Source organism: Dermacentor silvarum, chromosome 9 (genome assembly GCF_013339745.2).
Source record: "Dermacentor silvarum isolate Dsil-2018 chromosome 9, BIME_Dsil_1.4, whole genome shotgun sequence".
In the NCBI taxonomy this organism is placed as follows: Eukaryota; Metazoa; Arthropoda; class Arachnida; order Ixodida; family Ixodidae; genus Dermacentor; species Dermacentor silvarum.
This window is the reverse complement of record NC_051162.1, coordinates 25,006,796-25,078,884: the sequence shown is the minus strand read 5'-3', so window position 1 is coordinate 25,078,884 and position 72,089 is coordinate 25,006,796. Positions and strand designations below refer to the sequence as shown.

The 72,089-nt window shown below is 45.8% G+C and overlaps 1 protein-coding gene across 1 annotated transcript; it reads right to left on the bottom strand.

The window, feature by feature from the left end:
- Positions 1 to 29,600: 29,600 nt before the first annotated feature.
- On the bottom strand, positions 29,601 to 54,973 carry LOC119463493 (uncharacterized). The gene is made up of 6 exons (XM_049655237.1): positions 54,790 to 54,973; positions 54,581 to 54,669; positions 52,127 to 52,237; positions 37,021 to 37,212; positions 33,245 to 33,458; positions 29,601 to 29,737 (listed from the first exon to the last, which is right to left on the bottom strand). Exons 1-6 carry the CDS (start codon positions 54,971 to 54,973, stop codon positions 29,601 to 29,603), a joined length of 927 nt encoding a protein of 308 aa, XP_049511194.1.
- Between the last annotated feature and the right edge of the window lie 17,116 nt (positions 54,974 to 72,089).

Sequence of the window (72,089 nt, the reverse complement as noted above, 5' to 3'; positions counted from 1 at the left end):
TAAATCCGAAGCGGAGGGCTGCGCACTCGAAAACTTCTTATTTATGCAAAATGTCTAAAGAATGCGCAAAAAGAATTCTAAAAAATCGAGGTGCAAGTGCATGAGTCAGCGACAACAAACTCCAAAGCAGCTGCACCAGCAGAGGGAACTCGGCGTGCCTTTATCGACCACACTATAAACAAAACAGCGCACTCGCGCCTGCTCACCCTATATACATAGTCGGTGAGTGCTACATGGCTTCCAGGAACGACATTCTGCCCCGCAGAAGCCATTACTAATTATTTGCGATCCACAAAATGCGCACTCAACAAGGGCGCAGGTTCACAAATCAACTGGCGAAAGCCCCGGCACCCTTCCAAAACGTTTCCGGTGGCGTGCGGCAGAGGGCAAAAAAGGCGGATTCATGGTTTAGGCACGTAATACCCCATAATATAAATTTTTGTGATAGCAAAATAATAGAAGTACTGTAATAGAAGTACTGCGGAGGGCAACCTCGACTACAAATAAAACTAGAAACACAATACATTGTTACATCTTTGTACAACGGTGTCAAAGCCAGCAGTGAAGAGTTCAAAAGGCGAAATTTTACGCGGGCAGTGTGGCTAGGATCTGCACTATCCCCGGTGCTTTTCACTCTGGCTTTGGAAAGTCAAAACTTTGCAATATACAAGACATCTAGAATAGATGTAGCTCGAAAAAATATTGCAGTTCACTTGGAAAGGATCGCACTACCTCATAAATGAATCGCAGTCATCTGCTTCTACACAAAAGATACAAGATTTTGCTCGTGGTTTCGACAGTGACCGAGCGGATGTAGAAGCCTGAGAAAAAAGAGGATAAGTTCAATGAAGCGATATACGCTTATACACAGCAGCGCCGATACTTTTCGCAGTTGTTTTGGCTCGTAAATGTCACACTTTAGTTGTCACGATTGTTGTCAGGTTCAGTTTCCATTGGTGGCCTGTCCTGACCCAGAGATTCTTAGCACCCTCTGCTGCGTCACAGGTGTGACAGCCGCCTTGGTCAGGTGCTGCGCAGCCTCTGGGGACTGAGGGCCATGGGTTAATTGTAGTGGTCATGAGGGAGGTAAAAAGTAGCCAAGTACTGCACCAAGGAGGCCAATTCCTGTTCTGGTGAGGGAGTGACTTTTCTGAAACTTAGTGGGCCTTCCTAATTTAGTTGCACCTGGACCAGTATAGCCTCGCTAGCTCTCAGCGATATTTTTTCCGGTGTCAGCTGCCACTCCATGCCTGAAAATGTAGTGGACTGGAGGAGGATTCGAACTTACGACCTTCAGATTAGAAGCCGGGTGTTCTACCTGTGCTCCACGCCAACCACCACAGGAGTAATTGGAGATCGCAGGGAGAGGCCTTCGTCCTGCAGTGGACATAAATATAGGCTCATGATGATGATTGCGTAGAATTTGCTCCTGCAGTAACATTTTTTATCGATATGGTTGAGTTGTCACGTCTGCGCACAATGTGCTCGGGTGGCTGCCTAGATGTGCGCGCGTCACCTCCAGCCCGATCGTGGCTGGAATATAGTGCAGTGCTACCCACGTGCTCTTTTAGAGGTTCTTTGCAGCGGGTGCAATGGCTAGCGGCAAGCCAAGATGAGTGGTTTCATGCGCGCTGTGCTCCAGCGCAGCTAGTGTTGTATTTTCGTAATGTCATGTTTTCCAGGAGGCATTGAAGCCAGAGACAGCACGAAGAAATTGCTCCCTGCTGCCAGCGTTAATCATCGATCATTGAGACGGTGACTGAATTACAACAGCACACTGAAAATATGAAGACGCAGACAACACAAGCGCTGTGTTTGAACCAGAAAATTTATTGAAAGAATGAGTTAATACACACTTGAACTGCTCATGTGCCTACAAGGCAACGAAAAATCGTGACAACCATCGTCATTAGATCCCTTAATAGTACATAAAATGTGAATGAGTTTCAAAGCAATCAAGCTGTATGCTGCTCGACTATCACCGATTTGTGTAATATAAAAAATAATTTTTAATGCGAATAGCCTTCTTAGCCAACTACGACCTTTTGAGCCTTTCTATGTATCCTCATACGCCGACTCAGTGAACCAAGTTGTATACCTGCTTGGGCCACTAGGTATGTCTTCGTGACGCTATCGTGGTCGTCATTCCTGATGCCATCATTGACATTAAAGCTTCGTTATCCGACTCATGCAGTCGTCGTCACGCCTTCTACGCCGACCCCATGGCCCATGTTGTCTTAATAGCTTGGGCGACTAGATTGAAAGTGAGATGCTCGTGTACCGTCGTGGTCATTGTATTGTCTTTCTAGATTTGTCATCCGACTCACGCCTTCGTCGTCGTACAGTCATCATGTATTCTTTGTCATTCTGTCGTGAGAGCGTCGTGGTCGTTGTCCTCATTTAAATATTCTTCTGACTCGTCATGCAGATGTTACGCGTACTCCGTCGTCCCAGTAAACCAAGTCTTTAATAGCCTGTACCCATAGATGTTCTCGTGATTGTGATGGCGTTGTGGTCGTTCCATTGCTGTCATTCCAGATTTTCCATCTGACTCGTCACGCTATCGTCGTCGAACAGTCATGCATTCGATGCCACACCGTTGCAGTAAGGCCGGCGTGCAGTAAGCGTCGGCTCCAGCTCACTGGAGGTGGCGACGTACCGTGGTGCTTCTGCAGCTCGTCGCGAATCACGGAGCGGATCAGCTCGCAAAGCAAGGCGACGTTGCACCCAAAGCCTACCGGCGTATCCGGAGTGCAGGCGGCATTGACTTGCCGGTTGTACATGGTCGACCGTTGCTGAAGCGTCTTCTCCATCGCGGTGGCTTCGGTGAGGAACTCCGCAACAGTGTTGGGCGTATTCCGGACAAGACCGCCAAAGAGCTGCTCCTTTACGCCTCTCATCAGATGACGCACCTTCTCTTCGGACATGCTTAGGTCGGCACACTGAGAGACACGTCATGTCCTCCATGTACATTGTGACGCTTTCGTTGGGCTTTTGAAGGCGTGATTGAAGGGCTCGTCCGCTTTTTACCAGCGATCGGGGCTGGAGTAAGTCTCCAGTAGCCTGCGCTGGAACTCGGGCCAGGATGACAGGGCACTTTCGCGGTTCATAAACCATGTGCGAGCACCATCCTGGAGGCTGAAGTAGACGTGCCTGAGTTTGGCATTGTCCCACTCGTTACACGCAGCCACGCGCTCGAACTCCGCCAGCCAGTCTTCCACGTCTTCAAATGTGTCGCCATGAAAAGCTATCGGCACTTGGCGGTTTAGCACCGTTGCACTCGGCAGGTATTTTATTCCACATTAGATAAATTTTCTGTTTGTGATCCGAAACGTAGGTTTGAATTAGACTCTCTAATATGTATCATATATGCCTGCTTATATGTATCATATATATATATATATATATATATATATATATGCTTAATATGTATCATATATGCTTACATGACAAAAATACATTTATGTCTTGTTCTAGGGCAACCTTGCTTACTTTGCAAGTATCTGCGTAAAGCTCTTCAGACAAGGAAATGTCGCCTGCAAAAGAAGCAAAGTTGTAAAAAAAAATCCCACCAACTCCGAGCTGCAAATCGCAGATTCAAGAGGCTGGCATCGAAAGTAAAGACCTTGAGTGAAAGCATTACAAGGATGAAAAATGCCACTGCAGCCACAACCGAGAAGATCTTGCAGACACTTGTCTACAAAGCAGCAACTAGCTGTAAGACAATGTTTTGAAGCGGCCAAACGAAAGACCCCACGAGGGATGAACTATAACAAGGAATGGATGCTCAAAGCATCTTAGTACTTCCAGGAAAGGCAACTTTACGGAAGTACGTGTCAAACTACATGGGTAGCTTTGGCTTCAATGAAAAGATGTTCGAAACGTTAAAAGAAAAACATCTGCGTTGGGCCCCTTCAAGTGTCACGGGGGTTTGGTAATTGACGAAATGAAGCTCTCGGAACATCTGTCTTCTGACACAGCTGCTAAAGTCGCTGGATTCGTTGATGTAGGGCCATACACACCAAAAGAAGAAAAACACACCCGCTCTAACCATGGTCTTGTGATGTTTGTACCTCTGACTGGAAGCGGGACTCAAATCTTAGGCACCGTTGCAACAAACAGTAATGTGAAAGGAGATCTATTGTCAAAAATTATTCTCGAGGCTGTCATGCTAGCAGATAAAGCAGGGCTCTTGGTTGACTATGTGACATGCGATGCAGCACCCTGGAACCACAAGATGTAGAAAATAATGGGCATAAAGGGAACTTCAAGAGAAAGATCTGGAAAAAGGACACATCCTGTGGATGGTACAAGATCCCTCCACTTTTTCTCGGATGTTCTCCATTTAATGAAACACATTGGCAACAGACTGCTGCAAACAAGCTTCAACACACCCGATGGAAGGGTATGCATATTTCTTATTTAGGAAGTAGTATTTTGTGGTTTTTCGTCATTTGCATTTTGTACGTAAGTTTTTATAATCAGTTGCATTCATTTCAGGTGTCACTGGATCCACTTCAGAGCTTTTGCACTCGATTCAAGTAATCTCACCATGAAGGCAATGCCTCGGCTAACAAGGACACACCTTGATCCAAACAACTATGAAAAGATGAGACTTGCCTACGCTTTCCAGTTCAGCTCAGCGTCGTTGAGAGGCCTTCAGCTCTTTAAAGCATAAGTTCAATTGCATTGTGGAAACATTGATGCTACCCAGAAAATTTTTGAGGTCCAGCTCTAGATGTTCATAGGATTAAAAAGAGCACAAGGCCAGAACAATCGGAAGTGAGTCCTAGGGAAACAGGTGGAGGAAGCATGGATTCAAAGATGAAAACTCTGGCTCTTTCTGCAATCTTTGGCGCTGCACAGAAGAAGGTTATTGCTAAAGAGTCTGCACACATACCTTCTGCCGCAGTAAGTAAAAAATGTCCCATCATGCAAAGCTGCTTCTATCTATGTTGTACTTGTTGTAGTGATTGGATAGTTGAGTGGGCTGATAGTCTTTATGCTGGAAAAAGTTTTCACTTTGATCTCTAAACAACTAGTTCCATTTTGTTCATTTTATCCTATATGTATCCCGAATTTTACACTCGAATGCTTCAGATTTCCTTTTAAAAATGTCATTAGTGTTGACTGCTGAAATTTTTTGCTGAAAGAAAATTTTTTCTTAACCATGTGGGTTTGATTAAAACTTTGCTTTTGAAGGCAAAACTATTTGTCCTATAAAAACTGATAATTGGTTTGTGACTATAAACAGTGAATCCTTTAATTCTTTACTCACGGCACTTAAAAATACCAGGAAAATATGTTTTTATATTTTAGATTTAAATTTCCAAACAGATCAAGAATACGCATATTGAAAAGAAAACATGTTTGCTTTCTAAATGTGCAAAACACATCAAGAATACGCATTAACGGACAACCCTGCCGCACGGAATACTTGTATGCGTTGTGAAAGTTCACCATTTACAATTGTTACACGAGCTTTGATATGCCATTTTGATGCCTTTACATATGACAGAACCGAGTCTGACATAATTAACAAAAAGAGAACACTATGTGGTACCATGTCACAAGCCTTAGCTAGATCTATTTGGAGCATCGCTACTTTGAGAACGCTATCACAATATTCTAAAGTGCTTCTAGCTACATGAATCTTTTCATACCCCTAATATTTTCATACCCCTAATGCCACATGTCTTGTACGGCCCAACTAACTTCCGTATAATTATCTCCCTGCAGCCTTGCTGGAAGAACTTTCATTAAAACCTTGTAATCAACATTTGTAAACGTATTTGACCTGTGTCCCCATTACCTTACGTAATATATTGCTATCTTTGCCCTTTGGGATTAGTACTGTGTGCACACGATTGAACAATGGTGGTAAAGTCCCCCGCCCGAGCGCCTCTGAACATACTTTGTGCAATGCTGTTGCCATATCCGTCTTAAACACCTTGTAAAATGCCGCGGTAATCCCATCCGGACCAAGAGATTTGCCCGAGCTTAGTTCCTCAATAGCCCTCTCAATTTCTAGCATACTAATATCCCTTTCTAATAAAGTTTCCTCTTCATCTAGCGTCGGCATCTCGCCAGGAACTCATCCTCGTAGCCCGGCACCTTTGGTTCACGACAAGCAAACAACACTCGATAGTAACTTTCAAATGCCATCATGATAATGTTCTGTTCTCTCGATATCTTACCATCATATTCTCTTTCTAATACTTCATTTGGTTATTGGTACTTCCCCCGCAAGATATCTTTCTGCTCGTGCACGTACAATTGCACCTCTGTATTTAACTTCTAAGCTTACCAGTTTTTTTCTAATGTCTTGTAGTTCTTGCGTCATAACACTCGGATGAGCTGTTTCGATTCGCACCATGTCTTCCAGTTCTTGCCGCAGATCCTGTTAGTGTTTATGAACTTGATACTTCATGTGCCCACCTCTTTTTATTGCGTTCAATTTTACCCTTTGTTTAAGCAACTCTCATTTTTCAGCGGCACTGCCTAGTGTGTCACTAAAAAACTGCTCGATTTCTTTCTTTTTTTTATCTAAGAACACTTCATCCCTGATTAGCGTAGTGTTCAGTTTTGACCTTTCTCGTTTAAGAAAGCCTATCTCAAACCTCACTATAGAATGATCACTAAAGGAAACAACAGCATCAACATCGTAGTGCTGACACAGAGGCGCAATCTCTGAACATACGTACACACGATCTACTCATGCATGACTGGTGCCTTGAAAGTGTGTTAAGTATTGGCGAATTCCACCCCTTGCGAACTGTGCCACATCACCTAAAAAATTAGCTGGTGCAGTCTTTAAAGCCCCAACCAGACGTACGCGTTGGAAAGCGTCCGCACGCGCCGCGCTCACTAGACGTCGCGTCCGATAGAGGAAGAGGGCGCGCACCCAAACGATGCACGAGTTGCCGCGCGTCCCTGCGCATTTTGTCGCGGCTGCCATGTTCACCTACCAAACGCGCGGAATGACGAACACAAAGTACGCAGCTTGCCCGGGCTTGCCTGCACGCCGCGCGAAGAGTCGTTCCGGAAGTCACGCTGGTTCGCCATGGTCACGTCATAGGCGTTCTGTGGTCACGTGAGGAGCGTCGCGCGGGCATAAAAAACCTAGCAGGGGCAGTTGTCCACGCCGCAACGCGTCCACATGCGCCGCAGTCTCCGCGCCTGACGCCGTATGCGCCCAGGCGCGATGCGGCCCGTGCGGACGCTTTCCAACGCCTACGTCTGGTTGGGGCTTTAGAAACGCAGCACTTTCATTATTTATTTTATCAGTGGTTCAACTGTATTGTTCATTAAGGACACAGTTAAAGTCACCCAACACAATGACACACCTTTCACAATAAAAATGCACACTCAGTTCGCGAGAACAAACATCTTTAATGCGGCTTTGTTGGTGCGTAGACGCAAAGGCCAGTTGTCGATAAGCATAGCGGCCGGAGCCGCCGCAACCGCGCTAATAGCGACGTGTTCCTCAGTGTCGGTAGACAGATCGTTCAGCCACACCTGCGTTTGCAGCAGCGGGGACGCGGAGCCGAGCGTATCCGATGTCAAACGGCCGTCGGAAGTGCGCAGTGCGGGCAGTACAGCGGGCAGCCGTGCCTTGCCAAATGCCGCCTTGAAAGGGGCGCCAAAAATGGATTTTTTCGTACAATCAGTGCAGTAATGCTTTAAAGCGCTCTCCTGCGCATCGCGTATGTGGGCCCTGTACCGTGCCCGCGCCGCGATAAAGTCAGCCCGAAGCTGACTTTACTGCAGGGTCACGAGCACGTTGATATCGCTTAAGGTGGATACGCACGAGAGGGCAAAATCCCGCCTGCTCCGTGGACAAACAGTGACGTCATCACTTGAATCCGGCGCAGCTGAGTTGGGTCGCATTCGCACAGCCGGACCGCCGTTTGCGGAATCCGCATGCTTACTCTCAACTCCAACGCTACACACGTTGCCAAATTGCTTGGTACAAGAGCGCATTCCAAGATGGACAGCTATTGGAGGCGGCGTTTGTCCACGTTGGCTGTTCTACTTGAAGTGAGTGAAGACGACGAGGTGCAGGCTGTAAAAAGAAAACGATTATGCTGGACGAAACCATGGATGTCGAAGAAGACGCTTGGTGTTCAGAGCTTGCTTTATGAACAGCTGCTCGAGTGTGATCCGGACGAATACAAGCGCCTAGTACGCGTCAGCAGCCCCCAGTTTTTCGAACTTCTGGCCCGCGTTAAGCATACGATCGAGCGGCAAGAAACCATCATGAGACCATCTGTACCAGCGAAGACACGGCTTCAAGTCACTCTTCGCTTCCTCGCCACAAATAAGCGCTAGCGTCTGCTTCAATTTGAAGTATCAAGTGTCACTTTTGATGAGGCGCGCTGACTTTTAAAGCGAAAGCCTCCCCCAGCTTTCTCGACCGTGACTGCTGCTGCTCTCTTGTGAAGTGCGCGCTTCACGTCATGTGTAATGTGCACGTGCACTTATTTTCGTTAGCCCATGGACGCAGGAATGAAACGTAAAAAATAACCCCCCTATTCAGAAATGCATCTGAACTTGAAGGCCATGCTTGACTTGATAGAAATGACGCCTGGCGTAAGCGTGCTTAAGACGCTCATTGCGTTTCCTTTGGTGGGTTCACGACAGGTGTTATTTAAATCAGGTCCAGCGTGTGCTTCAAGTTAAGATGCATTTCTGAATACGGGGGTAAGAACCAAACCCGTCTTTAGCGTCCTACATCTCTGTGCAGTGTGTACAATGACAAACACATCTTCGTTGTGACATTACTGCCTTTACCTCTCGCAATGAACAGTTCGTGTATTTCGGCGTAGATATAGCGAACGCTACGGCGCATAAGCATTATACTACTAAATCGTTTTGACTGGCACAGCTCATTAACATCGTATAAACATGTTGCATTAGAATGTTGGAAATATAGTGAAATAAAGGTATGTATAAGGTGTGTATCGAGTTTAGTTTCATAGCATGAAAATAGCCGCTTCATAAAAGATTCGCTTCACACAGATTCCAGTGTGAACGTCAAATGTGCGTATTTTATTCGAATGCGTAGTTCTGTCTGTTAATTTTTTGTGTAACCAACCATTTTTTAATTTTTTTATTAGGAGAAATGCACTATTCCTTAAGCCAACAGTTCAGGGTAGGACACTCAACTGTCAATCAGCTCGTAGAAGAGACATGTGTGGCAATCTACCTGGAGCTGGAAGACGAATTCTTGAAGACTCCCAAGACTGGTGGAGAGTGGTCTACCGTCATGCAAGACTTCAAAGAAAAGTGGCAGTTCCCAAATTGTATAGGTGTGATAGATGGAAAGCATGTGTGCATCATCAAGCCAAAGATTCAGGCTCTTTGTATTTCATCTACAAAGAAACCTTCAGCATAGTGCTATTTGCGCTTGTTGATGCAAACTATAGGTTTCGCTATTTCGACATTGGCACCCCTGGTTCCCAAGGTGATGGCGGAATTTGGCAGTCAACACCTCTGCGAAAAGCAATTGATGAAAAAATGCAGGACTGCCCAAAACCGTGAAAGTGGCAAGTTCGCCGGATCTTCACATGCCCCCCCGGTTATTGTAGCAGATGATGCTTTTCCTCTGGGTGAAAACTTGAAGCCGTTTGGAGGGGATACCTTGAGGCCAAGGCAGCGCATCTTCAACTACAGGTGTACAGCAGTCATTGAAATGCTTCGTAACTACACATTTATGTTTGTAATTTATTTAAATTGCAGCTTTCTTTGCAGAGTCCATCAGTTAGGATCTCGCATGTTATGTATTTACAGATGTTTCGGCCATATCTCTGCAAACACCTCTCCTCATCTTTAATCTTTGTTTAAACATTGTGCATCATATTGGTCCACTTGACATTGCTGCACTGAAGTGTCATGTCTAGCACACCCGTGAACTTTAGTTTGCATTTTGAAGTAGGACGTAAACACTGCATGACAATATTAGTACCACTGTGGTACGTAAAGACATTGATTGATATTACACTTGATATTTATTCGAGTGTTTCAGAAATCCTTCGCTTCACATAAGTTCCGCCTGCATTCAATCTGTCAATTAAAAAGAAAATTTCTGCAGGTTATCAAGAGCCCGCAGAGTAGTTGAAAATGCTTTCGGGATCCTCGCCAATTGGTTTAGGTGTTTTCACACCACCATGGCAGCTACGCCAACAAGAGCAAAGAGCTATGTTGCAGCAGCTTGTGTTTTGCACAATTTCTTGCACAACTCACTATTAAAAGTTAGTTCCATAGTGAGCCACTTTGCTTCGTATCGCCAAGCGTGCACTCGTGTTTTTCACGATATGTTCTTGAAGGTCGGATGTTGACTATGTGATGTACTCTCATAGGTATGTCATGCTCTCTGCTTTGTAAGTAGAAACAAATATAAACAAGCGAGAAAACCAAGACTCACTGAACGTTATTTCAATTTCAGTTTCAACAGTGGACGGCGCTGCACATGCAATCGTTTTTTTTTCCTGCGATGCCACTGTATTTCATTGCAAACTATGGCCACGGCTCTGGCACGCTCACAGAACAAGGAATATATTAAATAAAAGTTAACTGAATTGCACTTTCCTCTGCACATGTGGTCCTTGCAAATTAATATGGTAGTAACACGTACAGCAACTGGGCTTTGTATGACTCTTACGTCTCATTGAGATATGGTATAATGGCGTCAATTACATCCTTCTGACACCTCAGGCAGGCAATGGGACTTAACTGGTGCATGTATGAGGCCACCAACTTTCCAAATAACGACGCAGAGTCCTGAATCGTTCTTAGAAAGCGCATCAGCCACTTTTTTCAGCGTTGCAGTGCGCTGAAGCATCATGTCGGCATTTCTTCGTTTTCTCCCAGGAGCAGCCGTTTCTTGAGAGAAAACAACTGGTTGTTCATGGCATGGTGATGGCGGAGTTTGCAAAGCAGATGTCTCTTCTGTATGGACAATGTCTTGAATTGTACTGTCGGTTGCCAGCCCAGGTGCCTGCATTCACAGAAATTAAGAAATGCGACACATGTTACACTGCCTTTATAAAGTTGCTATGGCTACAAAAAAGAGAAAAAATAAACAATGTTAGAAAATAAAATATCCTGACATAAAATAGACCTTTTGTCTCTGCAATCTTAGCATCCAGAAATAAGAAAAGCAAAGGCACGGGCTGTTCACGGAGGTGTTCCACTTCAGCTGGCTTTTACTTTAGGTTGATAGAAAAAAAAACGTATTTGTGAATACAATACTGTCACGTAGAAGTGACGGTGAAGAAAACGGTCGCAAAACTGTGAATTACGAAACGGACTTTTTATTGGGCGAACCTGTGCCCACAAAAGCAAGTTAAACTCGAAGCACAAAGATAGCAGCGAACAGTCGGTGATCATCGAAATCTGATCAGCAGTGAAACGCGTTGGCTTTTACACATCAGTCATCTTCCAGAATAATCCCAGGTGCCCGCGTGTCTTCCAGAGAGTACTAGACAATTCTCGTCGTTCATACAATCTGCTTACATAAGCGTCGGTGACAACAGATAGAAGCATCGATAACGTTCAAAATGCTTCCGATACATGCAGGCGCGTCCTGCGCCGAGCGATAACGTTTAAGATTTGTTGGCCGGTGAAAGATAAGCAAGTACACATGTCAATATGACGACCAACATATACCATATTCTAATTCTTAAATTATTTCCAGCTGGAAAATTAGCCCCTCAAATGTCCAAACAACGCCAGTAAAAGTCGACCGTAGCAGAAAGAATGTGATTGACAAAAATGCAACTCACACTTTGCTTTTCCACAAACTCCTTGGTGACAAGTCTTGCGTCCTCACTGTTGACAGTGTCAAGAAAAGTAAGGCACGAGTAGAAGTGCCACTTCCCAGCATAGACCTCCTCGGTGCCTTGGCCGCTTTTAGTTTTTCTTTTTTTTCACTCCTGAAGGTGCAGCGTTTGTTCGCGAACATCGTTTTTAGGGATTCTGCAGAGGTTCAATCAGATGAAGGAAACATAATGGGTCAAATCTAGAAGAGCATTCTCAAAAATGAAGTAAAAGTTTCGGCTACATGGTTTATATTGAACTGGTAACATGCTGCTGACCACAAAAGAAAAAAAAATGGCTGAGTGCAGAAAGGACAGAGCGCCCTGCCCTTTCCCTTTATTTTTTGGTTGCGCAGCACGTCATTATCCCAAAAATGAAGTTCTAACAAATTATACATACCGACAGTAAGGCGCTGATTCTGCATGCCGCTGAGGCATTTCGATATCGATCTCCTGCCATAGCCAGTTACGCAGCTGCGCGTTTGCATAATCGGCGTGTTCTATATTCCATAGCGCCGTGAAACCCTCCACAAGAGCCAAGAAAGTGACGGTAGCCTCGTCACTTAGCGTTTTCTCGTGCACCTCGCTCATCTTGAACTCGTGCAGGCTGCGTGGTCTGCATAGATAGAAATGCGCGCGCAACCACGACGCCTTTCCCGCTGCACCACAACAAAAGCACATGCGGTCACTGCTGCACAACAAAAACACGTGGCTTCAAGCCGACAACACGCCATCGTAGCCATGCCAATCCGTCTGATGTTGACAGATTTGACACTGACTACGCTAAATTGTCAGTCAGCCTCTACAGTCTGTAAAGAAGTACATTTATCTAGGTCAATTACTCACAGGGGACCCTGATCACGACAAAGAAATTTGCAGAATAAAATTGGGATGGAGTGCATACGGCAGGCATTGCCAAATCCTGACTGGGAGCTTACGAATGTCGTTGAAAAGAAAAGTGTACAATCATTGCATTCTACCGGTGCTAACATATGGGGCAGAAACTTGGAGGTTAACAAAGAAGCTCGAGAACAAGTTAAGGACCGCACAAAGAGTGATGGAACGAAAAATCTTGGGAGTAACGTTAAGAGACAGGAAGAGAACGGTGTGGATCAGAGCACAAACGGGGATAGCCGATATTCTAGTTGACATTAAGCGGAAGAAATGGAGCTGGGCAGGCCATGTAATGTGTAGGATGGATAACCGGTGGACCATTAGGGTTACAGAATGGATACCAAGAGAAGGTAAGCGCAGTCGAGGACGGCAGAAAACCAGGTGGGATGATGAAGTTAGGAAATTTGCAGGCGCAAGTTGGAATACGCTAGCGCAAGACAGGAGTAATTGGAGATCGCAGGGAGAGGCCTTCGTCCTGCAGTGGACTTAAATATAGGCTGATGATGATGACGCTAAATTGAGGTCAGACGACCGCCAAATGGACAGATGAAAATACCGGCGAGCATTTTCAATCTGGACAGGCAGCGGAGGAGCCCGGACTAGGCGAGAGCGGCACATTTTGATGACGCGCGCGCCACGTGATACGCCATCCGCTGCGAAAATTTCCGTCCGGTCGTGTGAATGCACCTTTATGGCAACGGCCTGAACTCGAACAGCGGTACTCCACCACGAAAACTAACTGAGGGGGTGGTGCGGATTTAAATTAAGTGCAAAGAAATGTGGTGGTCGCAGCAAGACCATAGAGAAGTAAGACTGTATGCGTTGATATATACATAATGCAGAAAAGCGTACGTGATGCGTGTGTGTTTTTGGTCAGTCTTTCAGTTTGCTTGCACTTCGCAAAATGGGTCGCGAATGTATTAGTTGTATTTTTATGAAGTGACATTAACATTACTTTGGGTTTTCTCTGTTTCTGCATCGCCTCGTGTCACAATCACAATATTTATTTTACAATGTGCCAATGGGCGATTGTATACTGTCAGTGTTGTATTGGTTGTATTTTTATAGAAAGAAATAAATATTCCATCGAGAGGTTATCCTGGCATGTTTTGTGGGATGGCACTGTTAGACACAGAACAAACGCTGTGGGACAGCTGCCCTTCCGTATATTCATAGCTTGCAAAATGCTGCATGCTCTAAGCAGCGCGCGCGTAGAAAAATGTGGTTGATCCCTCTTATATAGGAATCGGTATAGAACACGAAAGTGAAACGTGTCTTTACAGAAGTAGTGTAATGTTTATTGCACATTGATATATAATGTCTATTGGTGTTTTGTGGCTAAAGCGCCCTTAGGCGTTGATGCACCCACGCTGACGCCTGGTGGCACAGTCTCCTCCATCACGACTACCAACGTCGATGACCATGAGCAACCGTCGTGCATATGGAAGCTGCACTACGCTGCACACGCTAGCACAACGCGAAAGACGAAGCACGTAACTGACACACTAATACAACGCGCAAGACAAAGCACGTAACTGAATCGTCACCGAGTCAAATCAGCGCGTACAGCGCGTCGTAATTGCAGCCTCCGCGATCAACTTCAGAAACATTTTCAGAGCTAATTGCGGAGGCCACGCTCCGCTGTGCTGAGTACGGTGAACGCCACCTAGGTGGCGTTGGTAGTGCTTCTTGATGCCAGCGTCCCTTCGAATGCTGGCATCGAGGCGTCGTAGTGCTGAGACCACCGAAGCGTTCACTGTCGGTGCGCGTTAGTGTCATAATGCAGTACTTCTCTTTTCTGCTCGTAGGCGGCGGCACCGCCCCGAGCAAGAGCGCGGGTACACGGAGGAGTGTTAGATATATAAGGCGCGTCTGTGTAGCTCTCTGCAAATGCGTTTGTGGCGCAATGGGTTAAACGCTCGGCGATCTATCGTCGCGGACCGAGAGGTCGTGGGTTCGATTTCCAAATTTTGCATGTTTGTGGAACTTTTTCTTCTGGTTTCTTTCTTTGTATTATGTTCGTGTACATTGTAAGCTGACGTATTTCCGTGACAGAAATACGTCAGTGAAGTCTTGGTGGACCCCGGCATAAAACACTTTCGTGTTAAAAAACAAAACAGCGCGCGCCTGAACAATACGAAAAGCCGATCAGCGCAGCCGGGGGGACGTGTGCAAGCAAGGTGTTCAAAATACGCGCGCCCAACACCGAAACTGGAAGTGATTGATGTCGACCGCTTGGCGCGCTGCAGTCAATTCGGCCACTGGGCCAACGCCTCCTAAAAACTTTAGGAGGCGTTGGCTGGGCTCTATCAACGCCTCCTAAATCTTCAAGGCCTGCGCCCAAAAATTTGACGTCACTTCCTGCCGGCAATCGCCGCCTCATCCCTGATCCGCCGTGGAAGTAGAGCGGGTAGTGTCAACACCGGCGTTGGTAGTGCTTTGTCGGCAGCTGCGATGTAAGCTTAGCTGTCGCGGTCAACCCAATCATTTGCCATCGCGGTTTGTGCGCGTTTTAATTGTGGTATGCTGCAATGTACTGTGTGTGCTCTGCAATAAGTGCTGTGTACCGGGCTACTCCGGCAACTATACATAGTTTGCATGCGCGTCACTTCTGCACCGGTCCGCGAGCCTGTCCGCCATCTTTAGGCACCTGCGCGCCTGCGGAAGCCAGCTGGAGCAGGTTGCGCGCTGACGCTTTGTTGATCCTAAGTTCCTTCTTGCGTCGTGATCATGCCAATCTGCGCGATTTTCGGTTGCCGCACAAGAAGTACCACTGCCGCGAAGCCGAGCTACGCAGAACCGGGCGTAGATCTGCACCAATAACATGGCAGTGCGAACGCACAAGAATGCTGTCGGAGAAACATCGGCGCCTGTGGCTTTCCCGGATAAATCGGAAGGACCTGAACAACGTGCGTGTCACTTTGTTTTGGGCGAGTATATAACACGCCAAAACACTGCACATCACGCATGATCGTAAAAGGGAGGCAGCGAAAGCCCCCATACTGATTGGTGACCGCCTGCTCGCAGACGCATGGTCGCTTTTACCGCTCTGAAAAACGCCGGTGTACTTTTGTTGTTTGCACGTTAAAGAACTCCGGGCTATCAAAATTATCCCGGAACCCTCCACTGCCACGTGCTTCATAATTAGATCGTGATTTTAGCACGGAAAACCCCAATTTTGTTTTTATTGCGATAGCAATTATATGGACACTCAAAAGCAGATTTCTGCCGTCGGCGTCGCCGTCGCCGTGAGGTTCCGTATGACGTCATTTGGAGTTGAAATCGTCGCCGCGCGCCGAACGCTGTATGTGCGAGTGAAAGGGCGCGACGGGCGCGTCTTTCACGGAGAGTGAACGCACGGCGGAGAACAAACGCGCGTTCTGCGCCGTGCTCGCTTAAGGGCTGCAGAAGTAGGCGTCTCTTTTCTCCTTTACAATCACCATATATGTAGAGCAAACGCGCCTTCTTCCGACGCGCGAGAGGCCGTTGGGGAGGGGGGGGGAGGGAAGGGAGGCGACGTTTAGCTGCGGCACCAAGTGCCTATTTATATCAGAGGCTCCGGCAACAGTCACCAACGCCGCACGCATTTTGAGCGAACGCAGGCAAAACGCCGATGGCGTCGACAACAGTTCTGCGTGTTGCTGATGCTGCTGCATGTCCAAGTTTATACAGCTGATAAAGCTAATATCATTACTCCGTATAGCTCTCTACAAGTTTGCTATCGCAATTGATGCTTCGCCTTTCAGGTGAAACTGCGACAACTTTTTTAACAGCCTGCAAATACGTCGCATCGTCATTTCTTGGTACGTGTGCTTCGCTTAGCGATATGCTAAGCAATATTTGAATGTCTGCAAGCTTTCAATATAATGGGCTACTTCTATTTAACGCAACAAAATTCACATGCACGGACATGCACCGAACTGTAAACCGAACCCCACAAAAAAAGCGAACACATGTTTTGAAGCTTCGGGAAAAGTCCATATAGGTGAACCTTTGTGGCAAGAAAGCTGTCCCTGAATGGAGCAGCACAAATAATACTGGGATACTTTTCTCTGCCGCACGCCAAGGAACATATGCTTTCATTGACTCACTTCGCCGAGGACGATGGTAAAACCCGACGACAGGCGCTTCACTGCAACCAGGGGCGTAGCCAGGGGGTGGGTAATTGGGGCGGGGGGGTTCAAACCCCCCCCCCCGCCCCACTTACCCACCCTTTGTTCACGTCGCTTCGCGCTAACATAATTCAAGGAACCGGTGCTACTATATCACAATTTCATTCCTGTGCGCTTCTGTTTGGGTTGGTAATTTACAGCGAATCATTTCTGCATATGAAAAAAAAAAACTGTCACGGTGTTTGTCAAGGCTTTGACGCTCTCTGAGGTTTTGGGCGAGAATGTGGCGGCCGCATTCTGAAGCAACAAATGCGGCAGCCGCATTTTAGATGAAGGCAAAAATGCTTAAGTCCCATTTACTTAAATTTAGGTGCACGTTAAATACCCCAGGTGGTCGAAATTTCCGTATACATTTCCGCCGCTTCCCTTCAGGTGCAGGTTAGGCCGCGCTCGCGCAGGATGTTAGGCTACGTTTACACTTGGTCTCGGAGCTTTCGGAAGCTGCAAAATCTTGCAAAAATCCACCCGCTATAGGCGGCAAAACAGGCAGAAAAACAAGCAGCGAGCCAAATCGGTCTCGGACCGATTTTTTCTTTATGGCGAAGCGGAAATGCGGCGGAAAGTCTTTCTGCTCGACCGGAAGCTACACTAGCATGTAAACAACCGGTCGTAAAATTGAACATGGCACCAAAAGTGTAGGCTGTAATGCTGATCGACGCGATCAAGAACCACCCCTTGCTCTACGACAAGAGTGGTACTAAAACGTACTGTCAGCAATACTCGCGATAGTATTCAACGTCGCGCGACCAGAGGTGCGGCAACGAAGCCTTGGCGTGACCCAACTTCTCACGCTTTTGCAAAGCCAGGCGAACCCACCGCCACCGTTTCCAAGGTGTCCGCGTCTTCCGTTTATTCATTGTCCATTTCTAGAAAACAAGTAGGTAGAAGTATAAAAGCCATTTCTTCCACTTCCATGGCAGACAATAGTTGGGCAGATTCCTCGTTGGCGCTCCATAATTCGTGCACGTGCACGGTATGTTGCAGAAGTCGCGGGGTGCTTTTCTCGTCGCGACGATAGATTAGGAGCGTAGGTCTTACGTAGGACGCGCAGGCTTCGGCGAGCCCCAACACAAGGGCCAGCCCGGGTTTTAGCTTTGGTGTTCCCGTTGCCGCTTTGGTGTCCTGGAGGCGCCGACAATAATACGAAATGATGAAATGTTATTACAACTTGTAAATAAAAGCTATTAAAGAAATATAATCACCCTAGGCACCAACCTGTGACTCAGCGCTACCGCGCCCGTGCGAGGAGAATCACGGAACGCCAACGAGGAATTTACCCAAGGTCGCAAATTATACGCGAAATTGCACAATATGATCCCTTTTGATGACGGGTGGGTCAATGAATGAACATACCGCTCGAAATAATGCGATAATGAGCGCCACCACGCCGACAAACGTACGCAGACTAGATGGATGAGGACGAAAGCGGCAGCGGCAGTAGCAAAACAAATGTGAACAACTTGGACATGCGCGGAAAAAATTTTCCGGCCGCTTTGGCCTTTCCGCCCGCTTGCCGCTTCCCAAGTGTTAACGTAGCCAGTGTGCGCGCGAAACGTCTCTTGTATGCGATTGCGCCCCTACGGAAGGCTGGTTGTTACTGTTGTGTTGTTGAATCCCAAACCAGCAATTGCGCAAGGCTGGTAGTTGCTGTTGTGTTGTGGAATCCCAAACCAGCAATGTATACACGAAGGGGTTGATGCCAGCAGTGAAATTCCACCGACTCGCAACAGAATGAACGAAACAGACAGCCGACAAGCATGGATTACTGCTGTGCCCAGTACATCGTAAGTAAACTGTTGTTGCAGGCGCTGACAGTTCTTGTCGGAAGTTCACGCGTCCTGAGAAATTGATTATGTGCACTATGCACTGAACAAGACCGGAGTTCATTCCTGCATCACTAGTACACCAATCAGTCGAGATTCTGTGAGGTACGAGGCCGCTTCCTGTTTGCACCGGCGTAAGTGAAGCAGAAATGAGTTGCACATACGCACTACTTAAAATGCGTACACATGCCATATCTATACTGTGCGGTGAAATATTCTGTACAATTATGAATCTGTTGACGTAAAGGCAAATGACGGCTGCACGCTCGCACACAGCGAAAGACACAGCGGCCCATGCACTTGCCGCAGGAAATGCAACCCTCTCGTATGAGGGAGCAGGGCGACGAAAGCTTCGAAAAAAAAAAAGCCTTCCGCGTTTTTGCGCGTATTTAAGTTTTCTAGCGCAAAGACGCACCGAACAAGCTATTGCTATGGTAGTAGTTGTAGCCTGGTCACACGTGCATTTTCACGCGTATAGCCGTCCTTGACTTGTGAAACGCACTTCGCCCCGACGAGGACGACGCCATCTACGCTTAACGGAAATTAACAATTAATGATGTCTTCTCCGATCGTACGGGTCGTCTCAAAGATGCGTTTTCGAAGACTGGTCCATTCAGTGGCGCGATGAGAGACCGTTGCTCCAAACGCCCACTGTACCTGTCGTATTTACTGAGCTTAGTTTACTTTTTACTTAATTCCTGCACACGCGAGGGGGGGGGTCCCATGTCTGTGATATACATGTAGAGAGTCTGCTTAAACTACCGATATGTATTATCGGTGGTTCGGTGGATATGTATTAACAGTGGTGGCGTGGAGTAGAGATAGAACACCCGACTTCAAATCTGAAGGTCGTAAGTTCGAATCCTGCTCCATTCCACTACATTTTCAGGCATGGAGTGGTGCCTGACACCGGCAAAGAAAAAAAACATATTGCCGAGAGCTAGTGGGGCTATACTAGTTCAGGTGCAACCAAACTAGGCAGGCCCACTAAGCTTCATCAAAGTCACTCCCTCACCAGAACAGGAATTGGCCTCCCTGGTGCAGTATTCGGCCACTACCTCCCTGATGACTCCGACAATTAAACCATGGCCCTCAGTCCCCAGTGGCTGCGGAGCACCTGACCAAGGCGGCGGTCAGACCTGCGACGTGGCAGAGGGTGCTAAGAATCTCTGGGTCTGGACAGGCCGCCAATGGAAACTGAACCTGGCAACGTTCAACACGCGCACCCTCTCGAGTGAAGCTAGCTTAGCAGGACTATTTGAGGAATTATCAGGCATTGCCTGGGATATTATTGGCCTTAGTGAGGTTAGAAGAACTGGTGAAGCTTACACAGTGCTGGCTAACGGCCACGTCCTCTGCTACAGAGGTCTTCCAGATAAGAGAGAATCCGGGGTAGGATTTCTAGTTCATAACAACATAGCGGGCTACATTGATGAATTTTACAGCATTAGTGAGAGGGTAGCAGTCGTCATAATAAAGCTGAATAGGAGGTACAAAATGAAGGTAGTACAAGCCTACGCTCCAACTTCCAGTCACGATGATGAGGAGATAGAACATCTTTATGAAGATGTGGAATTAGCAATGAGAAAGGTGCAAACTCAGTATACTGTAGTCATGGGCGACTTCAATGCAAAAGTGGGCAAAAAGCAGGTTGGCGAACAAGCAATTGGAAACTACGGCATCGATTCTAGGAATGCAAGAGGAGAGATGTTGGTGGAATTCGCGGAAAGGAATAGGCTCCGAATAATGAATACATTCTTCAGGAAGCGCACCAACAGGAAGTGGACCTGGAAAAGCCCTAATGGAGAAACAAGGAATGAAATAGATTTCATACTCTCTGCCGATCCAAGCATAGTGCAGAATGTAGAAGTGTTAGGTAAGGTAAAGTGCAGTGACCATAGGTTAGTGAGGTCTAGGATTTCTCTCAATTTGAAGAGAGAAAGAGTGAAATTAGTCAAGAGGAAACAGGCCAACCTAGACGCAGTAAGGGTGAAAGCAGACCAATTCAGGCTGGTGCTCGCAAACAAATATGCAGCTTTAGAACAGGAAGATGAAGATAACATAGAGCTAATGAATGAAACCGTAACTAGGCTGATCTCAGAAGCAGCAATTGAAGTGGGAGGTAAGGCAACAAAGCAACCTGTAGGGAAGCTCTCACAAGAAACAAAGGACCTAATAAAGAAACGACAAAACATGAAAGTGTCCAACTCAAGAGATCAGATAGAATTTGCTGAACTGTCAAAACTGATCAACAAGAAGAAAGTAAGGGATATTCGAAATTATAACGTGGGAAAAATTGAGGAAGCCGTAAAATATGGACGCAGCATGAAATCAGTAAGAAGAAAACTAGGCATAGGACAAGGCAAGATGTATGCACTGAAAGATAAGCATGGTAATATCATCAGCAATTTCGATGACATAGTAAAAGCAGCAGAAGAATTCTATACTGACCTGTACAGTAGCCAAAACAGCCAAGCTACTTTCATTCGAAATAGTGATGAACCGGATACAGAAGCTCCTTCTATAACTAGCGATGAAGTTAGAAGGGCCTTGAAAGACATGACCAGGGGAAAAGCGCCTGGAGAAGATGGAATAACAGTAGATTTAATCAAAGATGGAGGAGATATCATGCTTGAAAAGCTTGCGGCCCTTTATACGCAATGCCTCACAACTTCAAGTGTACCAGAGAGCTGGAAGAACGCCAACATTATACTTATCCATAAGAAGGGAGACGTTAAAGAATTGAAGAATTACAGACCCATTAGCTTGCTTTCAGTATTGTATAAAATATTCACCAAGATAATTTGTAATAGAATCAGGACAACACTTGACTTCAGTCAACCAAGAGAACAGGCTGGTTTCAGGAAGGGATATTCTACGATGGACCATATCCATGCCATCAATCAGGTAATTGAGAAATCTGCGGAGTACAATCAACCTCTGTATATGGCTTTCATAGATTATGAAAAGGCATTCGATTCAGTAGAGATACCAGCAGTCATAGAGGCATTGCGTAATCAAGGAGTAGAGGAGGCATACGTGAATATTATTACGATAACATCGAAAGATGTTGAAGAGACGAGCCGCCGCGCGGAAGACGACGAAGTGTGTCTGTGCTCTTGGTGCGAGCGATTGTGGGCCTGGCCCTCTGGCTTCTGTGTAAATAGCCTGTAAATAGCCTCTTTCGTCTGTGTCCTTTCACACGTAACATTCTGGTGGAGGTTAGCGATCCCCGTCCTCACCACGGAACTACCACGATTGCGATGATTCAGGCCAGCGTCAGACAGGAATTTGAAAACATGGGTCTGAACTCCGTATGTTCAACGTCTCAACCTAGCGTTCCCCAGTTCTCTAGTGGCCCTCCTCGCCCTCGGCAGTCCCTTTCTGCCACATCTCGCCGCAACCCGTCCGAATGGCGTACCCCTGATGACAGGCCGATCTGCTTCCACTGCTGTCGCATCGGCCACGTCGCTCGTCACTGCCGCAACCGATGGCCACCTCCTCCTCGGACATACGCCACCGCTTATCCCCGCACCTTCGGACCTTCTGTTCCCTATGCCTCCCGCCATGAACCCACTGTCGCTGATGCCCCTGCTCCGAACCGTCGCTACAGCCGCTCGCCCTCACCTCGACGCCACCAGTCTCGTTCGCCCCAACCCCGTCGATTTTCGTCGCCGCCTATCACCTCCCGGATGCCGCCGGAAAACTAGACACTGCAGCTTCTGGAGGTGAAGCTGCGTTGTCGACCCTGCCCTCAAATCCTCTGCTCACGTTGCCTACGAACCAAAACCTTCTTGACGTTGACGTCGACGGCTATCCTGTCACTGCACTGATCGATACAGGGGCCCATATTTCCATTATGAATGCTGCCTTCCGACGACGACTCAGAAAGCTCCTCACCCCAGCGTCGGCACGCGTCGTCTGCGTCGCGGATGGCAGTACTGTCCCTGTCGTCGGCATGTGTACGGCACGTGTCAGCATCGCCGGCCGCCACACTCCCGTCCTCTTCACCTGTGCTTGCTCATTGCCCCCACGACCTAATTCTCGGACTCGATTTTCTTTCTGCACATTCTGCTCTTATTGACTGCTCTGCCAGCACCCTTCGCCTTGAGTTGCCGATTCTCGCAGAACCTCCTGATGAACCCCAGTGCCGCTTACGCCCCAAAGGCTTTATTCGCCTACCACCAAAGTCAATAGCCTATATTGAACTGTTGTCTTCCCCACCTGTTCCTGATGGCGAGTACCTCGTCACTCCTCTGCCCGACATTCCACTACAGTATGACGTCACCGTGCCTCACAGTATTCTTACCATTACTAATAACTGCACTCGCATGCCTATCTTCAACTTTGGATTGGCAAAACAAATTCTCCCGCAAGGTATTTGCCTTGCCAACGTTGACTGCCTCGGCGACCATCAAGTGGCAGCTTTATCAGCCGATGGTTCTTCCGAGCTTGGCGTGCCCCTCGTGCCAGCCTCGGGCGCCAATCCCAACATAAAGAAAATGGTTGCGGCGGACCTGTCCTCTACTCAGGCTGAAGACCTTTCCAAAGTGTTATCGGCCTACAGAGATATTTTCGACTTCGACGATCGCCCTTTAGGCCAGACGCTCGCGGTCAAGCATCGGATTCCTACTGGCGATGCTACGCCTATTCACCGACGACCATATCGCGTTTCTGCGTCGGAACGCCGAGTAATTCAAAATGAAGTGACCAAAATGCTAGATAAAGACATCATTGAGCCTTCTTCGAGTCCCTGGGCGTCACCTGTGGTGTTGGTTAAGAAGAAGGACGGCACGTGGCGCTTCTGTGTAGACTACCGCCATTTGAACAAAATTACTAAGAAGGACGTCTACCCGCTCCCACGAATCGACGACGCCCTTGACTGCCTTCACGGTTCCAGCTATTTCTCTTCTATTGATCTTCGCTCTGGATACTGGCAGATTGCTGTCGACGACATGGACAGAGAAAACACCGCGTTCGTAACACCTGATGGCCTATACCAATTTAAAGTAATGCCGTTTGGATTATGCAATGCCCCGGCCACCTTTGAGCGTATGATGGACTCCTTGCTCCAAGGTTTTAAATGGTCCACGTGTCTCTGTTACCTCGACGACGTCATCGTCTTCTCGCCAACGTTCGACTCTCACCTTGAGCGTCTAACAGCTATACTTGATGTATTTCGAAAGGCGAAGCTGCAACTCAACTCGTCCAAATGTCGTTTTGGCCGCCGCCAAATTACTGTTCTGGGCCATCTCGTCGACGCTTCCGGAGTGCAGCGTGATCCCGACAAAACTCGCGCCGTCCGAGACTTTCCGGTTCCGAAGACAGCCGCAGACGTTCGCAGTTTTGTTGGGCTATGCTCGTACTTTCGTCGTATTGTTCAGGATTTCGCGGCAATTGCTAGACCCCTCACTAATCTTTTGAAGAAAGGCGTACAATTTTCGTGGGGTACTTCTGAAGCCACCGCCTTCTCTCGTCTCGTCACTCTTCTCACCTCACCGCCCATTCTCGCCCACTTCGACCCTGATGCCTCTACAGAATTGCGTACAGATGCCAGCGGTCATGGTGTAGGTGCCGTCTTAGCCCAGCGTCAGCGTGGCCAGGATCGCGTTATTGCTTACGCAAGCCGCCTCCTATCACCATCGGAGCGCAACTATTCCATTACGGAAAGAGAATGCCTTGCTGTTGTCTGGGCAGTTGCGAAGTTCCGCCCTTACCTTTACGGTCGCCCTTTCTCTGTCGTCACTGACCATCATGCTCTCTGCTGGCTCTCATCGCTCAAAGATCCTACAGGCTGGCTTGGTCGATGGGCTTTGAGGCTACAAGTATTTTCATATTCCGTGGTGTACAAGTCTGGCCGCCTGCACCAAGACGCTGACAGCTTGTCGCGTTACCCTGTTGACGACTCTGACTCCTCCAATACTGACAGTGCTGCTTCCGTTTTCTCAGTATTCCAGCTCCTTCATTTCGCCGACGAGCAACGTCGTGATGCCTACACCAGAGCACTCATCGACCGTTTGGAACACTCTCCGGCCGATACTACTCTATGCCTCTTCGTACTCCGCGACGGTACTCTATACCGTCGTAACCTTCATCCGGACGGCTCCGAGTTCCTACTTGTAGTCCCTAAACACCTACGCTCAACCGTTCTAGAAGAGCTTCACGACGCCCCAACGGCAGGACACCTCGGCGTCTCTCGAACCTATGACCGAGTACGTCGCCGTTTTTTCTGGCCGGGCCTTGCCCGTTCCGTACGGCGTTACGTCGCTGCTTGTGAACTTTGCCAACGACGCAAGAAGCCTTCCCAGCTCCCCGCTGGTTACCTGCAGCCACTCGACATCCCTGCCGAGCCCTTTCATCGTGTTGGCTTAGACCTTCTCGGCCCCTTTCCGGAATCTACATCAGGAAACAAGTGGATAGCCGTCGCTGCGGACTACGCGACCCGCTACGCCATAACACGCGCTCTTCCGACCAGTTGCGCTACTGACGTCGCGGACTTCCTCCTCTACGATATCATTTTGATGCATGGTGCTCCGCGTCAAATGCTCACCGACCGTGGCCGTACGTTCTTGTCCAAAGTCATTGACGACATCATGCGTGCCTGCTCAATACAGCATAAAATTACCACCTCCTACCACCCACAAACGAACGGCCTCACTGAGCGTTTGAACCGCACGCTTACAGACATGCTATCGAAGTACGTTTCCGCCGACCACCGTGACTGGGACCTCGCTCTACCTTACATTACCTTTGCATACAACTCTTCCCGTCTCGAAACTGCTGGCTTTTCCCCGTTTTACCTATTGTATGGCCGAGAACCGACGCTACCACTAGACACTGTGCTCCCGTTCCCCACAGCTTCAACTAGCGATTATGCCTGTGATGCAATCGCCCGTGCTGATCATGCTCGCCAACTTGCGCGTGCTCGTCTGCAAGTGTCTCAAGAAAAACAGAAACACCGCTACGACCTCCGTCACCGTGATGTGCATTTTGCGCCCGGCACCCTCGTGTTGCTTTGGTCACCATCGCGTAAAGTTGGCCTTTGTGAAAAACTGCTCTCCTGTTACACAGGCCCATATCGCGTGCTCCGCCAAGTGACCGATGTCACCTACGAAATCGTTCTAGCCACGCCCACTACGTCCTCCGCTGTGACCACCAGTGATATTGTCCACATCGCCCGGCTCAAACCCTACACCTCTCCAAGCACCTTGGATATTTAACAGCACCGTGACGGCGCTTTTGCCGCCGGGGGGGGGGGGGGGGGGGGGGGGTAGTATTACGATAACATCGAAAGATGTTGAAGAGACGAGCCGCCGCGCGAAAGACGACGAAGTGTGTCTGTGCTCTTGGTGCGAGCGATTGTGGGCCTGGCCCTCTGGCTTCTGTGTAAATAGCCTGTAAATAGCCTCTTTCGTCTGTGTCCTTTCACACGTAACAATATCTTAGCAAATATCTACAAGGATTCCACAGCTACCTTGGTTCTCCACAAGAAAAGTAGAAAGATACCTATCAAGAAAGGGGTCAGGCAAGGAGACACAATCTCTCCAATGCTATTCACTGCATGCTTAGAAGAAGTATTCAAGCTCTTAGACTGGGAAGGATTAGGAGTGAGGATCGACGGCGAATATCTCAGCAACCTTCGGTTTGCAGATGACATTGTCCTATTGAGCAACAATGGAGAGGAATTACAACAAATGATTGAGGACCTTCATCGAGAAAGTGCAAGAATTGGGTTGAAGATGAATATGCAGAAGACAAAGATAATGTTCAATAGCCTGGCAAGGGAACAAGAATTCAGGATCGCCAGTCAGCCTCTAGAGTCTGTAAAGGAATATGTCTATCTAGGTCAATTACTCACAGGGGACCCTGGTCATGAGAAAGAAATTTACAGAAGAATAAAATTGGGTTGGAGTGCATACGGCAGGCATTGCCAAATCCTGACTGGGAGCTTACCACTGTCGTTGAAAAGAAAAGTGTACAATCATTGCATACTACCGGTGCTAACATATGGGGCAGAAACTTGGAGGTTAACAAAGAAGCTCGAGAACAAGTTAAGGACCGCACAAAGAGCGATGGAACGAAAAATCGTAGGAGTAACGTTAAGAGACAGGAAGAGAGCGGTGTGGATCAGAGAACAAACGGGGGTAGACGATATTCTAGTTGACATTAAGCGGAAGAAATGGAGCTGGGCAGGCCATGTAATGCGTAGGATGGATAACCGGTGGACCATTAGGGTTACAGAATGGATACCAAGAGAAGGGAAGCGCAGTCGAGGACGGCAGAAAGTCAGGTGGGATGATGAGGTTAGGAAATTCGCAGGCGCAAGTTGGAATACGCTAGCGCAAGACAGGGGTAATTGGAGATCGCAGGGAGAGGCCTTCGTCCTGCAGTGGACATAAATATAGGCTGATGATGATGATGATGTATTATCGATCACGTGACGTGGCGCGGCTGGGAGTCCAGGGAGACGTTTAGACTGACTGGATATCATCATGTGCAGTCTTTCCGGGTCATGTGAAGTTGTTGTGACGCCGACAGATGCAAGTTCTGTTCAGTTATCCCGGGGCCATTTCCTCAAGGTCAAGGCGTCTTTCATGGACAGCGATTGGTGTTACGCTGATGCGGTCACGCCGTTTCCTTGACTCAACGATGCCGCCCTCTTTCCAGTAGTCATCATACGTTTTGTTGTACTTACACTTCCTGCGTCCCTCACAGTGTACCTCAAGCCTTTTGCACAGCCTGAGAACATCAGCTGCTGTGTCCCACTTACTTCTCGGGTGATAAAAACGCTTGAGCACATCATTCTTTTTCTCAAGGGCCTGACTTGAGAACTTTGCAAGCCCCCGTTGCTGCTTGTGCTTTTGTACCGCGTGGTGGCACAAAGTGTGGGTGTATGGTGTCACCCGTTCTCGCCCGTACCCTTTTGGTTTTGTTGCCCCGAGGTGAATAAACGTGTCAAGAGAACGTTTTGCGTCTCACTCGTCCTTGATCGTGTCGCCAGATGCAAAAGCTTCCGCAAGGGCTCGCAGCGTGTGCCACAAAAGAAGCACGTCACTGAGCGTCTCCGCGTGCTAAAGCTCACTGAGCTTTTCAGGAAGCTAGCTAATCAATTTCGCTGTGTCGTTTCCCGTCAAACTTGCGAAGGCTCTTCCTTTGGACGTCTGTGGTGAGTGCATTGTGAAGGGTACGGCACACTGTCGAATTGATGCGAGTAACTTCTGTACGAAAGTGTTCTGGCTGGTTGTACCCCTGACACTTTGTTCTGAGTCTGTCTTCCATTTCCAACAGTAAATTATCAAGGAGTCGATCAGACACCCTTACGATCATGTGTAGAGTGTCGGGAAAGGTGTTCCTTGGCTCAATACTCAGAAGCGTAGTGTATTGCACGCCAAACATCCTTAGGTTGGAACTTTCACGGAGGTTTTGCTGTGTCCGCTCCATTGCGTTACTTTTGAAATAGGCCGGATACAGGGAAGTGTCGGTCCAACGTGTTTTGCTTGCCATGCAGTAAGGACAAGAAAAACTTGAAGAGGCAGACTGGAAACCAAACCAGAAGAAGAAACTTTAGATCAGCACCCAGACAAATAAATGGTGAGCTTAATGAACGACCCGTCAATTTCTAGACCAGCGTCTTCAGCCATCTTGTTGATCTCTTTAAAATCAGGTTCCAACGACTCTCGTATGGAAAAGTAGGCCTCACTTGCTTCGGACACCAATACGACTCTATGGGAGCTAGGGTTATGCTGTCCTTCATCTGCTTTGCGTAATATAAGAAAGATAAATGTGGTCCATGAGACGGTGCGGCTGACCTTGCACCCATCTCCTTCGACTTTGAGTGCCACCACTTCCTGCATTATTTCTTGCAGACTCTTATGCTCCTGCTTGCACATTCATAGAGCGCATTGTGCACCTCATTACTAAATGAAACGTAAGCGCCTGGCGGAGTGCCTGGTGTCCTTTTTATCTCGTACCGTATGTCGATAGAGTCGCGATGTTTTTGATGAGGCCGAAACAAGTCACAGCAAAAAGAGCCAACAAGTCTTCCCAAAATTTGTTTCAAACGCAATGCTCATCAAGCAGTCGGGAAGCCTGCACAATAAAGTACCTGTCTTCTGGTTCCAGTTGGTTCAGCGTGCCACGGCGCGCTAAGTAAGGCTTTTTAGTATTCAAATGCACTGCAGGATAGCCCTCGGCGCTGTACTCAATCACGTTCAAGCGTTCTTTTTTGTCCGAAACGTACAGCAGGCAAATTTCTATGCCATATCTTGCAGAATGCTGAGCGATGGCTCGTTCAGCTTCTGAGGCAAAAGTGCTCAGGAGTCGACGATCTGATTTGATGGTCCCTTCACTGACCATGAGCCGACTTGTTCGATGTTGACTTCCTTGTGCCGAAGTTTCCGTTTCGCTCTCGTTAGTGTCACACTCCAGCTCTCCTCCTGATTGCATGGGCTCACGTACATCAATTGTTGGACACCGTGAGGACTCTCCCTGACTTGTTTATGCATAATGCTTTCCCTCAGAGCTTTCACAAAGCAGCGAACGTGCAGTCGGAGAGGCGCGAAGGTACGCAGTTCCCTATTGCAAAACCCAGTGCCACTGGGACCCAGTGTCCAGTGCCATGCCTGATTATGGGCCCAGTAAATGCTGGGACACTGGCACACTGGTACACTGGGATACTGGCACACTGGGATACTGGCACACTGGAACCCCGGCACACTGGGACACCGGCACACTGGGACGCCGGCACGCTGAGATGCGGGGACGTTAACGTGCTCGGCCACTGAATTTTAACAATGGCACATGGCTGGTACTCACATCGGTGCATGAGAAATGACAACAGTTGCTGAGAAAAAATATATTTATTAAAAAAATTGGAAGTAATTAAGCCCACTTCAGACGGCACTTTTTGTCCGCTGGCCTAGACGAGCGGTCTCGGCAAACAGGTCACGGATGGCCTTTCGCGCTTGTGCTCGCCGCTTCCCTCTGGGGACGTCACTTGCTTTCTCTGCTATTATTTTTTCCACTACATCTGAAAAAATGTATGCACCAGAATACATTTAAAAAGCACATGACAATTAAGCAATTATAATGAAGTCTACATGCAAACAGCCTTCATCATACCGTATTAGTGAAGCAGCCCACTGAACAGGACAAAGTGGAGAGACACAAGAATACACGACACTGTGTCTTGTAACTTTGTCTTCGTCAGTGCGCTGCTTCACCAATACGGTACGTATGATAATCACAACTCGCCCAACTTTTCACATTAGCAAACAGCCTTATTAAATGGGATGCAACAGAGTAGCAAATGAAATGTCCTTATATCAGACCGCTTTCAGCAGACATACAGTAACGAAGGTACAGGAGCAATAAAACTTTACTTGCTCCACATGTAATAAAACATGCATTTAATAAATTTCTGCTCAATAGCTAGCAATACATTCCATCACAGGTACCCATTTCACACCTTGTGGCGAGCTTTTGTCTACATGTTCCTTGAGCACATTAGTCCTCTCAAAGACTCGCCATGTAGCATTTTCTATAATACCGATTGTAAAGGTTACCGACATGCACTGCCATAGGGTTTGTCATCAGAAATTGCCCAATAAGATATACCTTTGTACCTTACAATGTTCGCTATTAAGCGAGCTGTGGCACTCACCACAGCACAACATGCACTTGCTTTATTTTCTATGCACTTGTCCAGTTCAATTCAAACGAGTAGGATCATCTTATGCAGCTCAATGCATATATGCAACACTGCAGTGAGACCACTCTTTGAAATCGGGACACTTCCTGCATTCTTCGAAGAGGGAATCGCAGGCACTGAATGATGGGAGCGTCAGTGAAAAGGCTTACCATAAGGCATATGTCAGTTTGCACATGCTTCCCATTGCGTTTGGCTCTGCATGCATTGGAACATGATGTGCAATACTGAAGGCAAGTGTGCAGCCAGGTTATCCGTTTGACGAGTGATAAAACTGAATCACTGATTACCTTATGAAATATGCCTCTATAGATATAAAAAGTTTGCATTCTGCCTCCAATGCACATTTCACTGTCAAGCTAACTGCAGTTCTAACCAATACATAACAACATGCAGCCCCTTTACGTATGTGCACTCAACCAGTTCCATTCCACTGAGCTCAATATCATATGCAGGTCAAGGAGCATGTGATAAGGTATGAGGCAATGAAACTATACTTTTTGAAATGAGGACACTTTCTGCATACTTCGCAGGAGCGTGGCATTGCAAGCATTGAATTTTGGGTGCACAAGTGAAAAGGCATACCACAAAGCATGCCACTTCGCACATGCTTCAGAGAAGCCTGTACTCAGTTTTATACTTATATCAGGTAATGGTGTGGAAGCTACACAAGTGTTGCGGCCATAAAGTCGCACTGCATATGCTTCCAAGTGTAGTTCTCGATATATTGCTACATTTTCTACTAAATACCTACTACTTCATAGACTACAACTCGTGGATGTAGGTTTACATCAAATAACATGCCAATTGTACATATTTCTGCTTCTATAGATGGCAACATACTACTATGTTTTGGTCACAAGCACAAGTGACGTGCTGTGGCTGCTGGTCACAGAAATATATTACTTCGCTCATTTGGAGTTAAGTAGGTTTAGATCTGGGAGTGCTTTTACCAGGAAAAAGCGCGGTACCTTTCAGCTATACCCAGTAGTACATATCGTTCGCTCTCAAAAACGAAGTCTCAAAGCTTTCGTTGGATGTTTACAAGTACATTGAACCAACTAAATGGTGACAGGTTTTATATCTAAGCAAAAAAGCTTTTTCTAAACATTTGGAGCCATATTTTTCACAGCATGTAAAAACATCAAATTGATTTGAGCGATTACAATAGTACACATCAATTGGGCTGAGGTCCCGTTGAGTTTTCAACTTCTCGAACTGTGGTGTGTCACACAGAACCACCACTGGTTTGTCTCTAATATGCTGCTGTCACTTTGGGCTTCCAATCACACACTCTGAAAGCTGCTCTGCGCTTGTGCTCATAGGTAGCATTGGGTAGTTGGCACTTGCAGCATGGCACAATGTCAATTGATAAACATTTTGCCTTAAAGGGCATCTCACCAGGTATGTAGGCATTGCAAAACAGATGAATGCACAGTTTAAATCATGCCTGCAAAGTATCACACCAATGTATGCTGTAGAAGCAGATGGAAATTGAAACAACCCACTTTCTTCTCAGAGGTGCCCCTAAATATGCCAGCAAGATATAAAGCGCAGGTCACGGCCACATCGCACGCAAGGAGCCTACAGTGCACAAATAGCCAGCCATAGCAGAACTTGTGCATTTCTATAAAACATAGAGCATGCAGAATATCCTCTGGAAGCTAGGGTACTTCAGAGCAAAAAAAGGAAACAAAATAATAAAGGAGGCTGGTCTCTTCACATTACGCATGCGAACACTTTCGAACGCTTCTTGTCGTTTACGCAGTACCAGCAGTAAGCTCGACCTTTGGACCTAATTCAGATAAGTTAGTCGCAGGTAGCAGTTTCCAAAACCTGCAAACTTCTGCAAAAAGGACATCACCTTTATTACACATTGTGCAAACACATTAAAACATTTTTTTCCAGCTAAACCATGGCTGCATTAATACAGTAAAATCTCGTTACAAGAGACATGGTTACAAGAGACACTTGGTTATAAGAGACATTTGAAAATGGTTTGGTTGGTTTTCCTATGTTCGCCATGTTAACATCGCATACAAGAAACATGATTACAAGAGACACTCCATTATTAAGGACAACTTTTTAGGTTCCTAGAGTAAGTTCTTCACTGTTTAGAAGAGACACCAACCCAGACACGGATCTTCCATCCAACCCAGGATAGAAGATCCTGTGGAAAACTGCCATGAAGATAAAGCTTGGGCCTGCATCCAAGAGACCGCAGACATTCCAGAATCTTTCGAGGAGTTTGTGTCTGCAGATGTGGACCTCGTGTGCTCCGAAGAGCTTACAGATCATGCAATCCTCACGCAAGTAAATGGTGCATGTGCCCTAGAAAATGAACCGGATGACGAGGACATTGCAGGGCAGAAAGTGTCGGCAGTTGAGGCTGACGAACATCACATCTAAAAGCACTTCAAAGGTATTGTGAGCAACAGGAAAGCTTGTAAAGTGAAGTGCTTTACCTCCAGAAGTTGGGAAAGAAGCTAATACAATCTGCAGTAACTAAAAAACAAACTATACTATGAATGATTTCAAGCCATCCTCAGCAATTTCCTGTAGATGTGTTCAAACACACTTTGATGCTGATGTATAATAAAGTTATCTAGTCTGACTACTCAGTGTTTTTAGAATTTTTGGCTACAAGAGACGTTTCCCAGGTCCCTTGAGTGTCTCTTGTAACAAGGTTTTACTGTATATTATCTGGTCCCCACACCATATGACCACTATGCAAACCCGTAAATAACTGTTCCGGTTTTTGTAAAGCACAGGCTCGTAGAAACCACTGGTATTAAAAGGGGGCATGAATTTCTGCAAGGTTATACTTACTCATTATGGCAGTGATCTTATTAGGCGTTGCCTGCTGCTTTGCAACGCTATCTGGAGTTCTCCGGCTGGGCTGCCCTGTCAAGCAGCGAATTTTCAGCTCGCTTGTGGTCCAAAAAACTCGTGCCATCTCTCTGGCCACCTTCATCTCGTGGCCAGCCTTCATAATAAAGGCCAGCTTTGTCTCGGGGATGGAAATGCCTGGCCCAAGATGCACCTACAAGTATGAAAAAGTACGAAAAGAAATCCAACTGTACGTTTGTTCAGTGAGACAAGGAAAAACACAGCAGGGTAATAATCTCTCATTGACAACATTTGCTCAATAGCAAAAATTCAAGTGATGGGGTTTACCATCCCAAAGCAACGCACTACATATAGAGTCAAACCTCATTATTACGTAGTTGGCCGGGCACAACGTTTAGGTACGCACTAAACGATGTAAGAATTAACCGCTTATGCCAGTTTAGCGGCTACTTATTGGCCGGAAAAGAACTATGTCACCATGCTCTCAAACACGCACTAAGACAGGCTTTATTTGCGCGTAGGCAGCAAAAAATCGGTAATCATCACTTGCCGCCGTGGCGGCCTTGCCGCGACGACGGCATCTTCGAACTCGATAAGGCTGCGAGCCAGTTTGCCCATGAGGCCCCGCTTACTAACTAAATTAACAAGCCCGGTGTAATGCATGCACTGGCAAACATAAACACATCTCACTCGATGATCGCAGAAATTTGTTGTCACAATGCCGAGAGAGGAGGCGCAGCAGCATCAGCGAGCGTGCCGTCTCGCTTCAACGCGAACTAGACGTCGAGAGCACAGTGCATCGCTAGTTGCACATTGTCTGCAGGTCGCTTTGAAGATGAGGCCAGTGCGGGCGCGCACTTTTTCCACGCAGCAGATCGCTTTGAAGATACGGCAACCGCCGCCGAAGTAAGCCCCTCCCTTTCTCGCCTCCCCTGCCGGACACGACAGAAGCAGCGCGCTTCTGCCCCGCCTTTCTCCCTCGCACGCATGCGCGAGATAGGCGGCTGACCCACAGAACACCTCGCAAGCTTTCGCTCGCACATACACCGTATGGCGCTCGGTGACGATGTTGGCGTGTTTGGACTTCAAAGCGACGTCCACGGTGACGACAGAAATGTGCTTCTACGCGGTTGCTACTTGAATTGGATTCGACAGCGACAGCGAATTTGCACCCCCTACCAGTGGCTTCTTCGCGTTACCGAGAACTAATTTTGAAGGCCATGCTTTTGTGTGCAGCAATCAGCGACAGCTGCATGAGCAAGAAATACGTCATGGTGGCCACGTTTTAAGTTCACTATCGCTGACAGCTGTCGTCCGGGCTTCGCAACTTGAGAATCGAACGTCTGCGCACATGAGATTTTGCAGATTTTGTGCCTGTGCGTGTAGATAAGGAACAAAAATAGTATGCACTAACGGTTTGATGGGCAATGAGCGATTACGGCTTAAGCAGTCAGCAATACATGGAGTTCAATGGTGGCTGGGTGGGGGAATCTTTGCGACTATGTTTAAACCACAATTACATATTAAGCGGGTACATATTAACGAGGTTTGACTGTATATAGGCTATGAGGGATGCTGCAGTGGGAGGCGAACGAATTCCAATCACCAGCGGTTCTTTTATGTTATGTAACTGCAAGCAGATGAGCGTTTGCTCTCCTTCAGAATGCAGCTGCTGCCACTCAGGAATGGAACCTGCCATCTCATTCTCAACAGAACACCACCATTAGCCATGAGCCACCGTGATGGGTCCTGATAGAAAATTTTTTTTTCGAAACGCAATTTCAGGGTGTCACGCTATCGATGACGGTTTTTTTTATGGTAGGTTCTATCAAAATAAGGCAAGCTTGCTGTGCATAGTTTATATATGAATTTTGAGTGTCTAGCAAAAAAGAATAGCAGCTCTGACTGCGTTTGTATTACGAACCAGAAGAATTATAGCCACTTAGCACAAATCGACATAAATAAGGGGAAGAAAAGACAAGGTGAGCACTAACCTTTAGCTATTTATTGTCACACAGGCACATTGAATATAAATCAAAAAACCTTCAAATGCGCACCCGCATCATTCTTTCAATAAGATGACTCCCTGAGGGAAAGAGGGTAACCAACGTGTCGCTGATACATTATGCTCCAAGTTTTCTAATGTGAAAGGCTTCTGGCTTGTAATAATTTTGTGCAGCTGCATCCTTACTTCTGCCTATAATCCTAATCGGGTCTAGCCATGGCTCACACTGATGTGCTTGGCAGTGGGCAGGCAAATGCGCGCCCCTGTCTGTAATTTTTAAAGACAGCTTGTGTTCCCACGCATGCTCATTTACGCAGCATCTTGTCTAGCCGACGTAGCTATTGCTTAAAGATAGCAGCATTCTGTACACTACTCCAGTAGCACATTTTACGTATCGCCTGGCATGTTTCTTCGAGCAACCACACTTCTTGCTACTATCACATAGTACGCTTTGGCATAACTGGGCAAGGTTGCGAGGTGCGGAAACCAAGATAGGCACCCCATGTCTGTTTGAAACTTATTTTAGGTTGCGGGATACCTGGGGCAAATATGGCACAACTTCAAGCCTTGGCGTTCTGTGTGCTAGCTCTGCCCATTTTGTTTGCTTTCTACTCGAGTTTCTGGAGCAGCAACTCAGCGAAACACTACTCCTCCAGAAACTCAGGAGAGGGAAGCAAACGAAACGGGCAGAGAAAGCACACAGAATGCCAAGGCCTGAAGTTGTGCCATATTTGCACCAAGTATCCCACAACCTAAAGAAAGTTGCAAACAGACATGGGGTGCCCATCTTGGTCTCCGCATCTCGCAATCTCGCCCAGTTATGCCAAAGCGTACTATCTGATAGTAGCAAGAAGCGTGGTTGCTCGAAGAAACATGCCAGGCGATATGTGAAATGTGCTACTGGAGTAGTGTACAGAATGCCGCTATCTTTAAGCAAGAGCTACGTCGGCCAGACCAGACGCTGCGTAAATGAGCATGCGTGGGAACACAAGCTGTCTTTAAAAAGTACAGACAGGGGCGCGCATTTGCCTGCCCACTGCTAAGCACATCAGTGTGAGCCATGGCTAGACCCGATTAGGATTATAGGCAGAAGGATGCAGCTTCACAAAATTATTACAAGCCAGAAGCCTTTCACATTAGAAAACTTGGAGCATAATGTATCAGCGACACGTTGGTTACCCTCTTTCCCTCAGGGAGTCATCTTATTGAAAGAATGATGCGGGTGCGCATTTGAAGGTTTTTTTGGTTTATATTCAATGTACCTGTGTCACAATAAATAGCTAAAGGTTGCTCACCTTGTCTTTTCTTCCCCTTATTTATGTCGGTTTGTGCTAAGTGACCATAATTCTTTTGGTCCGTAATAGAATATGCACCGGCTAGCCCAGCAACAAGTATTAGTGAGTCAGTATTATTTTGTTTCCCTTGCAAGAACATTAGCTCAGTTAGTGTGCACCAACTTGCTAAGTTCAATGCACATTGAGAGACATGCAGTGTGCTGACAAGACAACTGGCCAGCCAAACGACAATAAAAAATAAATTGGTCAGTAAAAAATAGAAATATAACCACAGTGAGCATCGGGCACTATTGCACATTTAAACCAAGCTTGGAAACTACAAGCTGAAAAAAGCTGAAATGCACAGCACTTTGTATATCCAACTGAAATAGCCATGCTGTAGGACTTACCACGGAAAAATTATGCCCATTCATAATAAAAGCACAGCATAAAGGAAGTATGCAATTCAAACTTACATTCCCATCTACCACTTCAAATAGGTTGGGCTCTTCAGGTGCAGGGCTGGATGCAGCGACAAAACTCTCATCTGAAGAGGCAAATAATATTGTCACTGAACTTGCCACAAGAAAAAGCAAGCAATATGGAAGCAAATGTGTCGCACAAAGCGGCAGACAGGTTACCGTAGATAAATGTGTATTAATGGGACACTAATTCTGCAATATAGGTTGTTTATTAGATGAGAAAATGAAGGTCAAACTTCCATTTGATGCTGCCATCAGACTGCCAGAATGTCAGTGTGACATGAATTTCGAAGCATTCTTTTTTTCTTTCATAATTAAGCCACGTTGGCTTGGTAGAAGTTCCAGAAGCTTGCCATTTTCAATGTTTCAGGCCCTAGCTGACAGTCTAAGTCCATGACGAGCTGGTGCACGGATCTTAAGGCATCACCACTCGTCTTCTCCGCCTTTTCTGGCTTACCAAAATTAAGCCTCTTCTCGCAGTAACACAAGGCCTTTTTTGGTATTGTGGAAGGGTCATTTTATAATACAGGTGAAATCATTCTCTGTTTATTGTGCAGCAAGAAAACTGGCCAAAATTTGAAGCAGTTGGTAAAAAACCAAAATGAATTTCTTTCTCCTCCTCCTGGATGGGATATGTTGGGTTTTCTATATTAACAATCATTCAAACAAAGTTAAAGAAAGTTATTCCACGTACCCATATCAGCCTGGTCTGTCCCCTCAAGGGCCTCAACTGCATTCTCAAGTACATGGCTGTACATATTGTCACCTGAAAATTTCAATATTGCATCACGATTTCTAGTTTCATAAGCAATTTATACATTTGTATACCTACACCAGCAAAACTTCATAACTTGTGTGAACACCCCTTTATGAACTTCACAAAATACTGTGTAAATACAGTAATATCCCGTTAACTCAAAGTAGTAAAAACTGGAAAAAATTTCAAGATAGGCGGAGTTTCGAGATAGCCGAATTCACGAAAATATGAGCATAACCACCACGTAAAGCCAACATGACGCCTTTCCAATATGGCACCGATAACCGCCGACTTCCTCACAAAAGCGATATGTGCAACCCAGCAACCAACACGTCGGTTGTACATAGGCAACGGCGAACCTCACACATATACGCGCTAACGCAGATGTATGTTGACACTGTGTTCGAAACCGAGTCATGCTAAAAATCTCGCAAACGTGCTCTATTCCCCGCAGTTTTTGACCAAGGACAACCTCCACAGAGCGTCGTTCTGACTACTGATAAGCGCGAAACTGAACTGCACTGGATAAGCTATGCCTGAGCGACTGCACCCTCTAGATAGACACAGATCTTGACATTGTTCACCTTTGGACACTAAGTGGTGTCCAAAGCTTGACGTCTACGACATATTTCCAGCTTCCAAAATCATTTTCCCCGTTTGCAGTCAGCTGAACAATGGCCTCAAGATCTATCTTTCGAAAGCGGCACGCCGGGCGTTGCAAGCAAATGCTGTGGGAAAGCACTCGCCACTGCCCTGCTTAGTAACGTGCCAGTGCAGCCACGCACAAAAGCTGCCTCCGAGCACTGGGCATTGAGGCACTGCCGTGCATGGCTGGTGTGTTTACAAGTGGCGGTGTGCTCGCCTCTGGCCGACTTTACTCTTTCTCACACTCTTTGCGCATGTCAGCGGTCGTAGCGACGCTCCACCTGCATAATCAATCGGATCAGCTGGCCAAGAACTTTTGATGATACTACAGCTGCGCAATAAAGTACAAAAAAAAATGTTTCGCTACTGTTTTTTTTCCCCAACATTTCTGCAGTCTAGGTTTCGAGGTATCCGGAGTTTGGTGCAGTGGCATTTCAAGATAAGGGGTGAAAAATCCATGGTGTTGAAACCGTGCCAGGGAAAAATTCGACTTATCCAATAATTCAAGATAGAGTTCGAGTTAACGAGGGTTTACTATAAATGTGGCAAATCAGTTCTGGGGGAGCCTGCAAGCGGAGAAAAGTTCACAAAAGAGAAATATTGTCATCCAGCGTTGCACGGAGCTGCAAAGGAAACCCCTGTGGGTTTCTCTGAAAGGAAGCTTCGCAGTTGAAGAAAATCCCGGACCATGACAAATTTTTCTTCCTCTGCGAAGCTTTTTTTCAGGGAAGCTTATATGGGTTTCCTTTGTAGCTTCGTGGCACAGTTAGGTGGATGACAATTTTTCCCTTTCGTGTAAATGGTTCTATTAACAACACATACACAACTTCTTTTCGATACTGCAATGAAGTGATAAATGTCGCCAAGGTGATGCCAGTAACTGTGAGGGTGTAGCATATAGTGTTTCTATTTTTTAGACCATAAACATTTTTTATAATGAGGGTATGAGTGTAGCGACAAGATGCTTTTCTGGAGCTGCTAGACGAGGCAGACATACTTTGCTGTGAAGAACGCCAGTTTCTGAGAACTAGTTATCAAAAAAGTCATCAAATTTGTATTAGAAGATTGAGGGCAATAGATTGTAGGGCAAATTTGGAGGCAGTGACATTTTAATGCACCCCCATTTTTTAATATTGAAGATTGTACTGAATTCTAGATGCTTATACTAAATTTGAATGCTTCATCAAGGCAATATTGAAACAAAGCACACTGGGAGTGCAGAAAAGACAGCCTCACTTGCCATCGCACACAACCTCATGTCTGCATGCCTTGTGCCTGCCATGTCTCGCAACAAATGGCGGTTTGCATCTACATTAGACGTGCACCAGCACTCCCTCGCAAAGAGACGTCTTGACAGGCATCATTTCATATTGCTATTGACAGTGCTACAAAATTCGTAATTATTTATCAACATAATTGTATTATTCTTAAGGTTGTTAAATCACTGCAAAGAGCAAAGAAAAAAGCACTTTATCACATGACATTTATCAGCCACACTGAGAATTGATTGTACCATGCTATAGCTTTGCAGCCAGGCATGTGGCTAGCATGGCAATGTGAGGCAGGCCTAGCTAGCCTCACATGGCCATGCCAGTCACGTGCCTGGCTGCAAAGCTATAATATATTCCAATGTCGATTTGAGCAATGTATCTCACTTACACTGATTGTATTTACCATTGTGTACATTCGGTTTAAGATGAAAATAAGAGAAAAGTATGCCTAATTTCTGGAGAAGACAGTGTTGTGTTGGTTCAAGATAGTGTGAAATTTGTTCATCCATATTTGTTACAGCTGTGTTTGACTATACACGCAGACGTTAACCTATCTCAGAAGTCCCTATAAAATGGTGTTATGAATATTTAAAATGGCACTCTTTACTGGTCAGAGGTGTGAAAGGGTTAGTGCATAACCCCAGTCGACAGTTGACAAAAAAATATAGTGCAGCCCATTTAACATTACATACAAAAAAATATGTACACATATTGCATGGAATTAAACTTCACATATATAATGTGCATTACGAGGGTTCACTTGCCTTCGTTTGAACCCTCAGCCAACACTTCGTAAGGTGGAAGTGGATCACCTAAGAAAAAATTATTGCAGCATGACAAACGCTCAATTGTACCTCCTGTATGATTTCCATCTGGATAACAAAGAACAAAACAAAGCAAATCCTGCAAGAAGAAATATTAAAAAGTTCACCCAAACCTTCTACCAGGGGTGCTTGAAGCTTTACATAGGATGCTGCCAGAGCAATTTGTAATTGACTGAAGTCAATATTCACAACTCACCCTAAAAACCTTGACAGTCATCATTACATTGGTCATCATTAATGGCAGTACACATATTAATGTACAATCCACCAGACAAAAAATTAACACCAAGCAAGTGCCGCCTGATAACTGCTTCGTTCCAAAGTCGCGAGGGGCTTTCGCACAGGCATGGAAAGGTAAAAAATTTAGTGCACACATAGGAAAGGCTTCCAATTCACTCATTTACATGTAGCTCTCCCCAAAATTTTATGGCCGCATGCTAACACTTTGCTACTTGATCCAATGCTTTGTAATGGACGATGCAAAAAAAGCAAGACGAATTACTGTAACCACAGGGCTAGCATCCACTTCAGAGAACAGCCTAGCAGTCAAATGTTATGGCACCAGTTAAGCATGCATGCACCCACACTCACTATTTTCTTTACACTGCACTGTAATAAAAGCGTGAATCATTAGAATGACCAGCATTCACCCAATATTGTTGACTGATTGTAGTTCCTCTGCAAATCGGCTACAAGAAATTATGTTTACAAGGGAGCTGTTGCAAAAGTGGTCAAAACATGCGAGTCAAGTCTTTACTAGTTTTCTGAGACAAGGTAACAATTAGGTGCACCTGTACATATCAACAATGAAGACACTATCATAGCAATTAAGTCTAGGACTTGTGCATTGTATGTATGAGATAAAAACACTGCCAAAAACATGCAACGTTTCGCTACGTCTTGCACATATGTTAGAGGAGCTTCATTTTGTTCCCAGGGTCGAAGTTAAATAGTTATCATCGTCATCAGCCTACATGTCCACTGCAGGATGAAGCCCTCTGCCTGAGATCTACAATTACCCCTGTCTTGCGCTAGCTGATTGCAACTTGCGCCTGCAAATTTCTGAAAATTTTCTTAGTGACTGCAAGTTGTAGGGCATCACCTAGTTAGGGAAGGGTTCACTGCAGGGTATTTCAAATTGGTTCATTATTGTTAGAGGAGACAAGAAAAACTGAAATGTCACATTGCCATGCTGCCAAGAGCGAGCTTCCTTGCCGACGTAAGCACTTTCTCCTTCTGCCTTGTCTAGTGCCCGCAAGTGACATTGGTTACCTGCCAGCTCCTTCACCAGAGCCAAGGGACCTTGTCCCATTTGCATCACAAGCACTGCCTCTAGTTCTTTTTTTCCCCTGTTTCTCTTATTGCTGTGCGGCACACTCCCAGTGGCAGTATTGCACATTCTGCACTGGACAATTCACCGAAGTCATAAGCCATAATTGGTGATGTTGCAGCCAGTGCACCTTACATAGAGGCATTTGTGCATGTGACTTTGACTCTCTGATTGAAAGGAAGGCCATGAAGGCGTTGTTTTGACATTTCTTCTGTTAAACCATGAGGCTTTATGATATTTTGCAGACAATTTCTACGGAGTGATCTACATCTCACGCTGGTCTGTTTGAAATGCCTAAATCTAGTGAGGGGCACTATAAGAACACCACTTCTGGAATAGGAAACCCAAGTGAGAGAGAGCTGATGAGCAAACCTGGAGATATAGCTGGCAACATCATTTCCCTGATGGCCGGTTGCACTGTAGCCGTCTGGGCAGTGGGAGCAATTTCTGCATGAAAAGCAAATTATTCCTGCTATAAGACACCACCTAAGAAAATAGCATTAAAAATAAGGAAAAGCCAGACAATCTTTCGCCAATGACTGCATATGACATGCAACATGGTGCAACAAAGTTGTTATAGGTCCTCGTGCCTGTGAATGTAGCTGCGGCTAAGATGTATAGTGTGCCTCCTGTGCCATTCATGGTGCTTAAAACATTGGAGAATAGAAGCTCCTACCTTCCAAAGCTGTATGCTCCTAACACAGATCATGAGCCCCGCCATACTGCTGCTCAGCCAGCTGTAGCAATGCATTCAGTGTACATAGAATATTTTTGATAAGCATTACACAACCTGCAATGTTGATTTAGCTGCTACACTGACATATGCCGAAACACTGCAAGAAATGAGGTAACAATTGGCCAGAAACTGTCCAATAAACTTGACAGCACGCCAGGTGCGCACGACCTGTCATGAACTCAGTTTGGAAAATCAGGTGTATAATATGGGCCTAGCACAGCTTAAAAGAGCACCGATACAATACTTTTGCATCCTGCTTTCCGTGCTTTATTAGATAGCTGCTGAGTCCGGAAACACAGCACGGCACCAGAATTCCTTGAATGCACAAAAAATTGCTCATTATATTCTCTTCCAATGTGCTATGATTAGTTGGCTTAAGGTTTGTTTGCAAGGGTTCCTCTACATGTCACAAATATCAGAGGTAATAGACACATGTTACACGCGTATTTATCAGAGATAGTGGTCACATGGTATCACAAACTGCTAATGTACAAGTCAGCCTGATCTAGTGTTCACAAGTCACACAATAACTGCATTGCCGAAAGCTGGAAGCGCACCACATGCGCCATTCTTTCCACATGTCCACATTCAACATAGAATAATGAAATCTTGGCCCCCTCTACTGTCTCTTCTCTCAAAATGTGCAGTGCCCTTTGCCCTCCTCCCCTTTGGTACTTATTAGCTCATCGTCTGAAGCTTTCAGAAGACGATCACAATGTGCTTCTACCGCTGCACATCAGTGATAACACATGACCACTACCACCACAATTTTCACATGTAGAGGAGTATGGAGAAATGAAAGAATTGGAAGAGAGCATCATAGGATAAAATTGCAACCAAAAAAGTTGGCCCAACATGCGATCATGTCACAGTAGGTCTTACTGTCTTTCACCACTGCGCTAGCTGCACTGTTCTGAAAATACAAAGGGTGTGACAGAAACCGCACTTTCGCACAATGGCTTTAAATGTACACACTAACATAAACGACCCAAGTTGCATAAGCATGTTGGGAAAAATGGGCACAGAGAAGTTACCAAAGCCCCCAAACACGTACGCTTAGGTTAGAACCTACCAGGAACGAAACACACAATGCCAAGTCTGCCTAGCGCAGGGTCATGCATTGGCCCAACTAAGAGAAAGTGAAGAGGTGGATTCAAGAATTGGCTTATGAAGGCCAGCTGTGTGATGCAACACTTCCTTCTAGTTTATTTCCTTCCTTTGTGTAGAGAAGCCCTTGCATACAAATGCTGTGCCAATAGGCTGTGCTCTATATGGTACCAATCTAAATTAATTGCATTAAAAGATGATACAATTCATGATTTGTTACATGTTTGGGAAACTGAGACATTGTTATGGAGTTGGCAGCTATCTACAAATACATTTTTTTAAAATTGTGTCAGTGCTCTTTTAAGACAAGAAATTGAAGCTTCGGTATTATAGTTGACCCGTAGATATTCACCCATTTATTGATCAAATCACATTCTACAGTACATACCCATGTAGCTGCACGTGCTGCTCTTGTTTGTGTCTATTCACTCTTTTCTTTTTATCACCAGCTTTTACTGCTTTCATTCCCCGCAGGGGCGTCTGCGTAAGCAGGCGTTTGGTGTGTTGCGACACCACGTACCCGAGCACATGAGGCTTGGACCCTCCCGCGTGTAGCCGTGCGCGGCTTAGCCGTGTCTGGGGAAAGGGGGATCCTGGGGGTTGAGCCGATCCCGGGTGTTCGGACCTCTAAGGCCCCCCGGCGGAGGCAACACAGCTCTTCGGCCTCTGCTTCACATAGACGGCACCTCCAGACTGACCCACCTGGAGGAAATCGGCAGTCGCCTTTTCCTGTCCCCCTCTCACCACTTTTTCTTTCTCTTTCACTGTCTCTTCTTTCCTGTCTTCTATTATCTTCTCCTCACTTCCAAATTTCTGGGCGGCAAGGGTTAACCTTGTGTGGCTAGCCAGTCTTGGCTATGCTGTATTTGGTTATAGCAGTGATGTACAACTGGCGTTGGCAGGATTCCCATTACATGAACTCCTGTCACGTCCCCGCGTTGGGCTCCTTGGTGGGTGGTTGGCATGGCTGCCGAAAATCCCAGCTATACTCATGGACAGTGCCTTCCCTAAACTCCCTGATCGCCCTCAGAAACGAGGGCGCACCGAAGATGTATTTCAATTTTTTGGCAACAAAACACAAAACTTTCCACGATTTCACGTCATCCACTCCGATAAACCTGAAAAGACAGTAAAAATGATCTCACCCTTCCTTGTCTCGAAGTCTCTGACTGAAGTTCTTGGCCGAGGCTACAAAGCATCGAAAATGGCAAGCGGTGATCTGCTTCTGGAGCTCCGCGATCAGATACAATACGAAAAGCTACCGAAATTAGTGTCATTTGGGGACATCCCAATAACACTGACCCCACACCGTACTATGAACACCACTCGCGGCGTTGTTTCAGATGACGATTTAATGGAGCTAACCGAGGCTGAACTCTTGGAGGGCTTCAGTGAGCAGAATGTGATAAACGTTAAAAGAATTAAGATGAGGCGCGACGGCAAAGAAATCAAGACTAAGCACCTGGTGCTCACTTTCGGCTCAAGTGTCCTGCCCGAGTCCATCGAGGCCGGATACATCAAACTTCGTGTCAGGGCATACGTTCCAAATCCTCTCAGATGCTTTAAATGCCAGCGATTCGGCCACAGCTCTCAGAACTGTCGAGGCCGCCAAACGTGTGCGAAATGCAGTGCTCATGAACACTCATCTGACTCTTGTGAAAACTCGCTACATTGTGTGAACTGTGATGGGGAGCACGCCGCATACTCGCGGTCGTGCCCCACCTGGAAAAAAGAAAAGGAAATTGTAATAATTAAAGTAAAGGAAAATCTAACGTTCAAGGAGGCACGCAGGCGGGTATCCTACCTGCCCAAGAAAACCTTTGCCGATGTGACGCGTCAGGGGGCAGCGTCGCAACGGCTTCCGGCGGCTGTCCGGCCCACACACAGTGAGCCGCCAGTGACGCCATCCGCCCCCTCGGCGGCAGCAGCTAGCGCTGCTCCGCCAACTCTCAAGAAGGGGCCATCGACCTCCGGGCTGGTGGCCTCCAGGGCCTCGTCCCTCGAGGCGAGGCCTTCCCGTCAAACCAACCGCTCGCAAGAGCGCGTGTCCAGCGCCTCGCAAGAGGCGATGGACACAACAACTGGCCAGACGGCGCCGTCAGCGCCTAAGGAGCCGCGAGAATCTCGCGATCGCTCCAAAAAAGAAAAAGCCCGCATCACAGGGCCCGACAAGGGCTCTGTAGCTTAAGTTAGTCTCCTTTACACACAGCACAAAAAACACTTTCAACATGAATACACAAATTATACAGTGGAACGTCAGAGGACTCCTACACAACCTCGATGACGTCAAAGAAATCCTACACAAGTTTAATCCGAAGGTGCTGTGTGTTCAGGAGACACACCTTAAACCTACACAATGCAACTTTCTCCGGCAATACGCCATCTTTCGCAAAGACCGCGATGACACCTCCGTGTCATCCGGCGGTGTTGCTATCGTAGTTGACAGAGGTGTTGCCTGTCGAGAACTGAAACTTCGTACGCCCCTAGAGGCAGTTGCTGTCCGAGGGGTATTGTTTGACAGGCTAGTCACAGTTAGCTCTATATACATCCCTCCCAATTATCAACTTAATAAAACTGAATTTCAGAACTACATAGATGAACTTCCGGCACCATACATAGTTGTCGGAGATTTAAATGCACATAACACATTGTGGGGAGACTCTCGTTGCGATGCGAGAGGACGCCTAATTGAAAACTTTCTCTTTTCTTCAGGAGCATGTTTACTTAATAAGAAAGAGCCAACTTACTACAGCATGGCGCACAACACATACTCCTCCATAGATTTAAGTATCGTGTCGAGTACACTGATTCCGTACCTGGAGTGGTCCGTTCTGAAGAACCCTTTTGGGAGCGACCACTTCCCAATCATGTTAAAACTGACAAAACAAGATCTATGTTCCCCACACATTCCCCGATGGAAGGTTGACTCGGCTAACTGGGAACGTTTCCACGAACAAACTTATTTAAGCAGGGATGATATTGCCTTTTTAAATATAGATGATGCTGTAGCATATATAACGGGCTTTATAATTGAGACTGCCACAACATGCATCCGTCAAACTAACGGACTGGCTAACAAACGTCGTATCCCGTGGTGGAACGAAGAATGCAAGGAAGCACGGAAAAATCAAAACAAAGCTTGGGGACGACTTCGCGACTCTCCAACCGCCGAAAACTTGATTAATTTCAAACAAATAAAGTCCCAGGCTAGAAGAACACGTCGAGGTGCTAAAAGGAAGAGTTGGGAGAAGTACATCTCCAGTATAAATTCTTACACGGATGAGACGAAAGTGTGGAATCGAGTAAATAAATTAAAAGGCCGGGAGGTACACCCACTCCCCTTAGTAAATACTCAAGGAGAGAGCCTGGAAGATCAGGCTGGTTGTCTGGGCGAACACTTTGAATATATCTCCAGTGCGTCCCACTACACACAAGCATTTTTGAGAGTCAAAGAACGCGAAGAGCGACAGCCCCTAAAACGTAAAGGTTCATCGAGTGAGGTCTACAATTATTCATTTACTTTAACTGAACTGAAAGCATCCCTCGCTTGCTGCAATAACTCTGCGCCAGGCGGTGATCGTGTCATATATGAAATGATTAAGCACCTGAATCCTGAAGCGCTGAAAACACTCCTGTATCTTTTCAATGTCATGTGGGCGCATGGATATATCCCGTCCTCGTGGAAGGAAGCTATAGTCATTCCCGTGCTTAAACAAGGCAAAGACCCGTCCCTAGCCAGCAGCTACAGGCCAATAGCGCTAACAAGCTGTCTGTGCAAACTATTTGAAAAAATGATCAACAGGCGCTTAATCTGTTTCCTTGAAAATAACAAATTACTAGACCCCTTCCAATGTGGTTTCAGGGAAGGTGTGTCCACGACAGACCACCTTGTTCGCATTGAGTCTTATATTAGAGACGCTTTTATACATAAGCAGTTCTGTCTTTCAGTGTTCCTCGACCTAGAAAAAGCTTACGACACGACATGGCGCTACGGCATTCTCCGAGATCTCTCTGCGATGGGTGTCCGTGGCAACATGCTAAACACAATCGAAAGTTACCTGTCTAACCGCACATTCCGCGTAAGAGTGGGCAACGCTTTGTCTAAGTCATTCACCCAAGAGACCGGTGTGCCACAGGGAGGCGTGCTTAGTTGCACACTATTTATTGTAAAAATGAATTCCCTGCACACAGTCATTCCACGGTCAATGTTTTACTCCGTTTATGTCGACGATGTGCAAATTGCCTTCCAGTCATGCAATATTGCCATCTGCGAACGACAAGTGCAGCTTGTAATAAACAAATTGTCCAAATGGGCAGATGAGAACGGTTTTAAAGTAAACGCTCAGAAGAGCACTTGCGTACTCTTTACAAACAAGAGAGGCATAATGCCTGTCCCCAGTATACAAATCAAAGGAGATGCACTCTCTGTCAGCAGCGAGCATAAGTTTCTAGGCATTATTTTGGATTCCAAGCTTACATTTATTCCTCATATTAAGTATCTTAAGGCCAAATGCCTGAAGACAATGAACCTTTTAAAGCTTCTGTCACGTACGACTTGGGGTAGTGACCGAAAGTGTCTGCTTAACCTGTATAAAAGTCTTGTCCTCTCACGCCTTGATTACGGGTCTATAATTTATAATTCTGCAACGCCAAGTGCATTAAAAATACTAGACCCTGTTCACCACTTAGGTATCCGCCTCGCGACTGGTGCTTTCAGGACAAGTCCAATCCAGAGCCTCTACGTAGAGTCGAATCAGTGGTCACTTCATCTGCAGCGGTCATACAGCAGTTTTACATATTTTCTGAAAGTGCAAGGAAATATTGAACATCCGTCTTACTCAACAATAAACGATGTGACCGCTGCCACACTATTCCACAATCGACCTGCAGCGAGAAAGCCGTTCTCTTTGCGTGTGAGGAATCTTAGTGAGGAAATGGGTGTTCCGCTGCTTGATCATCGTCCTATGGCCCCAGTGAAACTGTTACCTCCGTGGCAGTGGCAGCTCATAGATTGTGACACATCATTTATAGAAGTCACGAAACACGCATCAGAGGCACACATTAAAATGCATTTCCTAGAACTTCAGTCCAAGTACTCGTGCACAGAGTATTACACAGACGCTTCTAAGTCACACGCCGGGGTTTCTTATGCAGCCGTCGGCCCATCCTTCTCGGAATCCGGTGTACTCCACCCGGAAACAAGTATCTTTACGGCTGAGTCCTATGCACTTTTATCAGCTGTAAAGCATATAAAGAAATCAAAACTTCAAAAGACTATCATATATACAGACTCTCAAAGTGTCGTGAAAGCCTTGATGTCATTCTGCAAACTAAGAAATCCTGTACTCATTGAGCTCTATTCTGTTCTTTGTAGAGCTTACGCAACTAACCAGCATGTCACTATATGCTGGGTGCCTGGGCATAGAGGCATCGAGGGCAATGTTCTTGCAGACCAAATGGCCACATCAGTGACATCAACCGCTATTAACTCTACAGCTGCTGTTTCTGCAACAGATTTGAAACCTTTCTTGCGAAAGAAACTGCGAAGCCACTGGCAACGCTTGTGGGACACACAAACAAGTAATAAGCTTCATTTGATTAAGCCACAGCTAGGTTACTGGCCCCCCATAACTAAAACACGACGAACTGATGTCCTGTTCTGTCGTCTAAGAATAGGACATACATATGGCACCCACAATTTTTTGCTTATTGGTGATGAACCACCAACCTGTGGTAGATGTTGTGAGAGGCTGACCGTCCTCCATGTCCTCGTGGAGTGTCGGGAAGCCGAAGCCGAGAGAAGGAAACATTTTCCGGTAGCATACCGCTACAATATCCCTCTACATCCCATGCTATTTATTGGTGAACAACCGCTTTTTAATGCCAAAGCAGTCCTCGATTTTTTGAATGATGTTGTGCTACATGTTATTAGCCCAATAAGTTCGTAGCACATCCTCTCTCCAGAGGATGTCGCTGTGATAATTTTTGATAGCACATGCCTCCAGGCCCTTGTGGTTCAAGGGCTCTGTTTAGGTAGTAGTGCTTCTTGCCAATTACTGTATCTTAAATATTTTAAATATATTATTCTTCTTTCTCAATGCATTCCTCATTTCATAGTACACATCATTAGTCATTGCCATGATTTTAGTACATATATATTTTACGCACTTTACAGCGATAATTTTAGGCCCCTTTACAGCCATGTTTCATCTACTTCTCAGAATTCATTGCTCGACGGCACATTCACAAACACTGGCATGGCGCTCTTTGGCCATAACTGGCCCTTGCGCCATAAAACACCACACATCATCATCATCATCATTACTGCTTTCATTGAATATTGACACATGTTATCGGTGTTATGTGGCACTTGTAAGGCATTCTCGGTTTCTGTGTCATAAAACAATTAATTTAAGGAGTTCACTTAAAATTCCTGCAACACGAATACTAGTGAGGATTGTATAAGCGCACTGAGGAGGACAAGCGAATGTACAGACAAGAGCTAACTTCAACAAAGGCTTTATTGGCTGGCTGCAGCAGGTGTCACCGAACGCACTTCGTAAAGTGCAGAGATCGCGTTGTTTATCACATTTTGCTTTCATACAGAAAGTTCCACATAAGCCATCTAAAACAGTGTATAAATGATAGATTTAGAAGACACGCCAGCAACGTAAGAAACGACGTGATGGCTTGTTGCAGCATGTGTGGTTGTGAGTCGTCGTTTTGTTTAACAAAAGCTTTGTTCTGTCGAGACAGATGAACTCACCACGCTGATCACTCAAGCAGCCTGAATAGCAAGCTTAAATGATAAGTGCATGAGCATGCCTTTGCTTGGTTCCCCCCCGCCCGGCAAGAAATAACTTGTCTTTTCTGAACGTGATTTAGTGTGTGCACTGCATTTTTGCTTACACATGAGCGTGTTTTGTATACCTATAAATATGTGCCCCTGTTCCCGAAAAAGCTATTGTTGAAGTGAAGTGCTAGTGTGTGTCCACTCGCTTGTTCTCGTCATTTCATAAACAACCCTAAGTATGTCTTACAAACAAAGCCGAACGTCAACACTCCTCACAAACACGAGCTTGCAACTTATCAATCTTGTTGAGGAGGGCATCTGTCAGTCTTCTTGACCTCTCTCTTTCTTCGTCCAGGAGCTGAGCGAGTTCTTCTTTTTCATTTTCCTTTTTTTGTAGTTTTTTTTCCAGCTCCTCTATTTTTTCTGCCATGACCTTCCACTCAATTTCTTTAGCTGCTGTTCTTTCTTTGTGAGGATCCTGAACAGTAGATGAATCTTTACTTTCATCATCAAGGTATTCAAACTGCAATAAGACATGGCACCATGAACCTTGGGGGAATGACGATTTTTGAAGAGCGAATTATGAGCAATACTTTTTAAAAGCAAGTCACTGCCAGTTGCATGCACATCGAAGCCAATAATTTACTACCAGAAATCAGATAGAACCAGACGTTTCCAAGTTAAATCTGATAATCAGTGTTAATCATAGCTAAAGGAATTATGTGCCGCAGCAAAATATCATAAATGTATATCAGCCAATCCAAATAAAGTGACGGTGCACTTCTGGCAAACCAAGAAACACCTGCACTAGTATTAAAGGAGACAGGTCAACGTGAGCCAGCCATATGGGTGCCAAAAGTGTCACCCATCCACATGTTCTGGCATCGCTTTTCAATGCAGTGCGTCCCTTCTGTGGTCACAAAGGAAGCCACAAACTAAGAATCCCAGTACAGGCCAGTGATTTCTTATTAGCAGTCAGGTAAAATGAGTGTAAAAATGATATCTTGAAATGGCAGGTTGTCGCGATTATGCTAGCACAACTTTCCTATGTATGACCAGCCATAAAGCACCAAGGAGAATTTGGTACTAGCCGAGGGAATCAAGGCAACAGTTTCTGCTACGACGTACTTAGGCACCATTTGTGCTTTGTGTTAGGTACATATATTTTTTTTCCAGAAAGCTTTTCTCTTTATATCTGCGCATCACAATTTTTTATTTGCACATGCTAATGCAAGTGGCATTTATTGAATATTTCTTGTTTTAACAAGCCCTTACATGGTTTACTGATGAACACTTGAAGGAGTCACATAAAATACTGCAGACTACTCTTTTTTTTATTGTGCAAGTCCCATGCATGGTATTAGTGCCAAGTTAACAATACTACTATGTTGTGCTGCCAGAAGGCCAACTTACACAGGCCTGTAAATTAAATGAAAATGCTAAGAAAAAAATGTTCCGAACAACAAAGTATGAGGCATAATCACTGCACCCTTATCACATCACAGACAGGATAATGAAGCAGTAAGGTAAACTAGTAAACTATTATTTTAAGCTTTAACCAAAATATTGTTTCAGCATTGCCATCAGGTTTAAGTGTTGACGGTAATAATAGGCTGCTGGGCTCAAATATTGCTTACCAGTTCCGAGTTCTCTGATTGCTTGAAGGCTTTAACTATTTCTCCAAGTTCTTTCCTGGAAGCTTCCCGTTTCCTCTTCCTCTGCTCCCTCTTGGACAAACCTTCATCAGCCTTAACCACAAAAATGGCATGCAAGATAAGCCACAACACATCCACTCAACAACATTTATGGAGGCATCAAGATCTAATTCTGATCTCGATAACTGCAGGAACTCCCCCAGCAGCCAACACTGACCGCTGGAACAGAAGTGTCTATGTGGTTGAGTGAGAAAAAGAAAGGGAATCGACTTTTTTTAAATCAACCACACGAAGACGGTAAAGCCAAAGAAAGCACAGCTGTGGTTTTAGGTGAAATAAATAACTGTGGTTTTAGGTGAAATAAATAAATGAAAAAAAATGAAAGTAAAAGAAAAGAGAACCTGCCCACCGGTGGGAGCCGAACCCACAAACTCCAAATGGTGCGTGTAATATGATAAGATTGTGGGTGTGTCACAAATTGTAACTGGCAGTCTTTATCTTTGATTCCATTTCCCTTTTCCTTATTTTTGCATTTCAATTAAATATTACCCTGCCCAAGCTAGATGTCACTGAACTTTTGGTTTTATCCAGGCCTCTTTCAATGCACTGAAAAGCACTTGCCATCATTAAGGCTGCAGCTGCACATTCTGAAACAGTTCTGATGCTACACTCAACAAGATCAATTAAACGGGTTGAGACACCAAATTTGAGGCTTGCACATTCTTTGTTATAAAGGTTTCTTATTGCTCCAGGAAGCATGATGCACCCCCCCGCTCTAAGATTCGTATATTCTCGGTAAATAATTTAATATTGTATTATTTGTGTGAACGATTTTCAGTTTTGGTTTCTGGACGCCGAGTCGGAGAATGACGTCACTGTCTAGGAAGCTTGGTCACGTGGGCCCACAAAGCTATGATGCACACACTGCTGCATTGTCTGCTCTCGCACACAAGTTCTGCACCAGCGCAGGCAAACAAAACCACACTGACAGTTGTGATGGCTAGCTGCAGCATCTCCGATTCCAACTCTATGTCTGCATTCGATGCAGCTCACGGCACTTAAGACTCGAGGCTCTCTAGGCTTGCCCGGTGCTGTGGGTCACCGCTCATTATACGACACTCTAATGTGGTATGACGTCACTAAAAGTTTTGTTACGTGTCGAGCACAGTGACGTCGGTGTCAATCGTGCTAGCGATGGGTCTCGATCGCGAGAACAAGCATTTAGGCACTCTTTGGAACCGAATTCAAATATATTTTAAACGTTTGCTGTGTCCAACACTTGTTGAGTGCCCGTGCATACAGAGGAAGCCTACAGCAGGCTTTTTATAGCCTCGAAATTTGGTGTCTCACCCCTTTAAGCACCACATTATGACCTCCAAAGCCATGTTTTTGCCACTATCATACAATTACATGCCATTATTACAGTTGTATAAGACCTGGGGCCTTAAAATCAGGGCACCAGGAGGAACTCAGTATAAGCAAACATTTGCAACTATCATACAATTACATGCCGTTATTACAGTTACAAGACCTGGGGCCTTAAAATCAGGGCACCAGGAGAAACGTGGTATAAGCAAACATTCATGGAGGTGGAACTGAAGCTGCAGTACAGGAAATGTACCAACATACAAGTCTGCAATTTTGGCAGAGGTCTAAAATGTGGTCCAAAGTGGACAGTACCAGCAGATCAGCCAAGGTGTCTGTGTCCACCTCACAAGAGCGGGTATAGTGTCCCACCAACCACATTATGCACCATGTACACCCTGACAGACCAAGACCAGGCAGAGGGGAGACTAGTGGGATGTAGTGACCAGGCATTCCGCACAAACAACATGAAAGCTCTGAAGATGCACACAGCTTGCATTGAATGGGAGGTGTGCTGTGTATGCACATTTTGCAGTGCCTCAACCTGACAATATCTGCAATATTAATGTGTAACCAAACTTTGAAGAGAGAGGTGTATGTGCGCACGTGCATGTGTGAAAGAGAGGACACTCATGTGACCTCTCTTTACTACATGCTTGTCCCATGGATGTGAAAGAGAGACCACTCATGCACATTCCCATGGAGCCTGGCAGCAGCTAAAATCATAGCCTTGTTACAAAATTGTTTGTACAAAGACAAAGACACACCAACAAGCATAACCTCAGCAATCACTTTCTGCAACTATGCACTGTGCTGTACCACACTGCAAGAGGACAGCAGTGTAGGGGCATTTTTTTTTTTACCACAGCTTTCACATCTGTACACAACATGTTATAGTGAGGATGGTACAGTGAACCACACATGAATCAAATTTAGCTAAAAATATGTCTTCATGCGCAAGATGCACTCAAGTCACTATTCATTAGGTGTTGTTTTACCACTGGCATAAGCAAACATTACTAATGTCCGTTCACACAGTACATTGTAAAATATAATTGAAAATAATCTTACCAAGTTGCCCTTGCTCAGCTTTCCCAATATCACTCTGGGAAATGAGCTCCGTGACGTCTTTAATTTGGTGACAAGGCCCTCAAGGGAGTCTGAAAATGATTAAATCAGAACTCAAATGAAAGAATGCAGAATACAAGAGCATGGCGGGCCGTGTGTTCAGACCCCTACTCTAGGCGCAAATCGCCCGCGGCGGCAACGGATCGGCTTACCCGCGAGTGCAGTGACGTTGGCCGGGTAGAAGCTTTCACCTCCTCCATCCTCGTCCGCCCAATACGCCATCACAACATTGTCTTTCTTGAAGTCATCTGGACTTCGTGGACGGAAATCTCTGACCAGTTCCACAGGCAGCACTGCCCGCTCCTTGTCTTCAGTGTACTGTACGCACGCGAACATTGCTTCGTACTTGCCACAGATCGTCGTGCAGGGGCCGTATTCTGAAACGTTCGCCTAGGCGAAATCAGCGTGCGCGCTGATTGGCTGGTTGAGCAAAATTTAATGACATCGGTTCAACCACCCAATCAGCTCATCCAATTTTGCTAAAACAGCCAATCAGCGCACGCCTGAAAGCGAAAAAAGAAATTTCGCCTAGGCGAACGTTTCAGAATACGGCCCCAGGCGCAGAAGCTTCGAGGCCGACGAGGCACGCGCGTTCACAACGAACGACAAACTTTCGGCAAAAACCACGGACACAACGAATAAAAGATATAATAGAACGCAGCGACTACCGAAATGCTACCACGCTTGGATGGTCACAAAGGCCACAACCACCCGTAGTGGAAAGGAGGATAATAACTTTAAGTGGCGCTGTAAAGAAGCTGTTTTTTATTTATTTATTTTTTTTTGCGTGTGTGTGTGTGTTGTAGTGCGCGCGTGTGCGTACCCGCCGCAATTTCTGTTCTGTTTATGTTAATTAATGGGTTTTATTCTTGCGCTACGCCACGACCGACGTGCACATTGTAAATGAGCTGTGGTTCTTGCAGTAGCACAAGGGAACGAAAAATGCGTTTGTATATGCTGTGCTATGCAAATAAAAATAAACTACTTCTGTTATTATATAGCATTATATTATTTTAGAAAATGCTTAAACAATTCCATTAAACCAGATCTAAGAAGAATGCATGCCTTTCAGTGCTCGATATAATCGCTATAACGCGTGCACACAGCTTTCTCTCGATCGAATGCTCAGATCTAGATAAGGTGAGGGTTTATCCCTTGTACATGCATTATGTACGTTGCACATTGCCTTCAACCGTTGTCAAAATTAAATCAGAAACGATTAAGAAAAATATTCATCCCGCAAACTAATTGTCATATATGCCTGCGGAACTATGTGAACATGGAGTATTCGATCGTATTCTTCCCATCAGCGTTCGACAAAATGAACATTAATTTCATCTAGACCGACGTGTCACCTATATACACATAAGACAAAAAAAAGCACCCGTAAAAGGATCAAGGATGCTGCGTCCAAGCCACGCATAAAGTGGCCCCGTATATACCACACGATTGTCAGTGTATGCAAAGCGGTATTTTACCGCAACAAGCATATTTGTCGATATGGAGAAGCTGGAGTACATGGAAGGTGCTCTCAGCAATAAAGCGTATATATATATCGCGCCAGATGACCTGTTTAGTGTATTTTGTAATATTTTCGAATTTTTCAGTAACAGTGTTCGACTGTAGGCCTAGTTAGGCCTAGCTGAAGTGATTGGGCCCGGGCCACTTCATGGCAAAGGTCGCGCTCCACACAGCTCACAATACAACCGCGGAACATTCCTACAGGCCATTTCGTTGTAGAGGTTCTCGACTGTATCTACAACATAATAATTGCACGGACGTACATTAACTAGTCAATATACGTCCGTGCAGTTATTATGTTGTAGCTGTTATGTTGGCTGTAGCTTGCAGCTGCAAGCTACAGCCTCAGTTGACCCCTGGAATATATATATTGTACTGTGAGAAACTATCTGTGTAGCGCCTGCACAGAACACCATCACTTAATTCAGTATTTCTCTAGGGGTTCAGAGAACCTTTTGATCTTTTCTTCTACACAAATGGTATCGATCAGCCGTTTATAACAGACTTTAAAGCTCCCCTGCGTGTTTGGCAGAATGTATATGTCGATATACTGCATGCTACCATTCAATTTTGTCAGGACGAATAGGCGGGATATAGTTGGTTATAGACATTCTTGATTGATTGATTCTGGGGTTTCACGTGCCAAAGATCAGTTTTATGAGGCACGCCGTAGTGGAGGGCTCCGGATTAATTTTGACCACCTGGGGTTCTTTAACGTGCACTACAACGCAAGCACACGGGCGTTTTTGCATTTCGCCTCCATCGAAATGTGACCGCCGCAGCCGGGATTTGCGGCTGGCGCATTGAAGGGCAGCGCACTTAATAAGACTGTATAAAACATTAAAACACCCACACACACAGCGACCGTGTGTCTGTGTGTTTTAATGTACGTCTATATGGATCATTACGCTGCCCTTCAATCAAGCATGTTACTATGATCTTCTGCGCGCATCACACCTACTCTCCATCCTTCTGACGTACGTTATAATTCAAGTGGATGTGGGTGTGCGCGCGAGAAGTCATGATTTCATTTGTGTGTGCTCACAATCGAATGTATACACTGGTCATGTAACTCGAACTTTAGGGTAGATATAACTGCAGTTATTATTACTAATATTACTATAGTAATAAAAACAATATATATATATATATATATATATATATAGGCTATCACGCATTCATTTCCGTGTTTATACTGAGGCCATTTGTGTTCTTTGTATCACACGGTTTATGCACGATAACCAGAAGAGACGACGACGTTGCAAGTCGTAAACGATAGTTTGTGAATACTATAGTAAAGACCGAAAATTCAGGTTTCACTGTACCCTGAATTTTCTAGTGCACTATAATCAGGATGAGACGTGCAGCCGCTGTATAATGTTATGTATCCAGAGATATGAGACCTCTTCCTTGCAAAACACATGCATTAAAAAAAGAATATTAAGCTTTAGAAGCTTGCTAATAAAGCAGGCAGTGTCTATGGCAGGGTGCTAGTCGGGAAAAATACAGAACATCAAAAAATAAATAAATAAATAAAACCCGCCGCATTCCATCACGTTCTGCGTGCTCTCCTAAACCAGAGATCAGTGTGATGATGATGTCACATATCGTGCGATTAGATCATTGAGTAGCCTATATTCAGTTACGATCAACAGATGATCAAAGCAGTGTAGTATGGCGGAACAGCACGTATTAAGTGTGCGTGTATTGTACGGAATGAGGTGCGTAAAAATGTGCTTCTCAATTCCTGCGTAATTCGACCTAGAGCCGCTTCTTGAGGATAGCACGGATGAACATCCTGCATCAGGCTTGCACAACCCTATAGGATTAATCCGATGGGTTAAGCTGGACGCTATGCGCTGTGCTTGGCGCATTCAGTGACAGCCAGTTAGTTCTTTGTTCTATGGTGACAGGTGCGGCCACGACCGGCGACTGACTTTTGCACAAACAAGCGCTGTCCAATTGAGGGTTATTCAGTCTTCGATTTATGGTTAGTTGCTTGTTCAGTGTTCAATTAATGGTTAGTTGCTTGATGTATCGCAGCTGTTTGGCACATATTACGTGTGTTTTTTCGCTTTCACATTGAGGCGATGGCGGACACTCCGCCGAAGAAGCCGCGCAAGGAGTACTTGCACCATAGCAAGGAACTCGGCGTGCCCAAAACGACGTTTTATAGACGCTGGAAAGCAGGCGAGGAGAGCGTGGGTTGTTTCAGCGCACCGAGCAGCGCAGAGCCGTCTACGTGCGTGGATGACGCACCTTCTTCCTGCGCAAGCGACCATGTGCCCCGCGAACCCTCGCCTGTCTGGTCTGAAGAAAGCTATATGTTTCGCGAAGAGGCAGAAGACTTTGACCACGCCGTGTCTGTTGAAGATGGATCGCCGCCGCGCCTCATCGAAGAGGAAATATTGGCCACTACATTCGCTGCATTCAGCTCTGAAAAGCTGCCAAACCTTGGTACGTCCAAGGCAGGAGCTGCTGCTATGGCCATGTCATTTGCAGTTGCACACGGCTTGACGTGGACAGCGTTGGGCGATCTGGCTGCGCTTGTGAACAGCATCACGGGAGCTGACGTGTTGCCGCGCAACAAATACGCATTTAGAAAGCTGTGGTCCACAAAGAAAAGTGACTTAGTTAATTATTGGTACCTGTGTGATGTTTGTAAGGCTCTGTGGAAAGTGGCGATGCACTATGCACTGTCTGTGGCACCAAAGAAAATGTGTCCATTGTGCATTCAAGAGGGTCATTTTTTGTGACTTTGGACACAAAAACTCAGCTCGGCCTTCTCATTGACAGGACAAAGGAAAGCCTGGAAGAAGGGTTGTTAAGGAGAAGTCAGCGATGTGATGCAGTCACTGACATAACAAGTGCTGCTTGCTTTCGTGAGCTTAGCACAGCTGAAAACTTGAGCTATGATGACTTGACTCTGACCATCAACACAGATGGAAGTCCAGTCTTCAAGTCCTCCAAGACATCAGTGTGGCCTTTACAAATTGTATTGAATGAGCTACCACCTGCCACACGACTCCAAAATCCGGTTCTGACAGCATTGTGGTTTGGGAGCACCCATCCAAATATGCAGACGTTCCTAGCAAAGTCTGTTGAGCAGGTAAGAAGTATGAAGCCAATAACATGGAAGACTGCATCATCTGTGCACCAGTCTAGAGTATTTGTGCTGTGCTGTGCTGTGGATGCACCAGCACGTGCTGCTGTTTTGAACATGCTTCAGTTCAACGGTCTGCATGGCTGCCCTCGGTGCCTTACGATGGCAACGCATAGAGAAGGTAAGAAATGCATTGATATCTCCAAACTGTTTTTATAACTGTAGTACTAATGTGATTATTGTGTTTGAGCGGGGTATAGTGTATGCAGGCAAAAGTCTTTTCATTTTAAAATTTTCTGTCTAGTATATATATATATATATATATATATATATATATATATATATATACAGAATATTGGAGCAGAAGATGGAGCTGCACACAAGGATGCTCACTGTCATGACAGATAGTACAACTAATGTGACCCGAGCATGCTTTATGTGGGATCTTGAGAATATTTATGCACGTAATTGAGTCCAAAAATATTTGCTGGAAAGTATGTGTAAAGAGCTGGCTCAACTTGACTGTGGATGAAGTGTTAAAGACAAGCTGCATGCTTCTTAAAAAGAGTTTTCTATGCCATGTGTTACTTTAAATGATAACCTCTGAGAGGAAAATTTGCTAAGCAAGCATAAAAAAAGTAAGCTTACCTCGACAAACTCATTTCTATCGAGCTCACGGTAATGTTATTATGAGGCTCATCTGCTCATTTTGTGCACATCATTCCATTTGTCATGTCTGGGGATGACTGTCCTTGTGTTACCACATTTTGCATGATGGAATATGCAAAATGTGGTAATGTAAAATATGTGTTAAGCACATTTTGCAGTTTGTCCATGCAAGTAACACGCTCAAAACAATGTAATTTTTATTGCAGAAAGAAAACAGTACAGTTGTCTTCTTTTTTTCTACGGTTAAAATTTGATTGTTATGAGCTTGTTACCGATGATGGCCTTTTGTTATGGTAGAATTAGGTACTCCGAAGTCTGTCAGTATTATTTTATTTCAAGGAAACAAGTGGTAAGATGTCATGCTACTGCTTTTGGTCAGAGACAACCTAAGAATTTAGAACCAAATACACTGGCTCTTCAACTCCAAGAGAATATGTATACATGTGCCAGCCAATTATGTCTGCTCATTTTCATGATGTCACAGTTAAGAATTTTTGGTATGGCATTGTGGTCTTATGAACGCAGGGTTTCCAACCGTCCCAAATTTAATGAAACAGTCCCTACTTTTGAGTAAATGTCCAGAGTTGTGACTTGACCTAGTTGGAATGGCCAAATGTCCCAACCTTGTGTCTTTCTCCTTAAAAACAATCAACCAAATTTTCATTTTATCATGGCTTGAGCGCAGTCACGGATTTGTCTCTACTGTGTTCTGTTGCATTGTCATGAATATAAAGGTGATTTAGTTTTTGTTGTGGTTTTTCTTCTGTTGGTATGGTTGCACCATTCACAGTACTCCATCTGTATTGGTGGCTGTTTTAGCCAGGCAACTACTGCACCTTGCTAAATCGCGACATGGTGTAGGACAAAAAAAATATTTTGCAACTTTGTTGCATGTACAAAATGGCGGCTGCTATCACTGACAGGGTCAGTCGATGACAGACCCCCTCCCTTTCCAATCGAACTTCGTCTACTCATCAAGAGTTGGCAACCCTATATGAGCAAGTCTACAACAAACAAATACAGACAGCTGCTGAGAGTCTTTGTGATCACGTTTGTGTTCACATACCTGCATTAAGCTTGGATAAGTCTTACATGCGGCAGTTTCACATAGCCATTAAAAGCAAACTGCATTATGTTGCTACTGAGAACGATTGCACTGCGGTGCTTCTTGAAGTACTGTCACCGTATTGGTGGCGAGCAGACTAGCAAGCTTAGTAAAGACTCACATTCAGGTCTCACTTGGTTGGGATTACCGTCATAGTTGCCATAGTTATCAATGTTAAACTGGTAGAAAACAAGAAAATCAGCAGCAGGGTCATAAAAATCAAAAACTTCAAAAGCAACGAAGTCATTTTATTTAACATTTTGCTGCAAATGAATACAATTGCACGGTTTAAAAGATAACGAGTTATCATTCCCTACTGTTAAATCACAATCACTTAAATTAATAGTAATATCCAGCGCTCTCTCACTTCTCAGAATTCTATTCTGCAGCACAGCAATTTTTACCATAAACTGTGTGCATGTACATACATTTTCCTTTAAATTTGTAGCTTTGCATCAGATAATAACGTGCAAGTGCAAGGTATATTTGCACTAATTGAAAAGTGGTGTGTCTCTCTGCAACTACATTTTGGATTGTGGATGTATAGTCCACAGGCACAGTGTGATTTTGTGGGCAAAACTTCCCAAGAATGCTTTGGTTGTCACCAAATATACTTTATGTAGTATAGTGCCTTTGTAAAAGTGTACAAGCAAGTTTCACATTTAATTATTTTCAGGTGGCATGTGCTACATTGGCCAGCCAGCTGAGAAAAGGACACACAGCCAAGTAATCAGAGACTTGCATATTGCATACATCACAGAAAATACAGTGAATGGTTTCAAGGGCCCGTCGGCTTTAATGAGCCTTAAAGGTAAGCATGCAGAGGCATTTATTTCTGCCTTTATTGGTGCTGTCTCAAACAATCAGCTTCAACAGTCTTAAGATGAAAAAGAAACTAGTTTATCAAGCCTTAAATGGCTCCTAAACAACCTCTAAAATTTTGTTACGCATTTCAAACAAACATGCTTGTCGCGTAGTGAATGCTGTGGCCATAATCTCTAGCGAATGCAGCAGCCTTAAGTGCTGCGGGAAATGCCGCAAATTCAAAAAACAATCATGTGCTTCTCTCCTGGCCTATCCGATGCTTCCTCCGTGCATCGCAGCATCACTCATGAAGAGGGCGCTCCAGGTGACGTCACTAGGGGTAAAAGCTCGTGACTGGTCAGTCATTGAGAAAGGACAGCGCCAACTTGATAAGAGCAGACTGTGTGTTCCGAGAATGGAGGGATGCTCACTCATTGTGCACAACTGAACCTTTTATGAAGCTTCCTTTCAGTCAGGATGGCGATTAGGGGCGGACAGTGGAGGAACCGTTCTGGCCTGCAGTTGCGAGATATAGCTTTCACTGTACTGCTGCGTAAAGTTGCTGAGCGTATGTGATAAGGGGGAGAGAGTGCAAGTGGGGAGAGTAGCGAAGAAGAACAAGAAACGGGCAGTCGCGCTTTCATTGTTCAAACGCCTGCAACTTTGCTATTACTGCACAATTTCAAAATATTACAGCCATATGTTCATACTTCAGCAACACTGGAGATGAATTGCAACAAATGATTGAGGACCTTAACCGAGCAAGTGTAAGAGTGGGGTTGAAGACTCATATGCTGAAGAAAAAGTTAATATTCAGTAGCCTGACAAGGAAGCAAGAATTCATGATTGCCAGTCAGCCTCTAGAGTGTGTGCAGGAGTATGGTTTACCTAGGTCAGTTACTCACAAGGGACCCTGACCATAAGGAAACTTCAAGAAGAATCAAAATGGGTTGGAGTGCATACAGCAGGCATTACCAAATCCTGACTGGGAGCTTACCACTGTCGTTGAAATGTACAATCATTGCATTGTATGGGTGCTAACATATGGGGCAGAAACTTAGTGGTTAGCAAAGAAGCTTGAGAACAAGTTAAGGACTGCACAAAGAGTGATGGAACTAAAAATGTTAGGCGTAATGTTAACAAGACAGGAAGAGATCGGTGTGGATCAGAGTAAATGGGAATAGTTGATATTATAGTTGACCTTAAGAGGGAAAAATGGAGCTGGACAGGCCATGTGATGCGTAGGATGGATAACCGGCGGACTATTAGATTTACAGAATGGATACCAAGAGAAGGGAAGTGCAGTCGAGGATAGCAGAAAACTAGGTGAGGTGATGAAGTTAGCAAATCTGCAGACGCAAGTTGGAATCAGCTAGTGCAAGACAGGGGGTAATTGGAGATCGCAGTGAGAGGCTTTCGTCCTGCTGTGGGCAAAAATTCTCTGCTGATGATGATGTTTATAGTGGACTAGTACACATCAGCCTTTATGTAACCTAATTTTCGACCTCAGGGTTGTTTAGGGGCCCTTTAAGCAGATAGCTCTTCCCTGCTCCATATCTATCTTAGCGAAGCTGTCAGGGAGATAGCACTGTGTATGCAGCCTAACACCTGATGTCAGCCTGAGTGCTGTGGTGCAGGTCACCTGGCTTCTGGTAGAGGCATCATTGTCAGGTGACTTCGATCAGTAAGTGTATGTGTTTTGAATATAATTTTTCACGTTTCGACCTCGTCAAGGGAGTCATCGTGGAATATATGCACTGTGTTCTGCTAGGAGTCACGAGGCAGATAACTGAGGCCTTGTTCAGTACAACTAACTGTTCTGAACGGTATTATGTTGGTATGTATATTTCAAATTTTGTTTCATGCTTCCTATACTTGCAGTAATCAAGCAAGGTTTTAATTATAGCAAACACTTACAGAGGGAGCTTCTGTGAGGCATAGACTTTGATGCAAAACATGTTAAATAATAAACCAAGCAAAGCAGAATGCAGCAGGTTTAATAAAGCAACTATATAAAGCAGATACATGAATTATGAACAAAGCAGCAACCAGATTGAGCAGTTTATCAAGACAAGCAGAAAACAAATGAGTACAATGAGAGAAAAGTGAAGGAAAAATTTATTTATGAAAGAGAGCACCATCGATAAACAAATGTCTTCTGTGGCATTCTTAAGTGATAATATAACATGGAATGATTAACGATGATGAGCAATGACTTCTACCGTAATATATAGCTTGTGCTTTTACATATTACGATTCTTAATAACTAATTACGTAACTGCCGTGTTCAAATTCGTTCTTATCCAGTAAGGGAATGATCTTTGAACTATTAATGGTCATGTTCAAGTGTACACAGATTATACACGTACTCATTTCCGGACCCGAGCACATGAGGGTCGGACCCTCCTACGCTTAACCGTGCGTGGCTTAGCCGTGTCCGGGGAAAAGGGGATCCTGGGGGTTGAGCCGAAGCCGGGAGTTGGACCTTTATGGCCCCCCGGCGGAGGCAACACACTTCTTTGGCCTCCGCTTCACGTAGACGGCACCCCCGGACTGACCCACCCGGGGGAAATCGGTAGTTGCCTTTTCCTGGCTCTCTCTCCAATCTTCGTCTTTCCCTATCACTTTTAATCTTTCCTGTCTTCTCATCTTTTCCATTCACTTCAACTTTTCCTGGCGGCAAGGGTTAAGCTGGTGTGGCTGTCCTACCTTGGGTATACCATATTAGGTTATAGTAACGGCATACTGCTGGCGCTGTGCAGACTTGTTTACATGTTCTGCCACGTCCCCTTGTTGGGCTCCGTGGTGGGTGGCAGACGCCGTTGCCGAATAAACCACTTCTTTCCATGGGATCCTCAAACCCGTTTACAACCGATCGTGCCTCGAAAAGGGTACGCACCGACGCAACCTCGCTATTCTGGCCCAAAAACAAAGAAACTTTCCCGAAATTTCACGTCCTTCACTGTGAGCAACCATCTACGAAAGCTAGAGCAATTTCCCCATTTCTTGTGGCCAAGTGCCTAAAAGAGACCATTGGAGCTGGGTATAAGGCAACAAAGATGGCAACCGGAGATTTGCTCCTCGAACTAAAAGACAAGGAACAATACAACAAACTCGCACACCTCGTAGCCTTTGGTAACATCCCTGTTTCTGTAAGCGCACATCGAACAATGAACACAGTAAAAGGTGTAGTATCAGACGAAGACCTAATGACATTGAATGAAGAAGAACTGGATGGATGGAAGGACCAAGGGGTAATCCATGTGCAGCGCATCAAAATGAGACGGAATGACAACGAAACCCCAACAAAGCATTTAATACTCACTTTCAGTTCAACTACTTTACCCGAGACTCTTGAAACCGGCTACGTAAAACTTCATGTTCGACCATACATTCCGAACCCGCGACGTTGCTTCAAATGTCAAAGATTTGGTCACGCATCCCAGAGCTGCCGAGGGCAGCTTATGTGCGCAAAGTGCGGCACAACTGGTCACTCTTCTGATGATTGCAAAAATGACGAGGTACATTGTGCGAACTGCGACGGCAGTCACCCGGCATACTCCAGAGCTTGTCCAGCCTGGAAGAATGAAAAAGAAATAATTACTGTAAAAGTGAAGGAGAATATCACATTCCGCGAAGCACGTCAACGCATCTCCTCGTTGTTCTTGCTTAAAACATCTTTCGCCGAAGTGGTGCAACGGGGGGCGGCACCACAACGGCCTCTGGCGGTAGCCCGGACCACGCCTAGCGTGCCGAGGCTAACGCCACCCGCCCCTAAGGTGGGAGCAGCCAACGCTGCCCTGCCATCTCTCAAAGTGTCCACACCAGTGGCCTCTACAAGCTCCGGCAGCAGCCAGGCCACCGCAGAGGCCACAGGAGTCCTGTCGACCTCCGGTACGGTGGGGACGAAGACTTCGTCGCTCGAGACGAAGTCTACGCGACGCACACATCGCTCTCTGGAGCGGGTGTTCAGTGCCTCACAAGAGGCTATGGACACCAGTCCAATTCAAACGGCGCAGGTAGCGTCGAAGGAGCGGCGAGGTTCTCTCGACCGCTCCAAAAAAGACAAAACACCAATTACAGGGCCTGACAAAGGCCTTCTAAAGTAAAGTCACTCTCCTCCCTTTTGAGACACACAGCGCCTTTTATTTTCCTCCAACATGAACACAATAATGCAGTGGAATGTTAGAGGACTAATCCACAACCTAGACGACATCCAAGAACTTATCAATAAATTTAATCCAGAGGTGCTGTGTGTTCAAGAAACACACCTAAACTCCAGAAACACCAACTTCCTACGTCAGAATATTGTTTTCCGAAGAGACCGCGAGGATTCTGCCGCATCATCTGGTGGTGTGGCCATCATACTCGACAGAAGTGTAGCCTGTCAGCAACTTCCACTCAATACGGCAATTGAGGTAGTAGCCGTTCGTGCTGTACTTCTGGGTAAGCTGATAACCATTTGCTCGCTCTACATACCCCCACATTACCCTTTACACAAGCATGAATTTCAGTCATTTATAGATGAATTACCAGAACCTTACCTCGTTCTTGGCGATTTCAATGCACACAGCAGCTTGTGGGGCGACACGCGTATCGATGTGCGAGGACGCCTAATCGAACAATTTCTTTTCTCTTCTGGTGCGTGTCTCCTGAATAAGAAGGAACCCACCTACTACAATCTCGCAAACAAAACATTTTCTTCCATTGATCTCAGTGTAGCCTCCCCGTCTATATTTGGTGAACTTAAATGGGAGGTTATAAAAAATCCTTACGGGAGTGACCACTTCCCGATACTGCTGAGATCGCCACTACAAAACGAACCTCCACCACAGGCACCTCGCTGGAAGCTGGATATGGCAGATTGGGAGAAATTCCAAAGTCTTACAAGTAGTGTCTCGTGGTCTGACATATCTTCGCTGGGAATTGATGCTGCCGTCGAGTATCTTACATGTTTTATAATTGATGCCGCTTCTGAATGTGTACCTGAAATAAGTGGTGCGACTTGCAAACGCCGTGTCCCATGGTGGAACGACGAATGTCGGAACGCTCGTAGGAAGCAGAACAAGGCGTGGGGGTTGCTACGCGACTCCCCAACTGCGGAGAATCTTGTCAATTTTAAGAAAATTAAATCGGAGGGCCGAAGAACGCGCCGACAGGCCAGGAGAGAGAGTTGGGAGAAGTTTTTATCAGACATCAACTCATATACAGACGAGGGCAGAGTCTGGAAGAAAGTTAATAAGATAAACGGGCTACAAACTTATTCACTCCCGTTGGTAAACACGCAAGGCGACAGTCTGGAAGACCAAGCTAACTGCCTGGGAGCACATTTTGAACATGTGGCAAGCTCATCCCATTATTCGCCAACATTTAAAAAACACAAGGCTACAATAGAAAAACAGAAAATAGAAAGAAAATGCACCGGAGACGAGGCATACAACCAGCCATTTTGCATCGCTAAGCTATATGCATCGCTTAGTTGTTGCAACAAGTCTGCCCCAGGCTCTGACCGCATAGTTTATCAAATGCTAAAACACCTTCCCCATGAAACAAAGAAAACTCTCCTCTGCCTTTACAATGCTATATGGTCCTCCGGCAAGATCCCCGCCGCCTGGAAAGAAGCCATTGTCGTCCCTATACTGAAGCAGGGCAAGGACCCATCGTCTGTTTCGAGTTACCGACCTATAGCACTAACAAGCTGTCTCTGCAAACTGTTCGAAAAATTGATAAACCGCCGACTAATCCATTTCCTCGAATCAAACAAACTGCTTGACCCGTACCAATGCGGGTTTCGAGAGGGTCGATCCACCGCCGACCATTTGATACGTATTGAAACGCAAATTCGTGAAGCTTTTGTCCATAAGCAGTTCTTTCTGTCTGTATTCCTTGATATGGAAAAAGCCTACGATACCACGTGGCGGTTTGGAATACTTAGAGACCTCTCACACGTTGGTATACGTGGTAACATGTTAAATGTCATAGAAAGTTACTTATCTAATCGCACATTCCGTGTTCGTGTGGGAAATGCTGTATCAAGACCATTTGTGCAGGAAACTGGAGTGCCACAGGGCGGGGTGCTCAGTTGCACTCTCTTTATTGTAAAAATGAGTTCTTTGCGTCTGTATATCCCAAGAAACATGTTTTATTCTGCATACGTCGATGATGTACAGATAGGTTTCGCCTCGTGCAATCTCGCAGTCTGTGAGCGGCAGATTCAGCTTGGTCTGAACAAGGTGTCTAAGTGGGCAGACGAGAATGGATTTAGCCTTAACCCACAAAAGACCACCTGCGTCCTGTTCTCCAGAAAGAGGGGTCTGCACCCCGATCCTGACATTGAGTTGCAGGGAAAACGCGTGGCCGTAAAAACCGAACATAAATTTTTAGGTGTGATTCTAGATATGAAGCTTACGTTTGTGGCACACATACGGTATCTAAGAAACAAATGCATGAAAACAATAAATATTTTAAAAGTGTTGTCACGCACCGCTTGGGGTAGTGATACACGGTGTCTTTTGAATTTGTACAAGAGCCTCATACTCACAAGATTAGATTACGGCGCCATAGTGTACCATTCCGCTACGCCAAGCGCCCTAAGGATGCTGGATCCTGTACACCATCTAGGCATCCGCCTAGCCACTGGTGCCTTCAGGACAAGTCCTGTGGCAAGCCTGTATGTAGAGGCGGACATGTGGTCGCTTGATATACAACGTTTATCCTTAAGCCTCACCTATTGCCTGAAAGTAAATTCGAACCCGGAACATCCGTCCTTCTCAACCGTAAATGATATGACCAGTTCCACACTCTTCAATAACCGGCCGACAGCAAGAGAACCCTTTTCACTACGTGTAAGAAAAATTAGTGAAGAAATGGACATCCCACTACTTGAAAATACCCTGATGGCCCCAGCAAAGCCAGTGCCACCGTGGCAGTGGCAACTCATAGAGTGTGATACTTCGTTTGTAGAGGTCACAAAAGATGCTCCAGAAGCACATATCCGGATGCATTTTCTAGAAATCCAGTTTAAGTACTCGTCCTGCACTCAGTTTTACACTGACGCTTCCAAGTCACATGCAGGGGTATCTTATGCAGTAGTCGGCCCATCGTTCTCCGAGTCCGATGTACTGCACCCGGAAACAAGCATTTTTACGGCTGAGGCCTATGCACTTTTATCGGCTGTGAAGAGTATAGGAAAATCCAAACTCAAAAGATCAATAATATTTACAGACTCCCTAAGCGTCGTAAAAGCCGTCATGACTCTACATAGACACAAAACCCTGTACTTATTGAACTATATTCTGCTCTGTGCAAGGCATACCTGTCTAACCAGCATATTATTTTGTGCTGGGTGCCTGGCCATCGAGGCATCGAGGGCAATGTTCTGGCTGATCAAATGGCCACATCAACTACATCGCGAGCCCTCAACCCTACCGCTTCTATCCCTGCCACAGATCTCAAGCCCTACTTGAGAAAGAAAATTCGAAGCCACTGGCAGCGCTTGTGGGATGCCGAAACGAACAACAAGCTCCACTTAGTTAAGCCACAGATAGGCCCCTGGCGTCCCGTTACGAAAATTCGAAGAACTAATGTCCTATTCTCTCGTCTGAGAATAGGACATACATTCGGCACCCACAATTTTCTCTTGACTGGAAATGACCCGCCAACCTGTGGTAGATGTGGAGAGAGGCTTACCGTTCTCCACGTGCTCGTGGAGTGCAGGGAAGCCGAAAGAGAGAGAAAAAGACACTTTCCTCTAGCGTACCAGTACCGTCTACCTCTCCACCCCGCTATGTTTCTTGGTGACGAACCTCTCTTTAACACCAAAGCTGTTTTGGATTTTCTGAGCGATGTTATACTGCATGTTATTTGCCCAATAGTCTCGTAGCGCATCCACTCCTCAGAGGATGTCGCCGCGACAGTAGTTTTGCATAGCACGTGCCTCCAGGCCCTTACGTGTTCAAAGGGTCTGTCAAAGCAGTACTGCTTTTCGCTTATATATTTTCGTTTATCGTCATCATCGTGAAATTTGTTCTTTCATTATCATAGTGCACCTCATTAGCCAATGCCATAATTTTATTACATACATTTTTACGCATTTTACAGCGATCTGTTTTTAGGCCCTTTTACAGCCACGACACACCTTTCGCAATTCATTGGTCCATTGTCAGTTCATAACCACTGTCCTGGCGCTCTTTGGCCATACCTGGCCCTTGCGCCATTAAACACCATTCATCATTAAAAACACACACACAAAGGAATGGAAGAGTCATTTCACCTTTCAGCGCAGTGACAAACATACATTATTCAGCATATGGTGCAAGCACGAAGAACAGGGATGATGGCTATATACAAATGAGAACGATGTAGTACGTTAAATGCGCTTACATCAATTTCCCACCCTCGTGGAAGCGGCCAACCTGGCCGCAATCTAAAGACCGGCTGTACAGGGAATAAAGTGCTTCATGTGAGAGACGTGAACGATTTCTGCAGTACGACGACGGCGGTCCGCGACCGAGTGAAGCGGAGCGACTATAGTTCACTGCGGAAGTTTTTTGCAAGATGGTGTAGGGCCTAATGTACCGGTGAAGGAATTTCTCGCAAAGTCCAGAGGTTCGAACTGGCGTCCATAAGACCCTCATCCTCTAAGCCTGACACATTTAGGTATTCTTTGTCTCCACAAACAATATCTGACTAGAACCATGCATTTCCCCAGTGCCTAAGAAAGTTGTGTCTTTTATTGCGAGAGCAATTATATGGACACTTCAACCAGATTTCTGCCGTCGCCGTGAGGTTCCGTATAGATTCCAAGGGCGATAAAATCGTCGCCGCGCGCCGTATGCGCGAGCGAAAGCATGCGGGGGACGCGCTATCACGGAGAGCGAACGCATGGCGGAAAGCAAACGCGACCGTCCCGCGAAAGGCCGTGGGGGTATGGGAGGGAGGGAGGCGGTGCTCCAGCACCAAAGACATATCTTGCCACTCAATCTCCCACGCGAAAGCAAGAAACGGGATGAGGGGGGGGGGGGGCAGCCTCTCCTCTGCCAACAACTTCTCTGCACTTTGCCCGGCGGTCGCCCACACCGTCTCTCATCTCCACACGGCTCTGACCTTTGTATGCGCTGTGCATTCGCGGCTCCGTTTCCGTTGAAGCGATAGACCGCGCGAACTTGCGCTTGCTGCCAGCGTTTTGATAGTCGTTGGCTGCGGTCATTCAGTGTGATCTATAAATGTTTGCTTGTGCACGCTGACACCACGATTGTTAATTCAGTTAGCAAGACAATGTGTCCAACTTTATGCAGCCGATAAAACTACTATCCGTACTCCGAATAGGTCTCTACTAATTTGCTATCGCAATTGATGCTTCGCCTTTCGGGCCAAACTGCGACATTTTTTTGTGCATTTGTATAAACACTCGTGTTATTCTGTGTATTACACTCACCCTGCTTGGGCTTCCATGTCCCCAGTATTTTATACACAAATAAAAATATTGCGATACAAACTGCAACTTGAAACAAACATTTGCATGTGTCGTGCTTCAAGCAGAAAAAAAAAAGATTGCGCAACAAAAATATGCTCTAAGGACAAGCAACACTAAACCGAAACTCGAGTGGATGTCAAGCAAGTAAAAAAAAAGACTGCTTTTGTACGGGGTACGGCAGGGGAGGGAAGCCGCTTGCAGATACTAGTGGAGGCAAGGAGAGAGCGCGCGTTGACTTTGATGTTCGCCTACTTAAAATATGCAATGGGGCCTGCTGAGGGGTCTTCTCTTGCCTATGCAGACCATTAGTAAGCTCCTAAGGATAAAGAAGCTGTGCTGGTCATGGGACAAATATTTGTTCTGGAAATTTCACCGTGCAGGTCCTGCGGGAAATGTTCTTACTCTACAGGAAATGGTTGAAGGGATGGAATATCTGCAAATTGCCCGCCATGGTTGCTTAGTGGCTATGTTGTTGAGCTGCTACACAAGGTCGCAGGATCGAATTCTGGCCATGGTGGCCCCATTTCGATGCGGGCGAAATACAAGAACGCCAGGGTACTTATATTTAGGTGCACGTTAAGAACTCCAGGTGGTCTAAATTTTCCGGAGTCCCCCACTATGGTGTGCCTCATAATCCGATTGTGGTTTTGGCTTTAAAACCCCTTATTTTTATTATTTGCAAATTGCAACGCTCAGGATCCGGTCCCCCCTTCTTTCGATGAGGTCTCCTAGGGACTCTCTTGCAAAAGTTCCTGTGAGCTGCTGAAACTCATTG

Coding starts and splice junctions, on each gene's coding strand:
- LOC119463493 (XM_049655237.1), bottom strand. CDS start 54,973: ATGTTCGCGTGCGTACAGTACACTGAAGACAAGGAGCGGGCAGTGCTG. Junction 52,238..54,580: donor AGCTGAGCAAGGGCAACTTG/GTAAGATTATTT, acceptor TTTGTGGTTAAG/GCTGATGAAGGTTTGTCCAA. Junction 29,738..33,244: donor TAAGATCACTGCCATAATGA/GTAAGTATAACC, acceptor ACATTTTTTCAG/ATGTAGTGGAAAAAATAATA.